The following is a 69547-nucleotide window of genomic DNA, read 5'->3' as shown; positions in this document are numbered from 1 at the left end:
ATCGGATCCATCCTTCGGTTAAAGTTACTGATCAGCCTTGAAAGGTGTAAATTGATTAGAAATTTTATTGAGACTTGTGTTCTGCTCTTTTGTCGCAGATGGACGGCAATCACCCAACTAGCACACCACGGAATGCTGTTTGTTCCCGTTGGGTATACTTTTGGAGCTGGCATGTTTAAGATGGACTCTGTAAGAGGGGGTTCTCCGTATGGCGCTGGTGTCTTTGCTGGTGACGGCACAAGAGGCGCAAGTGAAACTGAGTTGGCTCTTGCAGAGCATCAGGGGAAGTATATGGCATCAGTAGTCAAGAAACTTGCCGCTTGATAGTGATTTCCGGATTTTAGCATATTTCTTTGCCATCATTTTCCTGTTCTGTTTGTCGATCTAAATGTATTCCTTCTACGATCGTTCTTGGCATTCTCTTGTTACCTATATTGATGTCAGTTCTTTCTTATGGCTTCACTTCGAGTCGTTATATATGTTCAGAAAGATGTAAAGGTTTTTAATTTGTTCTTTCCCTGATTGTTGTCCAATAATTTGTGAATTTGTGGGGTGTGTCATATTGTATACTTTCGGTTTGAAAACATGTAATTCAGTTAGCACTTGACATATCAATAAAATTCGCACATTTGTTACGATTGGTGTTGATGAATACTGGTTGAGAACAGTAAGTACTTTGCTGCGAGGAGCAGTTGGCTTTTCTTGTGTGCAAATCTGTAACTACTAGCAATCATCAATGTGGGCATGTTTCTTGGTGCAGAGAAAATCTAACCACGATTGCGTCGGGTAAGTGTACTTCGTTATTCGATTTTCGGGCAAGATGATAGACATCGGCAGTTGATGACAGCAACTGCAGATTGCATTACTGGGCGATAGGCGATAGGTCCATCAAAACACATTGATCTTGGCCTCATTGGTAAATCCATTGATAGTTATCGCTGCAACATAACGAATTTAAGTTGAACAGAATAATTTAAGTTCGAAACTCTTTCTCTGTAAATTTTAATTAAATTAAATATTGCTTGAATAAAAGATCAGAAATTGTTATTTTGTGTAGGGTGCAACTCAGGCGGATTGGAAGGTCAACCCAATTCTAATCTAACTTTTACAATTTGGGCTCGGGTTCGGGTTGGGGTTTATTCGGGTTCATTTGGGCTTGAGTTTAATTGGGCTCGGGTTTAATTGGGTTAGAGTTTAGTTGGGTTGGATTCGGGTTGCCCAACTTTTTTAAGTTTAATCTTGTAACAACTTAATTTCCAATAATTCCTAAAAAAAATTAAGCCAAGTAGCATCAAATCTAGCTAATATTAATTTCATAAATCAATCTACTATAAAGCTTTAGGATTTAGAGACTATGAATATGGGTTGACTAATCAAAACCCCTTATTCTCTAAAAGCTTAAGTAATTATAAAGGGTAATTTATTAAAAAAAATATTAGAAAGGGCGTTGGTTTTTGGACTTGGCTCACTTGGGTGTAGTATGAACATTAATTGATATGGGTTACAATCTGGTTAGATTTGGTTTGGTTAGTCAGGTTGGGTTTGATTGGGGATGGACGGACAAATGATCAACCCAACTCAACCCAATCAATGAACGGGTTGAAATTGGGTTGGATTTGGACGGATTATAACTTAAAAAAATACTCACTTATTTGGAGTTTAAAGTCGGGTTGGACATGAATGGGTTCGGATTGGCCCAATCCAAGTTGCACCCCTACTTTCTTCGTAATGACGTTTTGAACCCTACCATAAGCGACAAAAACATATCATAATTTAGGAGGACCGAAGGAATAGCGACAAGGACAGTTTGGTGTCGCAGCAAAGTAGGGAGGTATGTGATTATGTTTGGGTCAACCGACCCCCATCTTCCCTTGTACATGTTCTATATAATGACGGTCCTCCCTGTCTCCCTTAGACTCTTAGTTGGTAGTGCAAGAAGTGACACTTTAGCATTTGATGCAGTGTCATATGCACCTCCTTGTACTGCTCTTCTTTCTTTGCCGTAGCTGGCTTGTTTGCTTCGTGGTAAGCTCTCTTGTAATCTTTGGTATCTTTACCCGAGTAATGCATTATCTTGTTCTTCAAAATAAATAAAAAAAAATAAAAAAAAAAAGGAATAGCGACAAGGACATTTCCGGAAACCCGGAACGCAGACTCCAACGAATTGCAACATCGTATTAAAGTCGGACCTCGAAAGCAAACTACTTTGTTCAGATTCACTCTCGCATTCACTCTCTCTTCGTTTTTTCGACGACTCCAAATTCGTCGCCGAAAAACAGATATGGCGGACACTCTCGCCGCTCTGAGGTCTCTAATGGCGTCCCACTCTCCGCCTCTCGACGCCTTGGTCGTCCCTTCTGAAGATTACCACCAGGTCTGTCTCAATCTGTCAATTTTAATTATGCCCTTGTCACTCGACTTTAACGTTGTTTCGATGAAACCTTGTATCCGAACATTTTCGATTTTATTCATTTGATCTGTTCCTCTATCAAGATTGGAACTTTTAGATTGCAATTTGTAAATTTTGTGTTTTATTTTTTTATTTACTTTTAAGGATGTTAGGAGTGATTTTTGTGTTGTAATTGCAGAGTGAGTATGTTTCGGCACGAGACAAACGGCGTGAGTTCGTTTCCGGCTTCACCGGGAGTGCTGGTTAGTATTGTGATGTTGTTTAAGGATGCTGCTGTCTAAATTTGATTGCTTTAAGTTGAATTTTGAAGCTTTTAATGTTGTCGTGTTAAATTGTGTTCAGGTTTGGCACTTATAACGAAGAATGAAGCGCGGCTATGGACCGATGGTCGGTACTTTTTGCAGGCAACGCAGCAACTCAGTGACCAGTGGCAGCTTATGCGAATGGGAGAAGACCCGACTGTCGATGTCTGGATGGCAGATGTGAGTCACTGCTTCTTTGAGTAACTTCTGTTGTTATTTTCAATGTTGTATATTCAGTACTTTTGACCTTTTTGTATCGACGCTGGCATTAATTTACAAGTTCGTTCTAAATGATGACTCCAGTTAAATTACCTGTGACTTTGCGGATTCTTGTTTGCCGCTGTATTAAGTGAATTTTGTGATTTGTTTTTGTAGAATCTTCCTGAAGGTTCAGCCATTGGTATTGATCCTTGGTGCGCGTCAATAAACACTGCGCAACTATGGGAGCGTGCCTTTGCCAAGAAACAACAGAAGTTGGTTCAGACTTCCACAAATTTGGTAGATGAAGTTTGGAATAATCGCCCCCCTGTGGAAATTAATCCGGTCATTGTACATCCTTTGGAATATGCTGGTCGTTCTGTTGTGGATAAGCTGAAGGATTTAAGACAAAAAATCGTACAAGGGAACGCTCACGGTATAATCATCTCAGCGCTTGATGAGGTTAGTCTGTTTGGTGTGTTGCTTTATGTGGCATCCTACTTTACTCTATTTTGATTTTGTCATGCGGTATCTCAATTTAATTGCTACTCTACAGGTTGCTTGGTTGTATAATATTCGTGGCACTGATGTTGCCTACAGTCCAGTTGTTCATGCATTTGCTATCGTGACATCCAAATCGGCTTTCTTTTATGTTGACAAAAGGAAGGTTTCCGCTGAGGTCAGTTAAACCATACACAGTTGATATACTATCATAAATAATACACACACACACATAGATACACACACATATCATCTTATTAAGCAACCTTCATAAGGCAGTGAATATTGGCTTGAAGTTATCAAGCCACCGGTAATAATAGATGCATTTACTATTTTCCATCACCAATTTTTGTGTCTTTAACTGATAACATTAATTGTACCCTTTGGACAAAATTATGCTGCCCCCCATTTCTTTTTCGTATATCCTTTTTTCCATGTTAGAATGCTAGAGTGAGCATGGGCAGTTAATTGGTTTAGTAGACATATCTGACAAATTCACTCGATATGCAGGTAAACTCTTATTTGGAAGAAAATGGGATTGCTGTCCGGGACTATAAAGCAGTGAGCTCGGATGTTGCCTTGCTTGCGTCTAATCAGCTCAAACCTTCATCTACAGTTAAAGGAACTGAAGCTGAAAAGGGTAATGGTGGAAACAAAGCAGAAGAAACAGATAATGACCTCATATGGGCTGACCCTGGTTCATGCTGTTATGCTTTGTATTCAAGACTAAACCCCGAAAAAGTTATTTTACAGCAGTCACCTTTGGCCCTAGCAAAAGCTCTAAAGGTAGCATGCTGCACTTCCTATCCTGTGGAGATAGCAATTTGTTTCTGATAGTTGTGCCAGTGATTTTATTCTCTTCATTTTTTTCTTATCAACTGATTGCTCTAAAATTTTAGAACCCGGTCGAATTGGAAGGGTTAAAGAAAGCTCATATCCGGGATGGTGCAGCTGTTGTGCAATATCTTGTGTGGTTTGATAAGCAGGTAAATTGTGACACGTATGGTATTGTAATATCTTTAAATTTCTAAACAATATTTTCTTAGTTTCTATTCTATATGTTTTCCAGATTTTGATGCGTTTAGTTTCCTAGATTTGCAGCAATATGAAAGGCCTGAACTAATGCTTGAGCTTGTATAATAAAAATGCAGGCGCAGGAGATATATGGGGCTTCTGGTTTCTTTTCGGAGGGGGAGGCAACAGATAAGAAAAACCACTCGTAAGTTTGAGTCTCCTTGTTGAATTTCATACCTCTCATTGTGTGGATGAGATGCATCATGATCTTGATATGGTATGATTTACGATGTCAGCAAGATGTGAAAATCACACATAGAACTGCTTTTGTCCAATTGCAGTTAATGATCATCCATTCTATGGACTTTCATACAGTTGATGCCTTATACTGTTCTATGCTTAATTTAATATTTTAGTTTCTCAATATACGCTGAGTGGCACAAATTTTTATAATTCTATTATATATTTGCATGTTGATTGAATTGAATGAACTATGACAGGAAAACTGCAAAGCTAACCGAGGTGACTGTAAGTGATAAGCTGGAGGGCTTTCGAGCATCAAAAGAGGTAGTGTGAACTTTTAATACGAAAATCCAACATGACGGTAGCGAAATTCCTTTGATACAAGTGTGCTTTTCCCTCATATATATATTTCTTGGATCCTGTGATGTTCTTTCTATTTGGTATATTTGCAATCATGGTTCTGACTGTAAAAACTCTCTTCCACACTCAATAATATTTGCAACAAGCGGATACAGAAAATGAAATATGCTGTTCAATTTATTGTTAGATGTTTACTTGTATGCTTATCTACCTCCATGCATGTTTAGTTTGCTTGACATGATATGAATTTCTTTTTCTGTCATATTTGCAGAACTTTAGAGGTTTAAGTTTCCCTACTATTTCGTCTGTTGGCCCAAATGCGGCAATCATTCATTATTCACCTGAAGCAGAAACTTGTGCTGAGTTTGATCCGGACAGCATATATCTTTTTGACTCTGGGGCACAGGTTTGTCAAATGTCATGGAAGATTCCGCTGATAAAAATTACCGACCAATTTCATTTTTAATGTTCTAGTGTATCATTTACTCACGATGCTTCTGTTTCTTTAATTTTTAATGTTGATGGCATGGTTGCAGTATCTTGATGGAACAACTGATATAACACGGACGGTTCATTTTGGTAAACCTTCAGCGCATGAGAAAGCGTGCTATACGGCAGTAAGTTCTTTTTGTTCTTCCCTTTTGTGACATTGTTATTTTGTAGTTGAGCTCATCATAATTTGAACGTTGTTGTCCCAACTCTGTTTTTCTGTGGCTTGAATTGCAAAAGTCTTGTAATGGTTCATTCATTCTGCTATTAATGACTCATTGTCACCAGACTCACCACCTACAGTTTTTAACAACCGTATCCCACCCTGACCCTCAGCACCTTCCCCAAGCTTATTACTATCTTTGTTAAGATTTCAGTTTACCATGTCACAAAATAACCACGCAAACACAATGAAGCGGTACAATCCATATTAGCTTTTTACACTTGAAACTCAAATCCAAATCCCCATTTTATATCCTTCCATCTAAATGAACCCTTAGATTCAGCTGATAACCTACGAGTTATGAATTTAGATTCAAAATGGAATTTCAATAGTATTTTTTATTCTATGTGTTCGATGAATTTTGAATCTTTGATTCACAACGGCTGAATCCATTCTGTCTGCATGTGTATACCGTTATCCCAAAATTTATTCAAGTCAATACTCATGTTAGGGTTCTATGAACTAGCTTGATATGCTGCATTACTTTTGCAGGTCCTCAAAGGTCATATAGGTCTCGGGAATGCTCGATTTCCTAATGGAACCAATGGTATTTCATGTTTTTATCTTCTTTTTGTTCTTTCAAATTTTAATCAGATTTTTCAAGTGTAATTTTGTAAGTATATCATTGTTGAATACATTTACATTCACAATCTTTTTACAGGTCATGCCCTTGACATTCTTGCTCGGGTTCCTTTGTGGAAGAGTGGTCTAGATTATCGACATGGTACTGGTCATGGGATTGGGTCTTATCTAAATGTTCATGAAGGTAAATATTAACTACAACTGCTCATCCTTTACTCTCCAGTGCATTGTTTTTGAGCTGATAAATGAATTTTCATTTCTAACTTCCATTTGCACTGGTTGAGCAGGTCCACATTTGATTAGTTTCAGACCACATGCTCGAAATGTCCCGCTGCAAGCTTCCATGACTGTAACAGATGGTTAGTTTCAGTATATACAATTGTTGTTGTCATTAGTATATTATTTGTTTCATTTTACGCTTGTATAAGAACTTTCTCAAACTTAACAAAGAAGGAATTAAATCCCACATACCAGAGGATAGCCATGCATTATGATTTATAGATATTGCTTAGGTTTTCCTCTTATTCTTTTGTTGATTATCCGTGCTCTCTAGTATTCATGTTTCTTGATTTTTTTTGTCGTTCATGCATACTAATTAGTCTTACTCTTTGAGGCCATGCTTGGTTTATAAATTGGTTTGAGTATCCATGAATGTGAATAATTATGAGCTTCTTCAATGGTACTGTGTGAATTGTAATTGACTCCACTGAAACTGCACTTTTCAGAACCTGGATACTACGAGGACGGCAATTTCGGTATAAGATTGGAGAACGTGCTTATTGTCAACGAAGCTGATACAAAATTCAACTTCGGTGACAAGGGTTACTTACAATTTGAGCATATAACTTGGGTAAGCTTGCTTTTGTCTCTATTAATTCATAAACTGTTATGCAATGTGATTGTGCAATTTATTACTTTCCTTACTGTTAAATAGTTCGATTTCCATGCTATGCATGCCTTTTCTTTCCTTTTTCTTTTCGTTTGGACGACTTGAACATAAACATTGGACATGAACTTAATTTGTACACGAGTTAACGTAGTCCACCAATGGCCTGGCATTTACGTTATTACGACACTTTCTCACTCAGTTTATAGAGCTCAATAAAAGTTGAGCTGATGTAGAATTTTCTATCCGTTCTATTCTCTTTCCAGGCACCATACCAGAGAAAGTTGATCGACTTGAGTCTTTTAGTACCTGAAGAATTGGAATGGCTCAACACCTACCATTCCAAATGTAAGGATATTCTGGCTCCGTACTTGGATGAATCTGAGAAGGCGTGGCTGAAAAAAGCCACTGAACCCCTAAGCGTATGAGCTGCATCCCTCCCTCGTCTCTCCCGGCGAATCAGAAACGTGAGCTTTCTGAATGTGCATATTGACTCAATAATCAAGATGAGTAGTATCTCTTGTGCCATCCGTTTTTATGATTATTTATTTGGAAACTTTGCTTCCTTCTTTTACAAGTCATCGTTGTTTAGACATCGATAATGCATATTCCTGCTTTCCAATGTTACTGAGAAATCGGACCTATGACACCGATGATTGGATTCTGTGGACTGTTAGCCTTGACGATTAGTTATATGTGCGTGCCTCGAGTCCTATTATCACGCAGTCTCAACTTTCCGGCATGGGGCGTTGATCTCGTATAGCCTTGCCAATTCGGACACTGCATTGGATGAACTGCTTCGCCAATCCAAATAACATTCGAATTACAACTGAACTCGACCAAATCACTCCGCATTCTTTGAATTAACAGCAATCACGTGTTCTAATTTTACGACATGAAAAAACGTGATTAACTCGAAATATCGTTAATCAGTCATTGTTATGTGTTTCTTCTGCTATGAACACGTTATTCTCAGTATTCCGAAAATCGACCTAGGCGGTGATGACCCGCCATGATTTAGGTCAAATTGTTTCAAAAAATCGGTTTGGAGCTAAGTGGCGCCTAGGCGGTGGGCTAGGCAGCACCTCAGAGGCTCCTAGGCGGTTTGGGGTTTTTTTTTTTTTTTTTTTTTTTTTTTCAGTTTTTTATTAATTGTGTGCTTTTTTAGTTTTTTAGTTTCATGGTGGTATATTTATGGAAGTGGTGTCCCTAATTTGCAAAGGATGGATTGACTATAAGTTCATCTAATTGTGAAATGAATTGGAGCACTTTTGAGGGGATACATACAAAGAAAAGAAATAAACTAGATACAACAAGGTTAAATAATTTAATCTATGTCTAATCCAATGAAAGGATTATTAACTAGAAGAATTTAGTTTATCATCCAAGAATACTCCTCATTATGATTATATGCTTACTGTTTTTTAAATATTGAACTTGTTGGATGGATGTACTTTATATATTCTTCTACTTCTACTTTTGCATTTTATCATATGGGGTGTAATATCCATACACCCTTTTTTACTTCTCACGCATTCTTCTAATTTTCAGCTTTCGGATTGAATGAATTGAAGAAAATCAAAGGATAAAAATTAACAACGGGTGTGTAGAAATCACCACCCTTTATCATTCTTTTATTATCTATACAAGTAGGCACTTATTACAAGGTAAATTATAAATTTACATAAATCCGCCTAGGCTCTGCTTAGGCGCTAGACTCCTGCTCGTCACCCTATTAGCGCCTAACATTTTCTAGAACCTTGGTTATTCTTCCTGCTTGGTAGCTCACCATAACGGTGTTACTCTCTTCTCACTGCACGTCGAAACCCTCGTTTGACTTGGATCTTGATCTTCTCCTTGCTACCCATATAGTGTTGATAGATGAAACTTAGGAAGGAGTAAATGCGAAGCTTAATCTTTGGAGAAAAGTGTTGGAATCTAAAGTTCAGTGCAAACGAAGGCTCAAATAAGTTAGGGGTGAGGATTGGAGATTAGGAAGTACCAAAGAACAACTGATTTCGCTACCTAGGATCTATCTTGCAAAAGAACGGAGAGTTGGATTGAGACCTCAACCATAGAATACAAGCTGGATGGATGAAGTGGAATAGTGCATCTGGCGTGTTGTGTGACCGTCGTATGCCACTGAAGCTTAAGAGAAAATTTTATATGACGACAATAAGGCCAACAATGCTTTATGGCACAGAATGTTGGGGGGGGTGAAGCATCAACATGTACCTAAAATAGGTGTAGCGGAGATGAAAATGCTTCGTTGAATGTGTGGGCATGCAAGAAAGGATAAGATTAGGAACGAGGATATTCGAAATAAAGTAGGAGTAGCTGAAATTGAAAGAAAGATAAGAGAAAATCGGTTACGGTTGTTTGGACATGTGAAACGAAGGCCTACTGACACTCCAGTTAGAAGATGCGATTATGGGATAAAGGTTCAGGGTCAAAGGGGTAAAAGAAGACCTAGGAAGACTTTGGAAGAGACTCTAAGAAAAATCTATTGATCAACTAGACCTTATGTAAAAATGCATTTTGCGCATAGAACAACTTTTTTCTTATGATTTAGAATTGGTCATTGTTTGCCAAGAGAGCAACAAAATGCCTAAGAATTTTCTACCAAGTCCAAGTCCTTCATGAGTTACACGATTGTTTTAAAGTCCCGTGAAACAAATTCCCCCTTAGGAGTGGTAATGCGTGCATGATAAAAGATAATCATCGTAAGGCTCATGTCGAAAGACGTCTTGAATTTCGTTTGGGTATGACTTCTTTTACTTATTTAGGTGTTTTTATTTTTCACGGTAAATCAAAGAGAATTCATTTTAAAGCTTCAGTAGACCAGGCAAAGGCTTGTCTTTTGGTTTGGAAAGGTGATTTATCTAGCATAACTAATTATTAATTTTAGGTCAACCACCACAGGATAGACCAGTGGTTGAAGACGTTCTGGGTTTGATTTTTGGCAACAGTGAATCACACGTTAATGGTCAAGAAGAGGCTAAACAAATAATATCACTCTAAGTAGGTCAAAAGTTAGATTATATCACATGATAATTTCAAAAGTACATCTCCAAAATGATTTATATTACAAGCACCGAGTCCAAAGGACTCTGAATGTACAAGACAACAATATTAATGTGTGTATACAAATAGGGGATTATTATTAGCATTTCAAAAAGTGCTAATAACAATTCCTAACAAATAAAAGAGAAATATTATGATACACTTGTACATTTACATAACTGTCATATAATTATAGGCATGTATATTTACTAGGGATGCAGTTTGAGTTGGGTCAATCCGAATCCGTCATGCTCAATTTGGTTTCAAATCGATCAAGTGGGTTAAAATGAAAGAAAAACCCACCCAAACCCAACTCGATCATTTATTGGGTTGGATTGGATTGATTCTTTGCATATACATCACTTCCCTGGATCTTTGACGCACATACAAATGACTTACTCTCACTTAAATTCACTGTGCTTTGCGAATTGAGAGAGGGCATTATAAGACGAACCTCCCTTTTCCAAAGATTTTTCACCACTTGCTTTCATCTTCTTCACTCTATCTCTCAACGCAAAACCTTCTACGTCCGCCATGATCTTTCTCACCATTTCCTCTATCTCCTCCATCTCCACCACTTTCTTCCACAGTGGAATCTTAGACCGAACCGCCACACCAAGCTCCTCTGTTAAGAGTGTGGCGTTCATCCTCTGCTCTGCTTAGAGCAGCCAAGCAATCATAGCTACTCCGTTCGTGATGCTCTCTAGGGTTGAATTCCATCCACAGTGCGATAAAAACCCTCCAACTGCTGGATGGGCCAAAATGTCCACTTGTGGGGCCCAGAAAGGGATGACTAGCCCGAGATCCTTGGTCCGGTCCAAGAACCCCTTAGGTAAGTACTTTGATGGGTTATTGCCATCGTCACCGCTTCCACCTGTGAAGAAGGCACCATCCGCAGTTAAGGTAGGCGAGTGTATCACCCAAATGAACCCTTGTTGATTCAGCTCTAAACCCCAAGCGAGTTCGGTCATTTGCTCGAACGACACATAAATCACAGACTCGTTGGGCTTCATGTCTAGCCAATCAAACACCTTTCCCGTCGGAAGGTTATTGGGCCTTATGAACGGCTCAATTGGGAACACGGGCATATTTGTGTACCGGCCCAACAATTTCTCATCCCGAAGTGCTGCAAGAGTCTTGGGCTCTAGATCCTCCCAAATGTTCACTAGAACACCATTACCTTTTGAAGTCTGACGACAAATCTCAACAAAATCAAAGTACTGCTGTCCGGTCCGGTTCAAAAAAGAGTTGACGACGTCTGGTTGTGGAAGCATGGACCTACAGCCGGGGATTTTGATTGGCTCTTTTTGTTGGGTGAACTTCAAAATCTAGGGTTGGACCATAAACCGTGAGGGAGAGAAACCATGCACTGAAAGTCTGCAAGGAATATAAACACATTTTGGAAGGGGTGTGATATCCACACATCCCATTTTACTTCTTACACATCTTTTTAATTTTCGGCCGTCGGATTGGATGAATTGAAGAAGAGCAACAGACAGAAATTATCAAGAGATATATGAGAAGTAAAATGGGATGTGTGGATAGCCCATCCCTTTTGGAATCCCCAACTCATTGGCAATGGAAAATAATTCGGTGCCAAACAAGTCTACGATAAGCACCGTGGGGCAAAACTCCATGGCAAGTAAGGCTGACCGGAACGCATGTCGTGCTTCTCGCATCATGACTGCAAGGATTGTCACGACAGCAGCATTAGGAGCGACAAGGCCGGAAATGTCTGGCAGTGGGAGTTCGACGACTCAACAGAGTTTTGGGTTTGCAGCTGTATTAATGAGTTGAGACTCGGCCTCGGAGGTGTGAGATGAGACGACAAAGATTGTGACAGTGAAGTTTTGGTGTGTGACAAGTCGTTTTCCGAGCTCGAGGACTGGGATGAGGTGCCCCATTTCTGGGCTGCACAGTAGTGCTGCATGTTGCTTTGAGCTGGTGATCTCCATGGACATCGTGATAGAGAGTTTGTTTTTTTGCTGGAAGAAAAAAAATCAAGGGGACAGTAGGAGTTTATAGGGAAGAGAAAGTAATCGCATATGTTTTAGGTCACCATGCATGTATGTGGTCCTGAGTCTAGTACGTACAACACATACATGGGAGATTTAGATGCGATATTTAGCCATTATATTCTTTGATCGAAATCTTATTAGTTTTCAGTCAAAATCTTTTCAATTACACCACAAATATTAGTATTAATAGATTTCTATGTCAGTATTTTTTTTTTAAATTTAAACTTAAACTTAAAAGGGAAATAATATTTACCTTCCCCGCTTATCATCATGTATTCCACTAACAAATTAAACTACAATTTTAATGCATTAAAATCATAAATTTTAATTTTTCACCTTAACAGCATGAAAAGAAACACTTTTTACCTTTCCCATTTGCTTTTTTAGACCATCTCCAAAGGAAATGTCAAATCCTAAGAGGAATGTCATGTAATCAAATTTAAAAGTAGGAGCAAGCTCCAACCGATATGTCAATCTTATGTGGATTGACATATGAGAGCATCTCCAAGATAACGATCAAATTAGTTTTGATGAGCCGCGTAGATAAATGAATGATCAAATTCGTTTTGATGAGCCATGTTGCTCAAATCGTATTGGAAATTGAGTAGTTAACTTGCCACATTAGTTATTACAACACAGTTTTGTTTGTTTTATTTGCCTACACCATTTTCTTTTAGTAGAGTGATAGTGTTAGTGTGCTAACTGCTAAGTAGTTAGTTGTTAGGAGAAAGATGAATCAGTAGAGATCAAACTCGCATCAGATTGCATAAACATAATTGTTTTTCACTACTATAATAAAACATTATTTGCATTTGTCTACACCAGTGAAAATGCTCTAAAGACACTCTTTAAAGTTTGTTAGTGCCAATGATCTCATTAAGCCCTTATTAGCGAATTATAAACCACTGCAACCGTGGTCAACTATCCTTCGCGGTTTGGGCTTTTGATATCTAAAGTTGTTTCCGATGGTGGCGCTTCAGTATCAGTACACTGAATTTCCAAGCCCTCAGAAACCATTGTCAGTAGGGACAGTATGAAATAGATTTTCTCTTCTTGGCAATGAAAGTTGAGATTTTATCATAAAATCAATTGATAATATGGAGAGTAGTTAAATTACTTAGAAGCACACGTAAGGTCTCTCATTTCATCAATGCTGGATGCATTCTTAACACGCCTAATATGAAGAGTAGCACAACTACTTATAAGCACACACAATATCTCTCCTCTCATCAATTCATTCTCAACACGCCTAATATTGAGAGTAGCCCAACTAATATGGAGAGTAGTCCAACTACTTATAAGCACACGCAAGATCTCTTCTTTCATCAATGTGAGATTCATTCTCAACAAGCCTCCATCACGTGTAGCGAATTTTCAAGTCTAACATGTGGACAATACAACTTGGGTGACGTCAAGCACGTGTGGCTGTTGGACTTCACATGTGGGATATTCTGCTTTAATACCATAAAAAAGTTGAGGTTCTACTATAAAATCAATTAACAATATAAAGAATAACTCAACTACTTATAAGTACATGTAATGTCACTTTTCTCATTAATATGGGATTCAGGTTCAACAATAGGGCCTTGCGCATGGTTTGCCCATGAGCTCATCACACCGCTCGTTTTTAAGTTATAAAATGAAATGTCAGGCTTACCTACCAGTTTATCAACCCGCAAAAACCGGTTTTTAATATATATATATATATATGTATGTATGTGTGTATATATATATATATATGTATATATATATATATGTATATATATATATATGTATATATATATATATGTATGTATTGCATAAGTAGGTGTATCAAATTCAAACCAACAAAACAAAAACAAATTAATAGCTTACGTACACTTAAGATTTTGTTGGAATTTTTTTTTTTGTTACATTACCCTTAATGCTACCCATTAGTGGTGTAACTATTAGCTTGGTATACTGTCTTTCTAGTTTGTTTATTGATAGGATATTACGTAATTAAATGAATCAAAATTTTGTGTATCACATTATGTAGTCAAATTAAATGAACCAAACTATGTAGTATGAATATTCATCCATGTATGATAACAAAATACATACTTATCTTAAAAGGGGCCGTAGATATGTGAGTAGATCAATTGATGTGATTGAGAACAAAAGAACAAAATTCATTCTACACTTTTTTTTTTTAAGCCCAATGATAGAAATTTCATTAATTCAAAAGAGGCTGATTACAACTCAACACAGAGAATGGGCAATTTATAGGCCCGCCCTTCACAAAGACAACCAACCATTACATTCTAGCACAAAGAGGTCAGACAACAGGTCTGAGGATTCCTCGAACAAAGAATGAAAACCCTCACAATGCAGAGCAAATTTAGCAAGACGGTGTGCCATCCTGTAGGCCTGATGACAAACATGGGCTGAAATAAGAGAATACACACCATTTGACCATAAATATTATTGATGTTTATACTTCACCATATAGTATTGAAAATGCTTTCTAGCCAAAATAGTCTATGAAATTGACTTAACTCTTTAGTTTGGTCTCTAACAAGATTTATCAGTTTCATTGTTAGAGATCAAATTGACGAATTAGGTTAATCTCATAGACCATTTTAGTTAAAAAGCCTGTTGAAAACAAGAAGCATATTTGTGAGCCTTCCTGTTCAGCAAATCTTCTAGCATTTGCTTTGATTGCCACCCGATATTTGAGACAATGCATTATATGAGGAACCAGCTACGCTCAATGCTTTGGCAGCACTCAATTTAAGCTCTTTAACTCTACCTCGTATTGCCTGACCATCTCTATCTACCATGATCTTTCTCACCATTCCCTCTATCTCTTCTCTCCCAACCACTTTCTTCAATGGTAGCACTTTTGATCTGACAGCAACACCAAGTTCCTCCGTCAACAGTGTAGCGTTCAATCTCTGCTCCGCATATAGTGGCCAAACTATCATTGGCACTCCATTGGTGATGCTCTCGATGGTTGAGTTCCACCCACAGTGTGACCAAAACCCTCCTATTGAAGGATGACTTAAAATGTCCACTTGAGGCACCCAAAGAGGCACAACTAGTCCAATGTCACGGGTCCGGGTTAAGAATCCTTTGGGCAAATAGGTTGATGCGTCATTGTCTCCGTCTCCTTAAATAAAAGTACTAAATGTAAGTGAAAGTATCAAATATAACACATCAATAATGTATTAAATATTGTAAATAACATAAATAATCTTAAACCCCAAATCAGTACATAACACAGATAGACTTTTTCTTTAAAGATAACAATTAAAATTTGATGATATAAGAGGTAAGTTTGAGAATTACCTGAAGTGAAAAAAGAAGCATCTGCAGAGTCAGATGGTGGTCGTACAACCCAAATGAATCTTTGTTGACTCAACTCCAACCCCCAAGCCATTTCTGTCATCTGCTCAAAAGACACGGTCCCCCCACTCCCTAACGACACAAATATCACGGACTCACTAGGTTGCTTGTCTAGCCAATTAAACAAGCCCTCCTCTTTTGGACCAGCTGAACCACCTGATTGGACCGGCCTCGTCAACGGTCCAATAGGATAAACCGGCACCTTAGCCACCCCACCCAAGAGTCTCTCCTCCCGGAATGCATCTAATGTTTCGTGCTGCAAGTCCTCCCATGTATTTATCAAAATCCCATCACTCTTGGGGAAATTAGAACCTATCCTTACGTATTCCAAATATTGTTGGTCAGTCCGGTCCAGCATCGGGTCTACGACGTCTTCGGGCCGAACCGGCTTGCAACCTGGAATTCTCAGCGGTTCAGTCTGGTCCACATACTCTCCTTCCACTTCCTTATCAAGAACTCGCACGTATAGTGTCAACGCTAGGAACCATGCATTGCAAGCAATGAAAACGTACTTGGGAATCCCTAGCTCATCGCCGATGGACAGAGATTCGGTGCTGAAGAGGTCCACGATAAGCACGGTAGGACGAAGGGGAGGCTTCATGCCAAGTATGGCTGACCGAAACGCAGGTCGTACTTCACGCATCATGACTGCAAGGAGTGTAACGACAGCAGCATCGGGGCCAACAAAGCCTGAAATGTCGGGCGGTGGGAGTTCAACAATGTCACAGAATTTGGGGGTGGTGGCTGCCTTGAGGAGCTCAGACTCAGCTTTGGAAGTAGGAGATGGGATGGCAAAGATCGTCACGGTCAAGTTCCGGTGGGTGACAAGTCGTTTTGCAAGCTCGAGGACGGGGATGAGGTGGCCAAGACCTGGGCTGCAAAGTATGGCAGCATGTGGCTTTGAGCTCATGGTAGGCGGGTAGCAATGGCTTTAGCCTATATCTGTCTGGAATCCCTTTTTTCTATCCAAAAAAACCTTATCTCGTCTCCCTTCCACCTCTTTCTCTACTTCTCTGTGTCTCTGCGGGCAGTGACCAATGTCAAAGGAGGAGAAAAGTCAGAAGGGAACAAGAAGAAGAGGGAGAAAAGAGATGGAGAAGCTGAAAAGAATTGGGGAATGGGGTGCGGTGCGGTCTTCACGAGAAAGAAAAAACAATTGGCGGATGGGGAAGAAGAATCAGAAGAGAACAAGAAGAAGAAGAAGGGGAGGCTGAAAAGTGTTGGGGGATGGCTGAAGAGATTGGGCGATGGGGTGCAGTTAGGGCTTCACGAGAAAGAAAAATAAGCTGGGCTCTCAGTTGGTTTTTTAATATTAATTAACTACACAAATATCTTTTTGACATTTCAAAAAAAAAATTTGATAAACCGTACAAATTCTTTTTAAAGTTTTTGCACAAAGTTTTTTTTTAAAAGAATATCAAAAATATAAAATTATATACTTGGAATATGAGCAATTTAGTAATTACATTAGTTTTTATTTCGATTCATATATTTAAAGTAAACAACTTATATAAATAAATATGATTCTTACCCTGATTCCAAGAAATTTTAGTAAATAGTTTCAACAGGAATCTAATTCTAACTCTACTTCATTTTAATTTCCCCTCAATCCAATTCCTTCTCAATTAAATTCCCCTCATTTTGATTACGGAATAGTAAACGAGCCCTAAGAGTAATGCTAGGGAGAACAAACTTTTTAAACAAAATTACAAATCAAATAATGTGTCACTAATAAGAAACAAGCACGTTAACTGACACTTAATTAATAATCCAATTATCTACAATTACATCATTTAATTTGTAAATTTAATTTAAAAAAAATTAATCTTCCAAACATTATTCTTCAAGTAATCAAAACAATCTTTGATCTTAAGCCACCATGAATAGCCTAGCGGTGAGGGTGTGGGTAAGGGGTCCCAGGTTCGAAACCTGGTGTGTGGGAGGGGGTGAAAAAAAAAAAAACCATCTTTTCTCTTCAAGGGAGAGTGATATTTTAGGATTTGGATCCTCACCGATCCCCTCTCTAAGGATCTTAGAGATCAACTCAGGTGCACTGTTGATAAAAAATTGTGTGGCCACAACCAGTGACATTACTAGTTTTCTGCGGATAAGAGCAAGAAAAGAAGAATGGAACAGATGGTTTGTATTTTTTTAAAAGAGTTGATAAATTTTATCGAAATGTGTGACCTAATTATTATTTTATTTTATGTGATTGGAAATTACGAGTGGAAGCATTCGGATTATTCTACGATTAGGTATGGAAATTACGAGTGGAAGCATTCGGATTATTCTACGATTAGGTTTGAGTCATTATCGTGCTGCATTTAGTCATTAGTGAGACAAATATATATGTATATATTACATAAATTTTAAGTAAGGATCGATTGTTGAACAAGCTAAGTGATATTTATTTATATTTTTGTCAATGGGTTGGCGCCATTCAGATAAGATGAGATTTCATGTGAATAGGTGGGCACAGAATTAGTTGAACGAAACGTGCTGTCGTCTAATTATTTGGTGGGTGTATTTGTGTTTCTTTTGGACGGATTCTCTGTGTAGAGATTTTAAGAATCTTCACATTCTAACCGTTCATCGTATATCTTGCGGTTAGTTTTCGTCATATATTATTTATGTTTAATTTTAAATAATAAAAAGTCAAACGATTTCTAATCGCATGATATGCGATGAATGTCTAAGATTTGAAAATCTTTAGAATCAATTTGGATCCAGATGAGATCCAAATTCTTTTTTGGACTTTTTGGCCTCAGGTAATTAATTCACCCAAAGATGACAGGTGGTTAGATATATATTAATGGCACGTTTACGTACTCGTAATCGGAATCAATTTACGGAATTTGATTCTGATTACGACATACACCCTACATAAGGGAGGTATTTCAACTCCTAATTTTGGAATCCAACTCCTAATTTTACATACACGCATTAAGGAATCCAACTCCTAATTTTGGAGGAATTGGACTCCCTACATAAGGGAGGTATTTCAATTCCTTGTGACTTGAGGAATCCGGAATGGATTTTATTTACCAATTATGCCCTCACTTGTTTCTAATTATCCCAACATTGCCCTTCATTTGACACTCATTATGCCATCTTTTAAGAAATAAATAAAACCTATTTATATATTTTTATATAGATGAATTTTATTATATAAATTTAATTTAATTAATTAGTATGAAGATAATTTATTTATGTAAGGGCAATTTAGTAATCAACTTAGTTTTCATTCCGATTGAAGTGAATTAGTAAACAATTTATATGGATTTAACATCATTCATGTCATCTTTTAATAAATAAATAAAACCTATTTATATATATTTTTATATAGATGAATTTTATTATAAAAATTTAATTAAGAATTAAATTAAATTAATTAGTGTGAAAATAATTTATTTATGTAAGCGCAATATAGTAATCAACTAAATTTTCATTATAATTGAAGTGAATTAGTAAACAACTTATATGGACTCAACATCATTTCTACTTCAATTCCAAACGGTTTTAATAAACAACTTCAATAGGAATCTGATTCTAATTCCACCTCATTTCAATTCCTCCTAAATCTAATTCTTCCTCAATTCAATTCCTCTCAATTTGATTACGGATTAGTAAACGCGCTCTAAGAGTAATGATATTCATACCATGTTTTTGTATCACATTTTCATACCACCTTAGATGACATTTGATGTAGACAGCCACATCATTTGAATTAATAAGAATTTTTTAATTTAGTTTATTATTAAATAAACTAATAATTAAGAAAAATTAGTTAATTAAATGATGATTGTGGTATACGAGGAGTCTTTCTCCTTCATTTTCTTGGGTTTTGCAAATTTTTCAAATGATGTGGCTGTCCACATCAGATGCCACCTAAGGTGGTATAGAAATATGGTATAAAAACACGGTATAAATAACATTACTCATATATTAACTGACAATTCTTATATTTTATTTGATGAAAGTGACAATACTTTTCTGGACATTGTTATCTGCGAACCATTAAAGGCAATTGGCAAACTAAATATTTCAAGATAAGAGCCACATTTAATTTTCTTTTTCCTTGTTTAAGGGTATTTGGCTATGAATTTCAAGATAAGAGCTACATTTTTCTTTCTCCTCAAGTATTAGGTATTAATAAAAATCAAAGAGATGTCGAGTATTGATGTAACATCCCACATCGTTTAGGGGAGTGGATCCTATAAGCCTTATATGTATATTCTCATCTCTACTTAGCACGAGGCCTTTTGGGAGCTCACTGGCTTCAGGTTCCGTAGGAACTCCGAAGTTAAGCGAGTTCGTGCCAGAGCAATCCTAAGATGGGTGACCCACTAGGAAGTTCTCATGTGAGCTCCCAGAAACAAAACCGTGAGGACGTGGTCGGGGTCCAAAGCAAACAATGTCATGCTACAATGGAGTCGAGCCCAGGATGTGGTGGGGGCCTGGGCCGGGATGTGACAATTTGGTATCAGAGCCAATCCCTGGCCGGAAGTGTGCCGACGAGGATGTCGGGCCCCTAAGGGAGGTGGATTGTAACATCCCACATCGTTCAGGGGAGTGAATCATGTAAGTCTTGTATGTATATTCCCATTTTTACCTAGCACGAGGCCTTTTGGGAGCTCACTAGCTTCGGGTTTCGTAGGAACTCCGAAGTTAAGCGAGCTCATGCGAGAGCAATCCCAGGATGGGTGACCCACTAAGAAATTCTTGTGTGAGTTCCCAAAAACAAAACCGTGAGGGCGTGGTCGGGGTCCAAAGAGGACAATATCATGCTACGGTAGAGTCGAGACCGGAATGTGGTGGGGGCCCGGGCGGGGATGTGACAATTGAAGTTCTTCTTTTGATGAAGAAATCCATTAATTCCTGACATAAAAGAGACGTCGAGTATTAAAGTTCTTTTCCAATTTTTTTTTTTTTTGTATATAAATCTCACTTCTTTTGAATAACATATAATAATGGTACAAGTTTCATAATCCGAAGTGTTTAAACTTTTAATCTTTATTTGAAGATCATTCTTATAAAAAAATCATTCCAATCGAAAATCATTTAGTTATTCACAAAATGTGAGATATGTGCATTATTCCATAGAGGAATGTAAATATTATTCTATAATTATTTGAATCCATAATCTTGTTTCTCTTAAGAGAAATTTTATTTGAACTCATCTAACCCCTTTCTACACCCAACTTACTCTCTTCACCCATATTGTTTTTTTTTGTTAAAGAATTAATATCTCTTTAAACCCAAATTTATTACCTAAACTACCCATTCCCTTTATAGAATAACATCTCTAATTGAATGTTTTTATTCAAAGAGGCGTCCTTTACCACTCTATAATTGCATATGACGTATAAGACTAATATTTCTATGGCTGCTTTTTTTTCTTTCTGCTACCAAACCCATCCATAGACTTGAATTTTCCACTGAATGCAATGAAAGCTCCAGTTCAATCCATCACTTTGCCGAAAACATTGGACCTTGATGTTTTGAATTTGGATGGAGGCATGTTTGGCGAGGGGTAATATTCTCATTAAGTCATTTTCATTCATCTTTATGTTCTACTTCTAAATGAATGTATGATGCAAATAACCTTGTTTCCTCAGGGCCTATGATAATTGTCACGTGAGTGCGGAGTACATCACACTACCAGGTTGTAGAAGTTAATTGTTGTTTGGAATTCTCATCTTTATTATTTGTCTTTATCTACACCAAGAATCAAGTTATATGTCTTTTCAATACTAATCAAAAGTCCTTGCAAGGTGTTTTAGGGCACAGACAGACACATGCATAGAAAAATAAATACAATATAATATAAAAAGTATGAAATTTAATCCAAAGAAGAAGCAAACGAACTAAATTCCATCGATCGAGTCATACCTTAGTTGGAGGATTCAAAACTTCAAAATCACTATCCATCAATAGAAAAACTTGTTTTTCTCTATTAGAGCTATTAGGGTTTTAGCCGGAAAGAACGTAGTATAAACAAAGGGTGATGCTAGAGTTTAATTATAGTGTGTGGGTTTATTAATAAGTTTGAGTTTTATTATTAATTTCACTTTATACTTAATAGTAATTATGCAATAAAATAAAATAAACAATTAACATTTAAAATTTAAATTGAGTGTAGAAAGTGATTACAAAGGTTGAAATAAAATTTTCCTTGTCTTAACTCTCTTTCCTCGCCCAAGTCGGCTGTTCACAACCCAGAATAGCCAGCACTAATTAGAGGCTTATTGATGATATCAATGATTTGAATCAAACGGATCCCCACCAATCTTTTGATCATAACCATAAAGTGTACGAAGCTTTTACGCCAATCAGTCACCACATGCATGATTCCCATATTCAAGAGACTTCTATACCTCTTTAACACACTCGATCCAATTGTAAGAGTGGGGTCTAGCTATATTTGAGAGACCTTTTGCTTTTGAAAATTCTTTGATCTAACAGTCTAAAACACATAAGCAGATGATGTATAATTGAGCAAAAGAAAAGTGACATTATGATATAAGAAAACTAATAAAAATAGCTTGAAAACTTTGAGTTTTAATTAAGATAAAAAAGTGTTGTAAGTGAATAGTACCAAGAATGACTTTTTAGAGTAAAAATATTATTAACGTTAAAAAGTGAACAATATCATGAGTGTTTCGTTAAGACTCCTTTATTATATAGGAGAAAATATCGATTTAGTCCCTGAATTATCATCTCAGTGAAAATTAGGTCCCTGAATTATTTATGGGTAAAATAAGTCCCTAGATTCATTAAAAATTGCTAATTTCATCCCTACTATTATATTCAAAGCTATTTTATCTAATTTTTCGTCTACTTAAGTCACTTGACACATTTTAGAGTATAATAGCATCACTTTTTCGCCTGTAAGCCCTTAACATTTCATATAGGTTGCAAATTTAATGTCTAATTTACCATTCAAAGTTAACTTACAGTATTTCTTATGAAAAACTACCAATTACCCTCCAAAGTTAACTCTATACACTATTTCTTTATGAAAAACTGCTAATCTACCATTCAATGTGTATCACATGCAAGTAACGTGACTTAAATTAACGAAAAATTGAATATAGTATCTTCAAATATAATATTAGTGATTGACAGATTTTTATAATTCAATGACCGATTTTTTTGAAAAAAAAATAGTTTAGCGACCTAATTTTCACCGAAGTGATAATTCAGAGATTAAATTGGCAGTTCACCTTATTATTTATTGCAATTTGGCCACTTAGTACTACAGTCTAGTGATATTTCTCTTCACTTGTAAGTGAGATTTCTTAAGTTCAATTCTCGCCAAAGGCGAATTTGACCACATTATTGCTAGCTCATTATGAGGCTTAACCTACTTCCCATACCTTAGTGTAGATAATATCTGTGAAGCAAAAAATAATCAAGAAAAATATGGTGGCGACATGTGAATTTTTGGGATAAAAAGACAAAATTAACCTCGATGCACACTGGAACTCTTACGCGCAAGCAGCGGACAATTACAACTTAATCAAAGTCAAAAGTGATCAAAATAGGTATTTATTCAAAACTTATTTCATCCATCATCATCAAATCTTTCCCCACAAGTTAACCTTCAATTATTCATTCAAAGTAGGATTAATTACCTAAATTAATTGATTTAATTTCTTAATTAATTAATTAATTAATTTTCTAATTTTCTAATTAATTAATTTCCTAATTGATTGCAGGATATTATTTTGATATAATATCTTGCAATTACACCCAAAAACCACCATAAGTGGCATGACTTCTTTTCACCAAATAGGGGCTGGTCATACCTCTATAAATAGCTCCTATTTATCCCAAAAACCTAATTCCAACTCTCCTGCAAAATTTTCCAAATTTCTCTAAACGTTTTTCCCTCAAATTCTAACTTTGGCATCGGAGGTTCTTCGGCCAAAGCCCCCCTTTCATCGTGGGCGCATGAGGCTCTTGGGCTTGACCTAAGGTGTTAATTGTTTTGCAAGTGCAATTTCGTCTAAGAAGAAGACGGCGGAAATTTGCATCCACAAATTAGTGCTTTCATTGAGAGTTTGATTCACATGCTCGAAGAAGACTCTCGCATTCAAGGTTTCTCATTTTTTGTTCATTCATAGATTTTTTGTACGTTCTTATTGCTAGAATTTTTTCATATAAAAAATTCTTTGAATAAACGTAAAAGAAAAGTACAATGACAAGAAATTTTGAAACCACAACAAACGAAGCTTCATATGTTCAAAGATTTGGATCAAGTGATGGAGATTGCAATGTAGCCTCACCATGACGATCCACAAGGCTCAACGCGGTGGCAAAAGGGCAACTTTGCCACCACGAAGCACCATCACCATAGTAGCCACGAGGACCACCGTGGCAGTGGGGAGTAGACCAACTCCATGGTAGCAAACCATGACTTTATGCGCTACCACTACAGTAGGACCAAGCCCAGGACCAAGCGCTGGCAGCAGCTACGCAAGTAGCCCAGCAGACGGCCCAATCTGCAGCCCAAGCCACAGGGCAATTGAGCCAAGCCCAGTGCGGGCAGGCCCAAACTGCTGCCCAAGATACATTGCAGCCCCGAGCTGCGCTGACCATTCCCTCGGCCCATATCCAATGAGCTCTCAGCGCAGCACCACGCCCACGCACCTTGCACGTGGCACAACTTAACATGCTCCTGTGGCTCACTTGGCGATCCTGACCGGTCCAAGATCGGTTCAACTGTCCCAGATTCAGATTTTTGGACCGACGACTGAATTTGGGGTATTTTCACCCTATTTCTCTGTAGATTTGACATTTCCCAACTCAAATCTCGCGCTTGGAGTCCATTACATTTCAACTACTCAAGGAGACGCATATCTTCCAAACCTTTCCAACCCGAATGGCAAACCACACTTGTCTCGACAAGTTAAAGAGTTAACAAGCGCCCTTGCACATCAGGCGACCTTGGTGAATCAGCTCTTGCAGCGAACCGAGATGCAACGTGCCCTAGACGAGGTGTTTGGAAGCATAACAAGGGCAGACAATGAACTTTTCTAGCAAGGTCTCGACAAACAGCTCCTCAACTAGCCATGATCCAAGCGTTTTAGCAGTTTACGCTCCTGCCTAGGTTTTTAGGATAGCGTATACTCTCGTCTTAGCTCGCGAAGGAGCGTGCACTCCCGATCAAGCCAACAAACGAGCATATATTCATAGTTAAGGCCACATTCTGATTATCAACATAGACAACTTTCAGGCGAAATGTTCATTCACAACTAGGCTCGCAAAGAGCATTTTCCACCTCACATCGGAGTAGGCAACACGATGGATGGAAAGAAGCAGTCACTCAATCTAGCTCAAGTTCAACCCGCAGCCTGTAAACAGCCTGTTCGCTTGCCAGGAACGTGCCACATGCATCGCAGCCACGACATAGACGAGTCGAGCATAGGAAAGAGCATAATAGACCAATAGGTCACGACTGAAGACAGTCGAAAGTTCCACTGCCTCAGCAGAGGCAAATTCAAGAAAAAGTTGAGAGGCTTATAACCGAATGATTGCGTAATTTCTAGCGCAACAAGGCTACTGATGATGCGCTTCGATGAGACATGCCCAATATAAGCAAGTCACCATTCACGGATGAGATTGAGCAGACAGATCCACCTTGCAGGTTCATTATGCCTCACTTCACTCCGTACAAGGGAGAGGAAGATCCGGACCGACATCTTAAGCACTACCGTAGTACCATGATCCTCTACAAGACCAATGACGCGCTTATGTGCAAAATTTTTACCACAACTCTACAAGGCTAGGTGCAAGACTGGTTTCACACTCTGCCGTCACAGTCAATCTGGAGTTTCAACGAACTTTCCTTAGTTTTCACTAAAGAATATTCGTCTAACTACTCAATCAAAATGACATCCGATCATCTCTTCAACATCATAAAAGGTCATTGGGAGACAATTTGTGATTATGTTAAGGGACCGGGTCATGCGACGGATGCAAGCTAGACTTTTAAATAAAAAATCCAAGATTTCATAGAAGAAGGAAAAATCGACGTGGTGGATGAACGGGAAGCTCCTAAGAACCCCAATGATAAAATGGGAGTTTTTAAGAACTCGCTTCCTAGTCACGCTATGGTTTCAACATGCTGGGCTGTTCACAAGCCCATTACTTTCCAAGCCTTGGAACAGCAGCATTCAGAAATGGGCTTCCCACCAAACACCTTTTATTCGGAAAATTGATCATGGGCGAAGAACTGACCCTAACAACTTCGTATACTTTGGCGAATAAGCACGCACTATGGGATGAGGCCAAGTAGTCTAGCAAAAATGAGTCAAAAAATAAGTGCATGGAACGTTCCCCGACCAGAGAAGACTTAGCGCCCGAAACATTCACCAAGTTCACAACTCCAATTGGCCAAATTTTTCGTAAACTTAAGAACGAACCTTGGTTCGAACTACCAACCACCCATGAAGGGCGATCTTACCAGGCTGGATCAGATAATGTATTGCGCATTCCATCAAGGATCAGTCCATACTACCAACGGCTAAAGTTGACAAATGAGGGCCGATGCGACGAATATCTTGACATGTCAACAACATGGCCTACACAAGCAAGGGAAATCTCCATCACCTTCGAAACCCCGTTAGGGCTTTTCCAAATAAGTTCGAAGTCTCAAGCAGCTCGACGAACAAGACCTTGCAAGCTGAGGATTATCCAGTTTGTTATACAGCTTTTACCTTCCAACACAGTTGATCCATTTCTTTATTCTCAATGAAGATTCAAGAAGTTATTCATAAGCAGGCTCAATTGCTGTCTACAATGACTGCTTAAACCCCTATATGGGTTTGCTCTCCAATGCGAGAGGATAAACTAATTACTCTTCAAAACGAGAGGGTAAACCAATTCCTTGACACTCATATGGGTATGCTCTTCAGTGTGAGAGGATAAACTAATTGCTTTCCAGTGTGATAAGGTAAACTAATTCTCAGACACCCATCTGGGTAAGCTCTCCAGTGCGAGAAGGCCACATAGCTCAAAAGATCGAATGCTTGAAGACCAACTAAGCAATAAATGGTCAGGGGGCAGTAACCACTTTACACTCAACAGTTCGCTCATCTGACTCTTCATCTTTAGCAGCTCTGAACTTGGCAGCTTCATCCTTGACTGCTTCATCTACGGATCAAACTTAAGCAGTTTCCTCATTTTTGGCAAGCAGCCCAGACGTGGCAGCCCAAATTGTGGCCCATACCACTCCACTTCCTTGGCCCATGTTAAGCTAGTCCTTGGCTTCAGTCAAGACGAGCAACACAAGAAATGGCCCATGCCACACCTCCTCCTTGGCCCATGCCAAGCAGACTTTTGGCCCCTGTCAACCGACGTGTCACACCTACTCTACGACTACCCAGTAGCAGCACCTCCCAAGAAGAAGACAAGGAGAATTAAGTTTTTCTTACATCGGTGCGGTGTAGATAAGACAAAGAAATCAACGGAACACAGTTCTTTGCACGGGCAAGCAAAGAAGAGTGCTAGGGGAGGGGAACAAATATCCTCTAGTTTTCTCTCTTTCTTGTGAAGATAAATAATTACCCTCCAAAGTTGATTTAATCCCCTACTTAAGGTAAGCTTAAATAGGCTTTGGAGGCAATTTATTTCCCTTTCCTAGAAGAATCTAATTCCAAGTCCAAGTGAGAATATGCATCAAAGTTGGAGATCTCTACACCTACTGCCCTTTCCTGCGAGCAGCCTAGCAGGTGTGGGGACATTTGTGGAGCCAAAAATAATCAAGAAAAATATGGTGGCGACACATGGATTTTTGGGATAAGAAGACAAAATTACCCTCGAGGCACACCAGAACTCCTACGCGCAAGCAGCACAATCACAAGTCAATCAAGGTCAAAAGTGATCAAAATAGGTATTTATTCAAAACCTATTTCATCCATCTTCATCAAATCCTTCCCACAAGGTAATCTTTAATTATTCATTCAAAATAGGATTAATTACCTAAATTAATTTCCTAATTAATTGCAAGATATTATTTTGACATAATTTCTTGCAATTACACCCAAAAACCACCATAAGTGGCTGGACCCCTTTTCTCCAAATAGGGGTCGGCCACACCCCTATAAAAAGTTCTCATTTCTCCCAAAAACCTAATTTCAACTCTCTTACAAAATTCTCCAAATTTCTCCAAAAACACATCATAACAAATTTCCTATAATCTAACCATTTGATTATCCTCTCTCCCTTTCGAGATAATTGTAAAAAAAAAAAAAAAAAAAAAAAAAAAAAAAAAAAAAACACGTGGTTAGATTCAATTTATTTTCACCATAATCCCTACAATATAGGAATGATTATCTATGATGTAAAATATTATTTTCAAATCCCACGAAATTAAACGTACCCAAATAAGTTTTAATTAAGAGAAAATAGGACTGAAAACAATATAAATGTACCAATAAACAATGTGTATGAAATTGAACGTACCTAAATGAAAAATAATGTACCAATATTAACAATATGTACCAAATCAAACGTACCAAAATTACAAATAAACATACCAATCAACGATTTTACAAATATAAACGTACCCACTGATAATATATGCATAATGTATTGTACCTAATAACAGTTCGTCAACAACTATACGTAATAACCATCAAAGAAAAATATTTCACAAAAAAAAAAAAAATGAAAAAATTACACAGAACTTGTTATGTTGGATCACAACTATTTGAAAAAAAATTAATAAAAACAAACCATTTGTGAAAAGAGATAATATTAAATGTTTGTTAAAAAAAAAAAAATTGTTATCAAAGAAACGTATTTGAAAGAAGAGAAAATATATTTCCACTTATAAGGAAAAACGCATCAAACAACTAAATGGATAAATTTAAAAATTATTTTAATTACAAAAATACAATAATGACATGTAATTTAATTTAACAAAAAATGTTGAGGATTGGTCAAAGCACTTTAATCAAATTTTGAAAGGGCACAAATATTTAGTCTAGACTCTAGATGATATAGAAAATTTGTAGGGAATTCTAATTAATAAATAGACAAACATCATACATCCAAGACACACAAATTATGAATATCATTTAACAAAATTGTTAAAATTTTCAATTTGGGTGATGTTTTGGCCATGCAAGGCTGATTATCTTTCAGGGAAACCTAAACAATTGATAGTTCATATTATTAAGTTACTTACAATAGCGAGAATCTTTCAAAAAACTTATTTCAGGGACTTCCCAATTGAAACTCTTTAATGCATGTTTTTGGTGCTCTTAATATATTGTTCAACTTTGATTAATTATGACAAGAGACTTGTACTCAATTGGTTTAGAGAATTCGCTACTACACTTGAATTTGATTCCTCCCTCCGCTAACATCACATCAACGACAGAAAAAGAATCCATCCATTCAAGTAAACTAACTTTGAATCTGCAGCAATTATTTTCAATTTTGTAAAATAGAAAGATCGAAGATCTAGGGAAGTCATGTATTCGTGATAGGAATGATTAATCATCACAAATTGCTTGAATCAACTCATAAGCATCACTTGCTCGTTAGAGTGGAAAAGTTGTTACATTTTAGCGATTCGCTTTGAGACGACTAACGCCCAATCATTCTCAACAATAATAACAAAATCGCGTTGAGATAAGTACATAATATTTTCAAAATTAAGATTGAGTCGATCAATATTTTGTGCATTTAAGTAAAAGTCCACAAATCCTAGCAAGTGGACGCTGTCGATACTTGACTAATAATTGCAAGGTTACAACGAAGAATAATTGAATTTAATATGACATGCCACATTGATTTCCCACGTGGCTTGGGGGAGGTGATCCAATAAAATAATTAGCCCAATAAGTTAATTAAGCTATAGCCCCTTAATTAGGGATAAGATCCTCTCCTGAGCAAAGGATGAGGATCCTCCTGATCATGTTCATCTTGCTATTGAAATTTTATTCAACGGTTACAAACAGAAAACCATTTTAAAAGTTATAATAATTGTAACCGTTAGATAAAATTTCAACGGCCCGATAGGCTTGATTAGAGGATCCTCATCCTTTGCTCGGAAGAGGATCCTCATCCCTCTAATTAGCTCAAGTCTGAATCTGGGCTTTCGACCTCACGAATCCAGGGCCCTACTGATTGTGTTTCTCAGATCACTAGTGATACTATTGCTATTCTTAAGCCTTCTTTTGGGTTGATCATACTGGAAGAGTAAACAGTATAGGTTTGGTTTTCACTCTTCAAGTTCGTAGGTTAGGGTTTTGACACCTCATCCCACATGCCGTCATTTCAACCTAAAACATGAATAACGCACATTGGATGACGCATGTAAGTCGCTGAGCTCAACACATTGGCAACAACATGAAGAGACCCAATATCATTTATACTGTTATGCATGATTCTAATTCCCTGACTGTGGCCCCAAATGCATCGACAAGGAGACCGGAGAAGGGGGTGGTAGGCTTAGTAGGGCTCTGACCCATCACCCGATCGCTATCCATACGACCATACAAATGACTTAACTCTCACTTAAATTCTTTGACGCACATTCAACCGTCAAATTTTGCTTGTAATTGAGTTTTATTTGAAAAAGGAAGAAGATTAATAAGATTGGTTGTTGATGTTGGGCGACTAGTTTGAACTTGGGGGCAATCAATAATTGGGGAAGCAGCAAAGTTATTGAATTGGTTGGTACACTGAGACATCAAGCGTGCCTTAGGTCGCATGGGCTTCCACAGTATGCATACAATCACATGCCTATGGGTCCCTCTCGGAGGCTTCCCTTCTGACAGAGATGCTTTTTGACCCACACAACTCACAAGAACAAGGCAACAAAACACTACAGAGAAGAAAGAAACTCTTCACTCCCTCCATGATTTTACTGCTTTGCATATGAATGCATAAGAAATCGAAACCCTAATCGACACGAAGGACGTGGCCGTACTGAGCGAAATCACATTCAAACTTACTGCATCTCTCATGCATCCTGGTCATCCCACCATCCCTACTGTCCTTCCCAATTTATGATTGTGTTCATGAAAGAAATAGAGAAGTTTCTAAAAGGATACATAGATATAATAATACTGCCTACCTTCAAGAAATTTGAGCATGGGGTTTCCAATAGAGTCTACAAACAAATGCATATGCTCGTGAGAAGACGCGATGCATTCTCTGTGTTTGAAGCTGGTGAAATAATCCCATTGATGACAACTTGATTAGGGGTCTATCAATGAAGAATTGAAGAAGATACTTCAAACGTATCGAGGAAACTAACACCCCCGATTTCGAGTTCTTGTTTCTTTTTCCCCCACATGGAATATTTCAGACTCAGAATTGCAGGCCTTCTGTGAAGAGCGCCTGGAAATTCTCTCTTTAACCAACAAATTCAATAGGAACTGATTCCTGTAATGGATCCACGAGAGAGGAAGCTGTACATTTAAAGAAATACATGATGCACCAAATATGTTTTTGAAGTTCCCCAATTATAGCAGAATCAAAGTAGACACTGAGCGATGCTCTACTCAGCTGCCAAATAAAACCAATTACCATTGAGAAATGCACAGTGAAATCCACACAAGATGCTAAGATCTTCCCTCCTGATTCTTTGCATTCTCAGGCTAAAGCTTCGAGTGATGCTTAATGGTTCTTCCCATTGCCAAGTGTGAGATCCAGATCATCTGCTCCTACCTCATGTATTCTCTCACCCTCCCAAGCTTTCAGTGTGCCACTCTCAAACTCAAAATCCGAGCCTCGTCCCCTCTCTGCAGTGCTTGCCCATCCCATCCCCACATGGGCTTCAACAGCATTCTGCAGAACATTCTGCTCAGCCACTGGTTTCATAAGATTAAATGTGGGCGAAGGCGGAGCAACTGAGGGTGCCCCTGTCTGAAAACTGACCCAACGCCCAGAGTCCACAGTGGAAGCATCAGACTCATCACATTCTGGTATTGTGGCAGGTGTAAGATGGTGTCGACGTGTAGGACTTGAAGGGGCAGAGGCTGCGAAAAGAGGGTGGCGCAGGGAGTTTATGCAGCCATTAGTAAGGGAGTCCCAATCAGGTTTTCGCTTTGAACCTCTTGAGGTTGGAGAAGAAAGAGGTGGAGTTACAGGAGCACTATTGGATATTCTAAGAGGAGGAAGATTTGTGGGAATGGAAGCTATGTTACGGAGGAACGGAAGAAGGTAAGAGGGGTTTCCATCAAAACGAGTAGGACTTGGGAAAGAGGAGGAGGATGGACTGGCATGGTAAGATGGCACAGGACTTGGGAAAGCTGAGGATTGTGGGCTTTGTTGAATAGAGGAACATGCACTCATATTTGTTGGGGCGCCTGCAATTTCCATTGGAGATGGCTTGCATCCCTGCATCCAAAACAAGCATTCCGCACACAAACTCAACAAAAAAGGTGAATGAATAAACCAATTAACAGAAAGCTAAATCAGCAAATATAGCTTTAAAATTCCTGGGTTTTCCCCTACTATCAATTGAAATCCAACATATTGACACATGGAGCAGAGCAAATCGATGACCTGCTGAATTCTTAAAGCAAAGAAAAACAAATACTTTCGAGTACAAACAACATCGGAGATCTCACAAAAGATTGAAGACAAAATTGCATGCCTAAATCTCAACCATTTCATCCATAACTTTCAACAAATCAAGAAAATTTCATAATCTTCTTCTTAAATCTAGTGAGAGACCCAATTCATGATAATACAGATCCTGACTCATATCAGAACCAGAACAGAGAAACAGATATACAAAAAACAAGAGGGTTTGGTTATTTTGTGGTATAGATTAATTTGTGAAAAAAAAAAAAAAAAACAAAACAAATTCATTCAAAGAACTAAAAGCTTCCCACTAATTAAGATTAACAAGAAACAAGCTCCTTGAGCTGGAATCACCAAGCTTCAATCCACACCTCCTTATCCAATGATCCTCAAAGATCAAAACCCAACTGGGATTTCAACAAGAAAGCAAGGATTCACTAAATCAGCCAAAATCAAGTCCAATATGATTTGCATGCAGAGATCTATGAAACCCAAAAGCCAAAAGCAAAAGCAGAAACCCAGTTATAGAAAAAGCGGATTCAGTCAAATCTGCACAACAGTAAAATGAAATCCCACAAACCTTGCGGTAGGTGGTGCCATCCTCTTCCACAACCCAGCCAGCTTCAGCACAGAGAGCTTTCAAGACCTCGTTGTTATCACAGTGCTTGGGAAGCTTGTAGCTTCCCTGAGCTCTGAGACCAGAATATATCTTAGCAGCAATGGCTCTTCTCCTCCTCTCTCTCCTCTTATTGTTCTCTCTCTCTTTCCATGTTGGTAACCTCCCCGATGAACCACCGCCTGTCATTTAGCTTTTCCGAGTCGGCCACCTCCTTCCCTTCTGAGCTTTCTCTCTCTAGAATCTGTTTTCTCGTGGGAGAGAGACAGAGAGAGAGGGGTATGGTATGGTGTGTTGCAGTGGGAAGGGGAGGGAAGAGGAGAGGGAGCACTATTTTTCTGGCTGTCCCACGAGTAAAGTGCTTTCTTTATTCAAGGGGTCTCGACTCTCGATCCTCTTCCCTATTCACACATATCATGCAAATTGGATTTCGAAGGGCACAAATTTTTATAATAAGATGGTAATTAGGGTTTAATGTTAATAAGGTGGGAATTTTTTAATGGAATACGTTCGCTTGAAAAATAAGCAAAGTGATGGTGGAATAAATTTTTTTCAACTCAGTTGAAATAAGTTTACTTGGAAAGATGTAAACGAAATTAACTGTTTCTTTTGTATTTTAGTTTGTGCAATGTACACGAGTGAAAAGGGTGAGGAGGTTGTGTTTAGAACGGAGTTGTGATCCAAAACGATTAGAAAAGCATTACAAAATATGTCTGTTACGATTAGATTGTAAACTCAAATATCTTAAGTTAGAACATTTACGAATGACAATATTTAAAAATTTAATGGCATGTTTGATATTCTATTTGAAATTTTTTATCATTTCTCAAAATATTTCTTAAGAACACTTCTTTAAAATAATTTTCTTTAAGACTCAAAAACTTGATTAGTTTGCAATTTAAAAATTTTAAATCTTACGACTTAAACTAAACAAATAGATCTAAAAAGAGTGGGTCGCATGAGAGGGAGAAAGAGGAGAGGGGTGAAAAGAAAATAAGAGATGATTGAAGGAAATAGAAAGAAGGGAGAGGATAGGACGAGATCGAGAGGAAGATGAGTGAGAGAAAAAACCGAGAGAATGAAGATAGCAGATTGAACGAAAGACGAAAAATGTTATTAAAAAAAAAGGAAAGAAAAAGAAGAAAAGAGAGAGAGAGAGATAGATTTGGAGTGAGAGGGGAGAAGGGAGAGAAAAGAAAGAAGAGAGTTTTAAGTTTGAAAACTCTAAAAACTTACTTTTTATATTGTTAGATAATAGACTATATTTTTGAGTTAGTCGTGAGTTCGATTTTTTAAAATAGTCCTACCAAATAAGTTTTTAAAGCTTAAAACTTGAAAATTATTTTTGAATTTAAAAAATTAGATTTAAGTAGAGTACCTAACAGACCTTAATTAATTCACGTGATTTGTAATTGTAAGGGACTACAAGTGCTTGGGAGTAATCTTAAAACTTGGCCCTAAAAAGATGTAAAATTTTCGTTACCTGAAAGAAGAGCCTAACAACTTCAAAAAGAAAATTGGAAAATCATGGTAATTGACAACGATTTTTTGACGTGACTTTCAAACTTGAAGGTAGGCATGTTAAGATCTAAAGGAGGAAAGCCGGACAAACCCTAGACCACTCAAACTAATGTTTTAGATGTGGACCTATTATATTCACTCGAGTAAATATATTGCAATCTCATCATGTCAAAATAACACTCTACTTCCAGTTTCGACCATAATAACAGCTCGATGCATAAATTTTGTAGTATGTTTCGAAATATCTTATTAATTAGAGCATAATAAAATTTCAAAAATTTATTAATTGATAGTTGATAATATAATAAATTTAATACTAAAGATGATACAATAAGATTGAAGATGCCCATATGTTATGGCAAAGAGATGAACTTGATGTGCATTGTCGTTCTTTACGATACAATAAGACTGAAGAAGCCCATATGTTATGGCAAAGCGGTGCACTTGATGTGCATTTTCGTTCTTTACGAAATGACAGGTTATTGCCCAAATCAAGATTATGTTTGATTAACAAGGAAAATGTGTTAAGATTCTTGCGATGAAAATTAATACTATAAATAGTCTTTGATAATCTCCAGTTAATTATTTGGTCATTTCGTAAAAGTTTATCGTTAATTTGAGAGTATTTTTGTCAAATTAACTCCTTCACGTGAATTGATAGTTTCTTCAATTTAACATAAATTCTTCACAAAATAACTAAAATAATTTATAGTAAACAATCCAAAGACCAATTTGGTTGATTTTAAATTTTAAAGATCATTCATAAGAACTATTTTAATTAAAAAGCCAAAATAATTCGTCTCTCCAGTATTTGGGGGATTGCTCTGACATGATGTTTAGTTTGAACGGTATAGATACGGACAAACAATGAGCTCAAAAATTTTAAAAAGTTGTAGGCCCCGCCCATCCTCCCTCCATCTTAATAGCCTCTGAATCATGTTAGACCCGCCAGTACTTTTTCTGCCAACATGATCCTCTTCAGATTTTTTCGGTAAAGATTCCAAAAATTCGTTATGTTCATTCATTACACCGTACAATTAATTTTTATTATGTATTGTTTGTATTTAATTTTAAATAAAAATATTTAAAATAATTTCTAACCGCACGACATACGATAAATAAATATGATTTAAGAATCTCGGGAATCTTCATAAAAAGAATCCGACGAGAATCCGAATTCCTTTTCAGGGATGCAGTGGTCAGTCGGCTCCACATTGTGACATGACGTTGACAATTGTTTTAATAGCATCTTTAAAGGACTTGTTAGACAAGTTGGATGTAACTAAGTTTTGCTGTCATGTTGCGTGTAACATCCCACATCTCCCAATGGAGTGGATCATGTAAGCCTTATATGTATATTCTTATATCTACCTAGCACGAGGCCTTTTGGGAGTTCACTGGCTTCGGGTTCCGTTGGAACTCCAAAGTTAAGCAAGTTCGCGCGAGAGCATTCCCAGGATGGGTGACCCATTGGGAAGTTCTGCTCACGTGAGTTCCCAGAAACAAAATCGTGAGAGCGTGACTGAGGCCCAAAGCGGACAATATCATGTTATGGCAGAGTTAAGCCGGGGATGTGGTGGGGACCCGGACCGGGATGTGACATTGCGTTTCATATCTAATGATACATTGTCAAGTATAATTGTTTTCTTTATATGATAATGTATTATTAAATTGAGAGCCACATAGCGATAACCCGTTTTATGTATGGTTTACTCCCATGATAGCTCAAAAATTGGAAACATAAGGGATTCACACACTTAGGGCGCGTTTACTAATCCCTAATCAAATTGAGAATAATTGAATTGAGGAAATTGGATTGAGAAGGAATTGAAATGAGGTGGAAATAGAATCATATTCATGTTGAAGTTGTTTACTAAAACTGTCTGGAATCAGAGTAGGAATGATGTTGAATCTGTATAAGTTGTTTACTAATTCACTTCAATCGGAATTAAAACTAGGTTGATTACTAAATTGCCCTTACATAAATAAATTATTTTTATACTAATTAATTAAATTTATATAATAAAATTTAGCTATATAAAAATATATAAATAGGTTTTATTTATTTATTAACAGATGGTTATTTTCATCCATCCCTTACATCTCCCTCTTTCCCACACCTCCCTTTCATCCTGAAGGTCTAGTTGCACTGCCCTTCACCCACTTCTGCCTTTCCTTGCCCTGTCTCTATCTTCCACCCCCTTACGCATGCATAGCCACCGCCCCATAGCTAGGCCATTCATGCTCTAGGGCAGAGCGATGTCATCGTTGTCTCGATCCCGGTCCACTACGTCAGTTAAGAGTGCAACGATTAGATTTAGGTAAGAGCCCAGCAATTCAGTGAAATGAATGGAGATTAGGTTAGGTATGTGATATGGCCCTGCTCGCCGGAAGGTGTGGTGTTGACAAAGATGGAGAATGAGCAGCGCTGGATGAGTGTTAAATGAAGGCAATGTCGGGATAATCATAAACAAGTGAGGGCATAATTGGTAGAAGAAATCCATTCTGGATTCCTCAGGTATGCAGGAATTGAAATACCTTTCTCATGTAGGGAGTCCTCCAAAATAAGGAGTGGGATTCCCAAATTGGTGTGGAGCCCACATACAATTTAATTCCCCAAAGTTAAGTAAACGAAGGAGTATTCCATAATTGGAATACAACTCTTTAAATTGATTCTGATTACGACACATAAACATGCCCTTAGGTTTGAATAAGGCATGCATGTGGAAGATGATTCACTCCAGATCAATTCTATCAAGATTCGGGAATCAACAAATCTTAATCATTAAAAATAGATATTACGGTCAGAAATTCTCTTTATTTTTTAAAGCACAATACTCTTTCGCATCTGTTTCGATGGCCAAGGAGTTAAGCAGGCTCTTCCTCATCCTTATCCTCACCAAACTCTGTAATGTAATAGATTTTCTCCTTCAGATTCACTTCTTCACCACTCACAAGTCACCCATTGCCATGATTGTCGTCATCCTACCCCCATCCTCTCCTCCTCCCTCCCCCATCGTCTGCACCATTTTCCTTCTGGTTTCATGGCCATATGATTAAATTTAAAGGAAAACTAACGAAAATTCCAAAAAAACTTTAGTTTTAATATAAATGACAAATAAAAGTGTAGTAAATAGTATCAAAAAAGGGTAAAAATTGTTAAAAGTGAATAGTACCGGAAATGTTTCGTTAAAGCTCCATAAATTTAATGGTTAGAATTAACGAGTATGTTAGCTCTGGAAGCAAAGTTCTAGAGATAATCTTAGTCCCAATGCATGCATGCATTCAGGTATCGTTTGGTACGTGGGACGGGATGGAACGCAGTGGGACGAGGTGTTCCGTCCCACGTTTGGTGCGCCAAATTGGCTGGAACAAGTCGTCCCGTGGAACAAATTTTAATCATTTTTTGGTTCCACCTTACCCTCTGGAACAACTTGTTCCAGCCCATGGGACACAAAGTTATAATTTTTTTGGACAACAATACCCCTCATCTTTTTCATTAACTCCATTGTCTACCCTCCATCTCTCTCTCGTAGCCTCCCCCTATTCGAACTCAATCCTAGCAAACCCAAACCCAGCTTGATGAGATGCTCTCAGGGCGGCGCTCTATTGAAAGCCATCAAACCACTCCATTTGAACGTCCCCAAATACTCCATTGGAGCCAAATTCAAACAACCCATTTTCTAATTCTTAGCAGGTGTGACTGCAACTCCATTTGAAATCAAGCAAGGTTTCAGAAGAGCTTTTTTCGCTCCTTGGCCTTAGAAGCTTTGTTACCCTCCATTTCTCATGTAGCCTCCTCTACCACAAACCCAGGAACCCAACTATGACTAACCCAAACCTGGTTCAGTCGCATAGCAAAGAGAAGACCATAGCTGCCGGTTCAGTCCCTTTGCCTTCTTCTCCAACGCTCCGATGAAGCCTCTGTAAATTAAAAAAAAAAAAAACAATTTGCAATTTTTCTGTGTTTGGTTTGAAGAGAAAGAAATTAAAAGAAGAGAAATATGGGTTTGAATTGAAGAGAAAGAAAATGAAATGAAGAGAAAGTATGGGTTTGATTTACTGAGTTTGATTTTTACTGGGATCAATTTAGGCATGCGAAGAACAAGAAACATATGGAATAAGAGAAAGCAAATAAGAGAGAGAGAGAGAGACAAATAAAAAGGGTAAGTTAGTCATTTAATTTCATTTTGTTCTATTCCATCTTGCCAGTACCAAACATGACACGAAATCTTTGTTTCGTCCCATTCCATCCCGTTTCGTCCCGTCTGAGTACCAAACAGTACCTCAATGCAAGGGCACCAAAGGCCAATTGTCGTCGCTTGACTAATTTGGAAATACGTGCAACTGGAGGATGTCACGAAATGTATTAGAATAACAATTAACAAAGAGGCTTTAATTAACTTTTAAATCTAAATTTATCAACAATCAGCACGTGCGGATCCAGCTAATTAAGGTTGGTGTTTGTGAGTTGGCTGTTGTGGCTAGTGGCCGAGTCAAGTCGTTGAGGCATGAAGGCAATAGAACTTGGCACACGTGTGGGGGGACAAAGAGCCGTGCGTGCCGTTTATGCGGGGACCCAAAGTCCGTGACTTCTTCTTCCTATAATGTAGAAAGGGGCCTCTCCTAATCTTATATTCAGTCCTGACCATTGGTCCAAGAAACCACGTGGGGGCCCATTAGTCCCAAACCATTCCCTTGGAATTAACAAATAAATTTATAAAGATAAATTACATTTTACCACCTCAAGTTTGAGTGTAATTATAATATCATACATTATCTTTAAAACATTTCAATCTCATACATTACTTATTATTTCATTTCAACTTCATACAATCGTTAAAAAAATTGTTAAATTAACCATTAAGTGATGACATGGTAATAGTGCGTTCTATATTCTTGCTAACGTGGTTGATAACTTCTGACACATGGCTAAACAAATAATATTTTATTTAAAACTTAAAAATGAAAAAAAATCAAGGGCAAATTTTTCAAACCACCTTACCTCTTTAGAGAAGACGCAACAGCGGCAGCGACAATAGGTCCCTTTCCACTCCCTCTCTGCCACGATTTCCTCTCTATTGAGCCCTCCCTCTCTACCATGTTATCCTCTCCACGGATCCTTCTAGCTCCCACCTTCTACTCGACATCGACAACTACCAAGGCCACATCGCCCTCCTTGACTTTCGCCTGAAATCATGGTCCTCTCGTTGCTGGGTTTTAAAGCTTGAAGCTTGCAGATGGTGGGTTTTTTTTTTAATTTGATTTGTGCTCCAATTTTGAAGTTCTGGTTGTTGAATTTGTTCTTTCGGGGGTTCTGTCAACTGGGTAGAAGACATTGATTTTTGCCTGAAAATTCTGAATTAGGGTTTTCTGACATTTGATTTGGGATTGTATTTTTGTAATGTAATGGTAGCTATTGTAAAAGTGACTAGTTTTGCCTTTGAATTTGGAAAGTTTAGTGATGAAATTGATATAATAAGCCAAAAAAGTAGCAAAATTTAGCATTCAATTTCACACAAACATGTCGGACTGAATCCTTTCAATTCCCAATTGCCCTAGAACAATGGCGGATGCATTGAGGGGCGGACAAAGATCCCAGCTGGATCTCTCCCACCAAGTCTTAGGGATCTAGAGATTCGGACCATTGAAATTTGATCCAACAGCTACAATTATTATCACTTTTAGAAGGGCACCCTGGATGTAGCTGTTGGATCTTTCAACGGTCTGGATCTCCGGATCTTTAGGATTTGGTTGGGTGAGATTTAGCTGGGATCTTTATCCTTGAGGGGCAGGGGGGTCAGCTAACCCCCCTTCCCCCGAACTTCGGTGAACGTCCATAAATACTTTGGGTGCTGACCCTCCGAACTTCATTGAATGTCCATGGATACCTTGAGTGCTGCCTTTTTGAAGATTAGAGTTAGCTTCATACGTGCCCTCTAATCGACTTCAAGCCTACCAAGACTCGGTGAATGTCCATAGATACCTTGGGTGTTGCCTTTACATGCATGATATTTCTTGTAATAAAAATTTTGCGCGTTGCGCGCGCTATTCTTATTGACCCCCATAATATTATTTCCTAGAACTTCTACAACTTTGGTTTCAGATCTTAGCCCTTCTAATCGGGTACCTTCCATTGTTGGCCTCGCTTCTAATATTCAAAATTCAAAAATTTTGAATCCCAGATCTGCCCAAGGCAGTATCACCCCTGCCACTCTTGGTCATCATCTTGCTGCTACTGGTAGGGTGAGAACTCGCTGGAGAGTGAAGCATTTGGTGGCGGTGAAGGAAGGTACCGGAGGCCATGACGCGTTACCTGGAGAGCCTATCTCCACGAGTGAGGCCCAGAGGAAGTGGGTTTTCGGGAATCCACCAGTAAGGCCTAAAGGAATTGGGTTTCCGGGAACGAGCAGGTTGCGCATCACCGGAATTGAAATGCTACATGAAGATGTTGGGCACAAGCAGGCTGCCTTTCAACGTTAAACCCTGAAGAAAGAAAGTGGGTGAGACCCACTTTGTTTTGATTTAGTTTAGTTTTAAAATTAATTTTTTAATATTTAATTGTTTTTATATGCCACTTCATCAAAACATGTTGGTTTTCTATTTGCCACGTCATTATTTAACATTACATCTAACAGAATATTTAACGGTCGTATGAAGTTGAATTAAAATATAAGTAATTGTATGAAATTGAAATGTTTTAAAGATATTGTATGAGGTTGCAATTGCACCAAAACTTAAGGGTGCAAATTGTAATTTACCAATTTATAATCCCACCTCATGAATTGTTTTGATGGACAATGTCTTCCTCTCAATTTTATTGTTCAAACCCTCATCCTGTCAATAGCTATTATAAATGTATGGCATGTTTATATAAAGGTAATCGAAATTTAAAAAAAAAAAAAAAACATAATTTTGATTACAGAATACTCCTGTTTACCAAATATTGAGAAATCAAGAGAGAGGTGGAGCCCACACAAATTAAGGAGTCTAACTGTTGAAATTGAATGAATTGACTTCCCTATATAAATGTTGTATTTGAGTTCCGGGAGGGTAAGGGAATCGAAATGCAATTTTCCATCTTTTATGCCCTCTTGCTTGCTTGCTCATCCTTGTGATTCTTGCTTAGGAGACGGTGGACGTGTTTCTCGCTCACTGGCTAGTCCTCGTGTGATGTCGCTTTCACGACCACAAACACGAGGTCTAGAGCCAGATTGCTCGTGACTTTGGCAATGTTGATCCTCGTCTGGTCCTTGATGGCTACGATTGCTTTCGAAATCGTGCTATGCACAATAAATTTGGCTATAATCGTGTTTGGTGGGTATAATCATGCTTAGTGGCTTTCTGGGGTGTAGAGTGGAATGGGTGGGTTATAATCTTGTTTGATCTTTGAGGAGGATGAATTTGGCGAGTTTTTTTTTTAAAGAAAACTAATGCAAAGAGCTTGAAAACTTTGAGTTTTAATGATAAGGACAAAATGAAGAGTAAAGTGAATAGTGCCATGACTTTTTAGTGTAAAAATATGAGTTTTCGTTAAAGTGAACAGTACATAGAGCTTTTTGTTAAAATTCTTTTTTTTTTTTTAAACTATTCTTTAACCAAACAAATTAAAAAAAAAAAGACTAATTTTTTTATAGTCACGACATTTTAACTCTTCATATCAAATTATCAACCGACTTGGGTCCTCTCCGGATCCATGTATCCTAATCCACCAAAGCCATGTATTGGGACCATTGAAATTTGATATAACGGCTACAAACAGAGGTCCACTTTAAAAATTATAATAACTTTAGCTGTTGGATCAAATTTCAACGGCTTGGATTCATGAATTTGGTGAATTAGGATACATGGATCCGGAGAGGACCCATGTCCGTTATCAACCAAACTAATAAAAACAACTTTTTTTTTTTGTCGGAAAACAAAAACAACTAATTAAAATTTGGAAAAAAAAAAAAAAACTAATTAAAAATAAATATATGAATAAAATAAAGATTTTTTTTATTTTTTATTTTACAAATAATAATGCTAAAGAGACCAAACTTTCAAACAAATGATGTGTCACCAATAGAAAATAAGAATGTTAACGAATACCTAAGTAATAATCAAATCATCAATTTGGTTTAAAAAATTTAATCTCCTTAACATTATCCTTAAATCGCATATTGATTCTTATTCCAATTTAGATGAATTAGGTCAATTTGACTCCTACTTTGATTCCAGAACATTGAAGTAAACATCTTTAACAAAAATCCGATTCTCACTTCTTATTCTAACTCCTCGTCAATTCAATTCATTCTCAATCCATTTTTTCCTATTTTGATTACGGTAACGTAAACGAGATTAGTATAAGTTATCCTATCATTTGTCAACAAAAGAAAAATAAAACATCAGTTCTGAAGTTATTAATAAACATTTCCGTAAATGGAAATCGTATAGTGAAAGTTGATCGTATATAAAAACCCAATAACTTTTGGTGACTTGGGAAAATATAACATAACAAAATAATACCATATTGTTCTTCGTTTGTGGGCAATTCCTTGTGACATGCAACATAAGAATTCACGACTACATTCAGTTTGGAATTACATAACAGTGCCCTTAACTGGAAACCACAGCAAGCGCAGATTAAATGAGTCCCTTAAAATGATGAGCGTACGAGCGGAAGAACCCTAGTTACTATCCGAAGGAACTTGTTCGACAAAGTAAGCAGAAGATAGATATAAAAACAAAATGGTTTTCCTTATGGTCATTTTCAAAGAAGCATTCAATCCACGTACGTCGATGCAATGCTACATAACAAATTAAAAATTCACATTTAGACAGCAGTAAATCACTTGTTTGTATGACTTTGAACCGCCTCTGAGAATAATCCAACTTATGTCGATCAAACAAAAATGTACAAAGAACCCTAAGTAATCGATTACGACTAGTGGAAATTCTTTGTTGAGCAGGAAAAAAGAAGAGAGGTGCCTAAGCTAAAAGCTGACCTGTTTAGATAGGGATACCGAAGCCTGTGATGTGTGATACTCAACCTTGAACTGGAAAACCCAGTAACATCGAGCACTTTCAATGACGTATGGTACTTACCCTGAAAAAACCAAGGGGAAATATACTTGTAAACAGAAAGCGTTCCTTCTGATCAGTTTCTAGTGTTTTTAAGGCATAAGGGCTCGTCATGAACAACTGCAGTTGAACATCATTTGCGCATGCGACATATATGGTTCTCACCTCTTTCTAGTTTCTAGACCACTCGTATATCACAATATAATTATAATGCAAATATAAATAAGCAAATGATTTCAGACAAATTCACTCTACTTGTAATTTTAGAAAATATACATTATTTATTAACGATAAATAAAGAGAGATCCACGTAAGGTGGTACATATAATAACCTTTCAAGAGGGAGAAACATAAGAAGTGGTGGCACTTTCTTAGAACTTTAGACAACTTTTACGACTTACGATGTTATTCTATATTAGCAGTTGAGCACCATAACACTGGACGGTATCAAACTGTCATGTTTTCAATACTACGTTGTCAAGTGTAAGTTTTTTCTTCTTATAACAATGTATTATTAAATTAAGAAGTCACGTAGCAATAAACCCGTTTTTATACAAGTTATCCCAACAATTGGAAGCATAAGAGATTCACAAACTTAACAATGTATTATTAAATTAAGGAGTTACGAAATGTATCAGGATAACAATTAACAAAGTAAGCTTTTAATTGACTCTTAAACCTAAATTAACACTCGGAGATCCAGCTAATAATGAAGGTTGGTGTTCGTGAGCTGGTTGATTCTCGCCGTAATATTGTTGATTTGTTAACATTTTATCAATTCAGAATTGTCATTATATACTTTAAAAAGGTTGAAAAAAATTCAAAAACTTGTAAATTATATGAATAATGAATTATGTTCTGGAAATTCCGAAATTACTTTGATTTGATCCAATCCAAATTTTTATTTAAAGAAACCACCTAATCTGAAAAGTAGAAATCTTATTCATGGTGATCGGATAGTCTGAAAATCATCTTTAATCCGGCAGCTCCATTCCTGCACATAACTGCATTTCACTCGGAAAAAGAAACCGCCTCTTGAACAACATATTCCAATATGAACGACCGCGTACAACTTGAAAGCTATCTTTTAGATTATCACACTCACATGGTAATGCTTCCGCACTCGAAATCTCTGCTCCCTTCAAAAGGTTCCCTGATCTGTTCAGTAGGAAAAATATGAGATGAAATATTGTGAGGAGCATATGTACCAACAAATTAAGCTTCATGTGAAACAACAAAGAAAATCAAGGTTAATTGCATCACAAATAGCAATTCCCCCTGTATTTATCATTTGTTTTCGATTTGTCCGCTGAACTTTCTATCAAGTTTCAAGCCCTCCTATTCCTAATCCCTTAAAATGTGTGTAATTTCTCTCCTCTTAGGTCCGTCAACTTTTCCTTTAAATTTGGAGTATTTTTTGTTGAATTCAAACGAGATTTTCCCTTATCTATAATAATATCGGAAAAAGTATTTGCATCACAAATTAATTCATATAAAAGCAAACCGATAGTATTAACATGTTCAAGTATCCAAGTATATGGGTTCAGTTGCGAAAACGCTTTCTTAATGACAATGATAACAACCTTGAAAAGTACTAACATCACTGTGTATGTACTTATATAACATAGGAGAGAATCTACTTACAATGGAGTAGAGCCGGCAATATTCCTCTCGCCCAAACTGTAAAAAGGTATCAAGCAAGCACGTTGGGTGAAGAAAGGAAAGTCATAACCAGGTTTTGGGCCATCTTCACCTTTGACTTGTTGAACAGTTTACATTTCTGGCTTTCAAAGTCCCAGCTAAAGATCAATTCTAAAGTGCCATAGAAGATGACGTGAGCTTTCAGACTTATTGCATAGGGTTTAAACACCATATCTGCACCAGGTATAAACATTGTATCCGCCCCCCATACCAAACTATTCCTAACAACACTATATTTGAGAGTCCATTGGTCACCAGATTCACGTCGATCATTAGTATTTGAACCATCACATGTTACATAACAAACAAGATCCTTTGACACCCCAAGACATCCCATTGTTGCACCTATCTTATCATCATCGTCCCAAGAACATGAGGGCGTTCAAAGGCTCGAGCTTTAATGGTATTGAGGTCAATACACAAAACTTTCTGTGAACTAGCAAGGCCATATACCACCATCCTCCCCCCCCCCCCCCCCCCACCCCCCCCCCCCAAGAACATGAGGGCGTTCAAAGGCTCGAGCTTTAATGGTATTGAGGTCAATACACAAAACTTTCTGTGAAAGGCCATATACCACCATCCTCCCTCCCCTTCCTCCCCACCCCCCACCACCACCCCCCCCCCCCCCCCCCCCCCCGCGCGGCCGCCCGCAAGTATACAAAATGCCAGTAAACCTTGGAACTTTTATACCCATCAGTGAACATGGGTTCGAGTTGTAACCCACGACGAACACACTGACTTAGAACTACTTTACTGGGTTTTAGAATGCCATCATTCTAGAATTTGGTGCAGTAGTTATAATTATGGTGCAAACGTATGTAATGGAGTTGAAGATACGTATCATCATTAGCCGGCCACAGAGTGCGGTGGTAAAGACCTATACAAGAGACTGCGACCAAAATCTCAGTAACCAAACATCAGAGATTATTCGATGCCATGTCTTGGCAACTATCTTGCATTTCATAGTGTCTATATACGGATATGGTTCCCAGCTGTCTAAGCAAAAAGCTAAACTGTCTGTTACGGCGGATAAGATAGTGTTTTCAGGCCATAATGGCTCATTATGAACTGCACTTGACCATTATTCGCGATCAGAACAAATATGATTCCCAGCTCTTTCCAGACCACTTATGTATCTCAAAATTATATCCTGCAAATATAAGTGAGCAAATGATTTCAAACAATTCGCTCCACTTATAACACTTACACAACTATAATATATAAAAACAAATAGATATCATGATAGTGTTACAAATGCTTTGAGGTAGCTTTCCATGAGCAAAACAATGAAGAACTAAGTAATAAAATCCTCTTTCACAACCTCCCAACATTTAGGGAGAAAGAGAGCCTGGTTATTCTTACCAATGGATGGCATTGGCCCTGGCTCAATAGAACAATTGGCATGTCTTGCTTGATGCTGGCTCATTTGGTCCCCAAGGGCATGAATTCAATTGGACTGACCCTTTTTCCGGCCTGATTTTATCATCACATCGGATAAGATATCTGGACCCAACTGGATTTGGCTGCCTTCTGATTAAGAAATCAGTACCTTCTGATTAAGAAATCAGTAATCAGATGCCTAGCCTCCAAAATCAGTCGGGGTCAACTGGGTCTGAATGGTGAAGATTATCCCTGAATACCCTTTATATCATCGCCAATGGGTCAATGTTGAATTCTACAACAAATGGGCTTTTTGTCACAAAACTTCAACTTCCACTTCTCAGCATCAGAACCTAGAAAATGGATCAACCGCTGAAAGTTGCACATAGATTACAGGTTGCGCCATAGGAAGAGAAACCAAAGGTGATTTAGGGAGAAGGGAAGGGAGTAAAAATGGAGGAAATGAACTAAATTAGGTTAGATCATTTGTGTATAAATACCTACAGTGATTGAAGGGGGATTAAAAACTTGAATACAAAACCAATAACTTCTGTCCCTGATTCGATCCTGGTTGGAAACTGAAGGATGTGTTGATTGTAAAATGATATCAAACCATTAAATGACAGAATGGAGACACTATTAAACGACCATCCATAATAGCAGTACTGCTAAATGAATCTTCGTAATGGATGGCTCATCATAAAGAAGTGCACTTAAACATCATTTGCAATCGCGATCACTCTTATATCTCAAAATAATAATCCTGCAGATGTAACTAAGTAAATCATTTCAGGTAATTCACTCCACTTATAACTCCAGAAAATTTACACACACACTGCACACACACATATATATGAAAACAAAGTGATGATAATGCCAATCTCCAAAACATCAAGACAGGCACTGGAAAACAAAAAGGCTTGAACTTAGACGAGGGTAATCAAACTAATTAGCAAAAGGCTGTAATCTGAATTTCTTTCCCTATCCAAACTCTTCATAACAAAACCTATATAGCACCCAGAATTCTCAGAATTATTAGAAAGAAAAAAAAAATACACCAATCTCATATACAAGTTTCCAACAACCAATAACCGTGATAAACCAATTAATTACGCTAATAAAAAAAATATGAGAGATATTACCAATTAATATAGGAATTACCAAACCATGAGAATTAAGTCGTTCTCAAATCTATTGGTACAGTCGGCTTGGCTTCCATGTGAAATGGGGATGGGAACCCAGCGAAGGAAGAAGTTAAGAAGAGAATGGAGCTTGTTAAAGTACCATTTTACCCCTACTCAATCATAGCACAGGATAGGGTCATTTAGATTACTATCAGACTGTAATCGCCCGAACAACGCGGTATCTCATACTTCAAAGTTCAAATATAAGAGGAACTTTGGAATCTTTTATTTTGGTATGAAATAAGACCGCTCTTATTTAGAAAGATTATTCAATGTGACTGAAACACAAGATGATACATAATGTGTCATTATACAAATAGTAATAAATTAAAAAAATAAAATTTCTCACAACTTATATCAAAACAGGTAGTGTACCACTCGTATTCCAGTTATAATAAAAATTTTCTCCTTATTTTAGAAGCTCTAACGACAAAAATAATTCTTCTACAAATTGTAGGGTAACATGAGAATTTTCGTCGGCTAAAACTGACGCCATTAATTGGTTCGGCATGAGTGTTCAATCGATAAATTAAAAATTTTGTCGGGAGAGGAGTCTTGTGCCAACAAAATTTGGCTTTGTCAGCTTAGAATTTGTAGACAAAATAAATTTTTCTAGCAGTGTGGGGTTTAATTCTGTGCTGGAAGTGCTAATAAATGTGCTAAATGTTTCGAGACAATTCAAGGGGAAGGGTTTTTTGTGCTTTCTTGGGCGCATACTGTTGCTCCAATAGTGTGGAAGGAGTTCGGGAAGCTGAAATGCACAGGAAGGAAAAGAAGAGTCTGCAGAATGACTTTCTGTTTGCTGGCCTGGGGATATGGTCTCGATGCTATTCTTCATTTTGATCGTGTGCTGCAAAACAATGCCCTTCTCCCGTCAACACGATGGCTTTAGTGTATGTGATGGCACTGGCAACATGTAATCAGTTGAACTTCAGTGGAACTTAAAAGAGGCATCAATCTGAAATGAATGCTTGGATAAAAAGCTACACAATGCAAGGGCCAGACTAGGTATTCAGAGGCGCTTGTAAACCAAGTCAACTGCATCAGCGTGGACGTTATGCTGATTGAATCGGATGGCAAAGCAGCGATCTTTGATTTCACACGCTTTGGAGTTCCCTTGATGGAACTGCAACTCTGCCGAGTTTCATTTTTCTTTTCTGCTTGTCAATTGTCATGCTACATAGGTTGCTTTTCAATATTGTTCTCTCTGCTGGAAAACTGCAAGTGCTGCTAATGAAGGACTTAAAACTATTACCTATTAATGATGCAACTGTTTGACTGACTCCATATTTTACATTGGAAATTGGGGTGTTTTAAGTACCCATTGGGTTCACTGTGGATATTTGCGAGTCTAGGCATTGTGTGTCTTGATCTCCAGCGAATTCAAGGGGTGCGGGTTCATGCTGGGTGGCTGGTGCTCCGCCGGCGGAACAGGATGTCGGTGGCCGCTAGGTTTTCTGTGGGTTTGTTGCGTTGGGCTCCAATCCTGGTGATGTACTGGGCTTTTTTCTTCGACTGTTTTGGAGGTCCATATTTTGCTTTCTCCTTAGAATTAAAGAAAGAGTTCATCCCTAGATTTATAAAGGTAAATGTCAACCCAAATTACACGTGACAATCTTTTTTCATGTCATAAATTTATCATATGCCAATTGTTTATTATATGAGTCGTGTATTTTCTAAATACGTGACAAACATGTATTGAAAATTAACACAACTAAAACTACAACTTGGTTGTATGAGGAATCTCTTGCCAGCTGAGATATGACAAAGTTGAAAAACGAAACTTGAAAACTCCCAAAAAATTAAGAGACAAATTTGTAATTTACTCACTAACGCCTTCCACAATAGATCAGAAAATTGAGTATGATGCCAATAATATAGGAATCAAACTCCATTTAGGCCTGAAAATCTTAGTGCAATGAGAGTGATTCTTCTTTTTAATACAAAATATTGAACTAATGAATGTGATGCCAATAGAATAAATGACAAGAAAAAAAATGGATGAATTCCACATTTAATATATAAAACTTAGTCATATTAAACTCACACTAATGTAATAGTTACAAAAGTATAATATATGTTTTATTTTTAAGAAAATTAATGAAAATGGTTTGAAAACTTTAAGTTTTAACAAAAATGACAAAATAAAGGGTAAAGTGAATAGTATAATGATTGACTTCTTAGTGTAAAAATATGGTTTTTTGTTAAAGTGAACAGTACCGGGAGCTTTTCGTTAAACTTCCTCTTATTTTTTGGTACATCGATATATTTTTACACTAAAAGAAGAGAGAGTTTAACTAAGCCACGCAAACAACTTAATTTGATAACAAATTCACCATTTATGAGATTCGAGTCTTAGACCTCTCATAATACATGTTAAAATTTTAATGCATGATTATTATATATAGAGGTTACCCTCACCTAAACATGTGGAAGGCCTAATAGTCAAAATATGAGACACAGCCGATTTGGACAGATTCTTCCTCCTCATAGTATGCAACGATTTTTGTTTTTTTTAATCAACAGTATTCAACGATTTCATCAACGAACAATTAGAAATGCGCGCGTTTTGAAAAGGACCGTAAAGAAATGTAATCAAATCAATAAATCTGATCGTAAATATTGCAAAAACGTAAATGGCTAGATTCCCAGGTTTGACATAGTCTTTGAATATTCGTTTGGAAATTTGGTGACGAGTCCGTGGGAGTTCAGATTGTTAAGGGCAAGTTGGGGTGCGTCTCAGATCCACAATAGATTCAGGGCTTGTCCATCCGGTTTCTTTGGAGTCCGTGGGAGGTCAGATTGTTAAAGGCAAGTTGGGGTGCGTCTCAGATCCGCCATAGATTCAGGGCTTGTCCTTCCGGTTTCTTTGGAGTTTAGCCTCGTGGGTTCTTAATTAATCATGTTTAAGGGACTTAAACGCTCATTAATCAGTTTCCCATCATCTTATACTTCGTCTCGGTCGAAATCTGGTTTTTTCAGAAGTTTGCAAGCCATGAGGTGAGTTTGATTCTTCCCACGTTGTTGCTGTTCTATGAATTTTTCGAAAGTTGTTTCCTTTTTTTCTGGGATTCATGGGTTATAAAGCGTGTGTGTGTTTTCAGTCAAAAGTTTCTTGGTTTTAGTTCGATGTTTCAGATCTGGCAAGCCACTGTGGATAACATTTATTGAAGTACATGACTTGGCATTGTTCTACTGGCCAATATAATAAATGACAAGAGAAAAAAAATGGATGAATTCCACATTTAATATATAAAACTTAGTCATATAAAACTCACACTAATGTAACAGTTACAAAAGTATAATATATGTTTTATTTTTAGGAAAATTAATGAAAATGGCTTGAAAACTTTGAGTTTTATCAAAAATGACAAAATAAAGGGTAAAGTGAATAATATAATGATTGACTTCTTAGTGTAAAAATGTGGTTTTTCATTAAAATGAACAGTACCAGGAGCTTTTCATTAAAGTTCCCCTTATTTTTTGGTACATCGATATATTTTTATACTAAAAGGAGAGGGAGTTCAACTAAGCCACGCAAACAACTTAATTTGGTAACAAATTCATCATTTATGAGATTCGAGTCTTAGATCTCTCATAATACATGTTAAAATTTTAATGCATGATTATTATATATAGAGGTTACCCTCACCTAAACATGTGGAAGGCCTAATAGTCAAAATATGAGACACAGCCGATTTGGACAGATTCTTCCTCCTCATAGTATGCAACGATTTTTTTTTTTTTTTAATCAACAGTATTCAACGATTTCATCAACGAACAATTAGAAATGCGCGCGTTTTGAAAAGGACCGTAAAGAAATGTAATCAAATCAATAAATCTGATCGTAAATATTGGAAAAACGTAAATGGCTAGATTCCCACGTTTGACATAGTCTTTGAATATTCGTTTGGAAATTTGGTGATGAGTCCGTGGGAGTTCAGATTGTTAAGGGCAAGTTGGGGTGCGTCTCAGATCCGCCTTGGATTCAGGGCTTGTCCTTCCGGTTTCTTTGGAGTCCGTGGGAGGTCAGATTGTTAAAGGCAAGTTGGGGTGCGTCTCAGATCCGCCATAGATTCAGGGCTTGACCTTCCGGTTTCTTTGGAGTTTGGCCTCGTGGATTCTTAATTAATCATGTTTAAGGGACTTAAACGCTCATTAATCAGTTTCCCATCATCTTATACTTCGTCTCGGTCGAAATCTGGTTTTTTCAGAAGTTTGCAAGCCATGAGGTGAGTTTGATTCTTCCCACGTTGTTGCTGTTCTTTGAATTTTTCGAAAGTTGTTTCCTTTTTTTCTGGGATTCATGGGTTATAAAGCGTGTGTGTGTTTTCAGTCAAAAGTTTCTTGGTTTTAGTTCGATGTTTCAGATCTGGCAAGCCACTGTGGATAACATTTATTGAAGTACATGACTTGGCATTGTTCTACTGGCCAATTGTAAATCCTTGATGTGGTATTGAACACAATATATAGCTTTCAAAGATGATTGACGAGAGCTCTTTTGATAACAATCTCGCTTTTAGTTTTAGTTTTTTTTTTTTTTTTTGGGTTAGAGATGGAAGAGATAGGGGGAAAAGAGAGAAGAAGAATTGTGGATGAATAATGGTGAGAGGGGCGTGAAAGAAACATATATAGAAAGGTACACAAAACGAAAGTTAAAACCATGAAAGCAATTTTAAGTCGCTTTCACTTTCTAGTTTTTGTTTCATACATCAACCACATACCTTCCACACTTCTTCATCCCTCTTTTCCCCATGTATTTTCCCTCATATATCTAGCACAAACACGAAAAATAAACACTAAATACAAAATGGTTATCAAACGATCCTAATTTGAACGTTTTAGAAAAATCATCCCTTGTATTTATGATTCACCTTGAATTTTGGAGTGAATACAATTTGTGTATTTATGACACAAGATTGCGGTGGCCTTTGTTCTAATGTGTGTCCTAGTATGCTTGTATGCGTTCTTGATGGAAATGTACTCAAGAATTATGCTCTTGATGCAGCTGATTTCTGGGGCTTAGTTTCACATTGCATTGAGTCGTTGATTGTATACACTATATCGCGTTAATACGTGTTCTTTTCACAGGACGAGAAAGATTTTTGGGATTTCTCTGTCTCTCTTTCTGATCAATTTGGCTGCTATAATGGAGCGTGCTGACGAAAATCTTCTCCCATCTGTTTACAAAGAAGTCAGTGAGGCTTTCAATGCCGGACCATCTGACCTCGGCTATCTGACATTCATTAGGAACTTTATACAGGGATTGGCATCTCCCCTTGCAGGTGTACTTGTTATTAACTATGACCGCCCTTCGGTTCTTGCAATGGGCACTTTTTGCTGGGCCTTGTCAACTGCTGCAGTGGGTGCAAGCCGGATTTTCTCACAAGTTGCATTCTGGAGGGCAGTGAATGGCTTCGGATTGGCAATTGTTATACCAGCACTTCAGTCATTTATTGCTGATAGTTATAAGGATGGAGTGAGGGGGGCTGGGTTTGGGATGGTAAGCCTCGTTGGTTCCTTGGGCGGCATTGGAGGTGGTGTTCTGGCCACACTTATGGCTGGCGATCAATACTGGAATATACCGGGATGGCGATGTGCTTTCATTCTCATGGCATCACTAAGTTCTCTAATCGGGTTCCTTGTATTTGCTTTTGTGATTGACCCGCGGACGATAGTTTCTGAATTGAGTTCTGATAGGTATGAGATGATCATTTTATCACTTCTGCACGTAATTTCATTGATTATATCGTATCCATCTTGTGTGATGATTTGGTTCCTTTCTGTTGCAGGGAAGATTTGAAAATTAAGGGACCTGCAAGTGCAGCATCAGTTTGGCTGGAGTCTTGGACAGCCATGAAGGCAGTTGTTAAAGTGCGAACGTTTCAAATAATTGTTTTGCAGGGCATTGTTGGCTCACTACCCTGGACTGCAATGGTGTTCTTCACAATGTGGTTCGAATTAATCGGTATGAGCTACTGAAAATTCTTTTCCTGTTTAGATTTTGCACACCATACTTCAAAAGTAGAATTAGTATGCCACAGTTAGCTTGTTATACATTGTTTTGTTTCTCATTCCTAACAACTCGAGCATTTCGGGTGCAACAGTTTTCTGGCATGGAAATCAAAGGCCTAGATCCATGAGGTTTTTAGTTTGAAATTTCTTTCCTATTTCTCACTTATTGTAAATTTCTACGCATATATATTTTTTATTTTGTAGCGTAATGTATACTCTATACATCGGTGGAACTGTTTTGGTTCACCTTCTACCTCTCATTTGTTTGCTGAACTACGAACTTTTAGCTTCTACTTTCATGACATATGACGTCTTCTAATTCGTTTTGTTAGGTTTTGATCACAACAGTACAGCAGCACTCCTTAGTCTTTTTGCTGTTGGTTGTGCTATGGGGTCTCTTCTCGGTGGACTAATAGCAGACCGATTGTCACGAATCTACCCTCACTCAGGCCGTATCATGTGTGCGCAGTTCAGCGCCTTCATGGGCATCCCCTTTTCGTGGTTCTTACTCAAAGTCATCCCACAGTCAGTGGACAGCTATTACACCTTTGCAGTCACCCTCTTGCTGATGGGCCTGACTATCAGCTGGTGCGCTACAGCTGCAAATGGCCCTATGTTTGCCGAGGTTGTCCCTGTCAAACACCGAACCATGATCTACGCCTTTGATCGAGCTTTCGAAGGATCATTCTCTTCTTTTGCAGCACCCTTGGTCGGAATCCTTTCAGAGAAGATGTTTGGTTACGACGCAAAGTCAGTGGATCCAATTAAAGGGTCTACGCGGGAGGCCTTTGCCTTGTCTCAAGGGCTTCTTTCGATGATGGCAGTTCCGTTTGGTTTGTGTTGCTTGTTTTACACGCCTTTGCATCTGTTTTTCAGAAAGGACCGCGAAAATGCCAGGAACGCCAGTGTCAAAGAGGAAGAGATGAGGGGAGAACTCATTCTATAGTTTGAAGGAGCAACCAAGCGCATGAGACAACCATTTATTAGCCTCCCCAAGCCTTCAGCGGCAGTCCTGACCAGCTCGAGAAACCGCTTTGTGAACTGATACTCTTTTACTTCCGACGCTCAAAGATTTTCGATAGCCAAGTAATTTTTTTTTGAGATTGACACATTTGTAAGGCTGATTAGGAGATAACGAATTGACACATTTGTAAGGCTGATTAGGAGATAACGAATTGACACATTTGTAATGCTGATTAGGAGATAACGAAACCTTTTGGGTATATGCCTAGCCTAAGTAATACATCATCGCATCGAAACTTGTCGAGATTATCTCATGTCATTATCTTAAACAGGCTCATTAACAAGTAATGAAACTTGTTTATATGCTCCAAAACTGCTATCTGAAATAGCATATCGCCATTGAAATCCTGTCACCCAGGCGTTTTCCCAAATGCAGTATTGTATGCTCAAGTCACTGCTACCACCCTAGCATGTATACGGCAAACCATACATGTGCGTACAATGTATGGTCACATGACGTGATCAATTACCGTCAAAATGTTTTGTGTGTGAGTGAGAGATGCCTTCAAGACAACAAGGTAATATTTAGACAAGACAAGATACTACAAAGCATTCCGAAAAGTTACTATGGCGTACAATTTTAAGCCCCCAACTCAATTGATTGAAAAAGAAAACGCAATCTGCAACGAATATTACAACCACATCTGCATTTCGGGCGTTGATAGTATGTCAATTGGCGCTCTTTGGTGCTACCAAACGAAATCTATGTGCACCGGGGGAACAAGGTTTGCCCCACATACCCACCGGCCATGGCCCTTCTTACATTAGATTCAAACAACTTCGGGTTGTCTCTCAACACTGCAGCTGCATCATGATTTAGTGGATCTTCATAATTTGGTTCCTGCAAACGATAGTAATGAGAAAAATAAGCAACATTCAGATACCAGATGGAAACAAATCACATAGGGGTGGAGGACTATGAAGAGAGTCTCATTAGTACCGTGAAGAGATGATATAGTCCATAAATGATAGTGTTTATATTGAGGACAGGTTTCCAATCTTCTCGTAGGATGTTGAGGCAAACATTTCCTTCCAAGTCAATATTCGGATGGTAGACCTGTGAGTGGTTTGTAGTACCAAGTACACGAAAATGTTTCATATAAGCTATCAAATAGGAGAAAGGGGACGAATAAAGTTAAACAAAACTAGGTGAAATTTTTATTGGCAGCTTTACCTTGGTCTTACACTTGACTTTTGGTGCTTCATGTGGATAGATAGGAGCAACTTGGAACGTAAACAAAAACACACCGCCTCTGCAATAACAAACGAAAAGATAACGTAAAAAACTGATTACTATGCTAATTTTACAAGACATCAGAAACAATACATATATAATATGAAACCTTTCAACACCATTGCATGTTGTGTCCATATTGACTTCGTTGCAAAGTTAACTAAAACAATGGTTTGCAGGCACTCACAATGTCCAGTGTCTCACAATTGTAAATTCACGCACACGTATATTAACAGACATATTTGCGTTAGAAAGTGTGTATGTGGAAGCAAAAGAAGAAACCAGCTTCTCTTACAATTAAAAAGTGTCTAAAAAAACAGACGTTCTTCAAACTTTTGCAAACAATATGTAGAATTCCTTACTTGTAATATCCTTCATCCGGACAAATTGTAACCTCAAAGTTCATCAGCTCATCCTTGCCATCAGGATAATGAATGCTACAAGATTTTGGTAAATTCAGCTCAGACATATCTGCATCAGAAGCCACAAGAAGTAAGTTCTGTTTTTATTAAACGGATAGGTAAATTTAGAGAAACAATACAACTCCATACATAGTCCAAAAAAACCCAGTAAAAGTAATTCAGCATGAAAATAAGTTTAAAGCGTGCATCCTTAACCAAATTATAACAAATTTAGAATTACATGTTAAATTCAATCAAGAATGCTAGAAAAGATTCAGTTGCCATTCCATTTGCTGATACTTTATAATCAGACGGAAAAAAAAAAAAAAAAAAAAAAAAAAGAACGAAAAAAAAATTATCTCAACTTCGTATATCAACCGAATGTGAGAAAAGAAGAGACGTTAATCCATTTGCTAAAAACTGTTATGTTCTAAATTGGCTTAAAACTCCACCAACCTGAACACCTCTAAATAATTTTAATTATAGCGGAACCAAGGACCAAGGACCACTCATAAGCACCGTGGCTTAAAATTTTAAGTTCCAGTCCAGTCCAGGATACACTCAAACTTAACCCAAAATATTGAACAAGTGAACCATCAACAGTACTGAAACCATCTAACGGAATTGATACATACTGCTTAACAATCAACAGACGCTTTTTCGAAAAGAATAATGAAAATGAGAAAGTTTCAATTACAATAATAAAACATATCAACCGATGCAATCATTAAATAGAAGGAAAACCTTTGTTAAGACGCAATTTCCCAGCAGACTGCTTTGTAAATGGCGAGGCTCCAATGGCATTTTGTGCTCTCAGCTTTTCCTTTTCTTTGAACAGCCTAATCATGTCTCCTGAAAATGAAAACAGAAAAACACAATTACCCCCAAAGGGCCTAAATCTGTGACAGGGGAAAACAATGGCACAGAATATACAAGATAAATGCCAAACGGATCGATACACTACATAATGTCGAAAATAACCAAACGAACATCAAATTGAGTACACAGCAAGCAAGAAAAACTTAATCAAGAAACTATAAGAATTGTTATTCACTGGCGACTGGTCCGTTAATTCCTCCTTGTTGCCTTTGTTTTTGTTGTATTATTTTTTCTTTCTGGACCCTTCAGGGTTAAATGGCAATACTCAAAACCCTGTATCAAAGATGATAATATTCTCCAACAAAATTACAATCTCCTCGAAAATAATAACCCAAAAGTGATCAAACACTAACAAATTACTCCTTTTTATAATACCCTTTTCGAATTAAGTCCAGTTCTCTAGAAAATTCATATAAAAAAGTATCATAAATTCCTAAAGGGAAACAAAAATCAAATCTTTCTGGAATACTAAAACCCAATAAACCCCGAAAGTTTACAACCATAAACAACCAATCAGATGCCAAAACCCAAATGGCACAAATAATAAAATATCAAAAATTGGGGGAAAAGGTTGAATACTTAAGCACCAGATGGGGTTGCCTGCAAAATTTAACAAAGCGAAAGAAAAGAGACTTGCAGACATATAAATATTGCGATGGGTATATGCTGACCTGGTTGAGAAGAGAAGCTCTGCAAAAGAAGAGTTGAGGATGGGTGAGAAGTGAGGAGAGGGAGAGGGAAAGGGCAGATTTGGAAGGGAAGGACCCGTTGTTTAGGGGTTTGGGGAACTATGGATGATCGATCGTCTCCTCTCCCTGGCTTTATACCTGACTTATTTATGGACTCAGATACGTTGGCTTTGGTGTTGCTTTATTTATACGCTGTCTCTTTACAGAATCTGGATAAGGAAATGTTTGACATGCGCTTGCGTTGTGGATGGAAAAGTTTAATTAAAGAATTGTTTTGGATATGGGTCATTATTCATGTCATATACAACTTGAATAAATTTCCGAAAATCCCGAAACAAACCCAAAAAATCTCGATTCCAAACAAAAAAAATCTCAAACCGAAAGTTCTGAAATTTTCGGGACGTCATACCGAACCAATCCTAAATCATTCGGTACGAGATTTGGTATTACCTATTTAATGGTTTGGGAATTTCGAATGGAACCAAAACTATATATATATGTATATATATGTGTGTGTGTGTATATATATTGTGCTACAATTTTCCTTGTGTACTGAAAACAACGTCGATTTTACAGGTTGATCCATTTCAACTTTTGTCTCTTTAGTTTTGGTATCAACAATAAGATACTTGTACGCGGGATATACAGAGCGCTTACAATTTTGGGATGATTGCAAATGTTTTGGAGATACAAAAATATCCTCACATTTGGCGGTTGGTTGCATATTGCCATGGCAGATTGACCAAAAAACTTGCAGAATAACACTGCAAGATCAATTTGCCAAAGGGCTTCGAAAGGTAATGTCACTAGTGTTTAAGAGAAACTGAATATGGTAGTAGAGAGCTGAGTTAAAATTTTCCATTACAAGAGTATCCTGCAATTTGTGAAACTTGTCAATACGAAGCTTCATCTATTGTTGTCAATATGTAAAAAGTGTATTTCGCCGACGTCTGATCGGACTTTGGGGGAGGGTTGTCACTCGTTTGATTCCATTGACCCTAATTACTTAACTATGTCAACATACAAAGTATCCCAACAGTTACAGTGACATACATTTGACTGCCCCAAGGCTACAGCTCCATCGATAAATTTTCTTTCCTTTCAAAGGATGAACAAAGAAAGCATGCAATCTGCAAACAAATATTACAACCCCCCACTTGCATTTTGAGCACTGATACTGTGTCAATTGGCACTTTGGTGGTACCAAACAAAAGCTATATGCACCGGGGGAAGAACGTTTGCCCCACATAACCACCAGCCATAGCACGTCTTACATTAGACTCAAACATCTTCGGGTTGTCTCTCAAAACTGCCGCTGCGTCATGATTTAGTGGATCTTCATAGTTTGGTTCCTGGAAACAAAACCAAACAGAAAAATAAGCATTCATATAGCAGATGGCAACAGATCACAGAGGACTATCAAGACAATCATTAGTACCGTGAAAAGATGGTACAATCCATAAATCACAGTGTTTATGTTGAGGACAGGTTTCCAATCTTCTCGTAGGATGTTGAGGCAGACATTTCCTTCCAAGTCAATATTAGGATGGTACATCTGTGAGTGGTTTGTATCATGTACGAGACAATGTAGCATGTAAACAATCAACTAGAAGAGATGAAACGAATATGGTTAAACAAGACTCGGTGAAATATATATGATGTGCAGGTCTACCTTGGTCTGACACTTGACTTTCGGTGCCTCATGTGGATATATAGGCGCAACTTGGAATGTAAACGAAAATGTACCTCCTCTGTAACAACATATGGAAGAGAAGGTAGTTAATTGATCGTTATGCTTATTCTAAAACTATGCATGTACTTATTTTCCTGAACAACAACAATATATATCTTAAAGTGAAAAAAATATTGAAACCTTCAACACCACTGCTTGTATTCGTGTTGACTCCACTGCATAGTCAATGCAAACAATGGCTGCAGGACGTTCACAATGTTGAAACAATATATAACTGTTCTCCTGAGCAACAACAATATTGAATGTTTTCATGTTGACTTCACTGCATAGTCAATGCAGTGTCTCACAGTTGAAAATCCACAAATACATCTATATTTAGAAAACAATTTTGTGCGAGCAAGTATGTACATGTGTTTGTGAGTGGAAAACGAAGGAACCCAGCTTCTCTGACAAAGTAGAGGTGCCTAAAATTAGCATGTGGAGTCGTGGCAAAAGCTTTTATGTGAAAAAAATTTTGCACACAAAAAGCTGAAGAATTTCTTACGAGTAATATCCTTCATCCAGACGAATTGTAACCTCAAAGGTTCATCAGCTGATCCTTGCCATTAGGAAATGAAATGCTACAAGTTTTAGCTAGATTCAGCTCAGATATATCTGCATCAGATGCCACAAAAAGTGTTTTTTTAAATAAATGGTGGCCACATTTAGGAAAACAACGCAACTCCAAAAAGCCAGTAAACACAACATCGAACTAGTTTAAAACCCTTTCTCCTTTAACAAAATTACAGATTTAAATATTGATTGATTCTAGCACCAATTTATAAAATGGCAATCAAGAATGCTCGAAAATTCAATTGCGACTCATTTTTTGAAACTTTTGTAGTCAAAATGAAATTATCTCAACTACGTATATCTATCTGACATGAAAAAAGATACAAACCTAAGCATTCTATGGGTCAGTCATTTGCTAAAAACTGTTATGTTTTAGAATTGACTTAAGGCTCCGCCAACCTGAGAACCCATTAATCAAATTTTACAGCATCACTAAGGACCAAGAACGATGTCCTATCCCACCGTTCAATACCACTCATAAGCACCCTCGATTAGAAATTTAATTCCAGTCAACATACAACTCCTCATCAACCAAATGATTAAACATCACAACCATCTGACGGCTTTGATCCATAATGTCTAAAAACCAACAAATTGTTTCTGGAATCTGAAATCAAGGGCATGCGAAAACTAGACGATTAATTAAAATGTAAAAGTTATAATCATAAAGCAAACGTCTCAAAGGATGTGATCATTTGAGAGAATGCAAACCTCTATGAAGACGTAATTCCCCAGCAGATTGCTTCTTCACGGGTGACGCACCATTCGCATTTTCAGCAAGTTCTCTTTGCTTTTCCTTTACTTTGAATAGCCTAATCATATCTCCTGAAAAAGTGAAAAAGAACACAATTATCCTAAAAGTCCTAAAGCGATTATATATTTGTGCTGAAACAACAATCATGCTGGTCGACCAAAGCAAGCAGATCGATACACTGAAATTTCATGTGGAAACCTCGAAAATAACCAAACGAACATTAAATTTACTCCTTTCTATGAAACCCTTTTCAAATTAACACCACTTCTCTACAAAAATCAAATAAACAAGCATCATAAATTGCTAAAAGGGAAAAAAAAATTCAAAACCTTGCTCAAAAGGAACAACCAAGAACTAAAATCCAATAAACCCCAAAAATTTACAGACATAATCATCAACCAATCAGATTCCAAAAACCAAGAAACCTCAATACTTTAAGTATCTACTGATTGGATTTCCTGGAAAAGACAGCAAAGTAACAGAAAGAAAGAAACTTGCAGACATATACATACATCTATATAATATACATTAAGTATATTGTTGAGATGAGTAGATGCTGACCTGCTAGAGAAGAACCTGCAGAGAAGACGACTTTGTGGGTCAGCGGGAAAGTGAGGAGAGAGAGGGAGGGGGAAGCTGAAATGGAAATGAACGATGTTGTCTAGCAGTTCTGGGGGGAGGTTTGGATGATTGGCCTCTCTGGGGTCCACGCTGCTACAGGTGACAGTTATTCGTGTCTCGCTTTATTTATTTCCACGCTCTTTCTTTTTCTTGGAGAATGAACGTGTTTGGAACCCAGTCCACCGCTCCACCTCTCGTGATTTGATCGTAATGTTATTGTAAAATAATTTTTGCAGATCATATTTGTAAATTATTTTATAAAATAAGTATATTAACTAATAATTAACTAATATAAAAAGTATGTCAAGAGCTAATTTTGAAAATTATGTAATGTGTCATTATTGATTAATAGATAGTTAGTTTATTTTTCTTGTATCCAACTGTTATAAATTGAGAATAGATGACAAAGAACAGTAAGCCACGTGCTATTTATTATTATTATTATAAATTTATCGTTTATTAACATTATAACATATGAATCAGTAGAATCACAGTATAAAAAGTTCTGAAAGAAAAAATGCTCATAAATCTTTGCTACAATGCGTTTTATGTTTGAACAATGAAACTACAAATTCAAAATTAAAAGAGATAGCTTCACTACGTTAATTTACAAAATTTGAAATTAAATACTAATTTTCATATGGAATGTGATATTCACACTTTTTTTTTAACTTTTCACACACCTTTTAATTTTATCGTTGGATCAAATGAATTAAAGAATATTAAAAGACAAAAATTAAAAGAGATTTTTGAAAAATAAAAATGAATACGTAGATAGCACATTTTTTTCATATTTAATTGGTGGATTTTGTAATTAGGATTATTTCATGAAAAATAAAAAAGTAATCTACAGTTTAGCACGTGCGAAGTCCTTGCGCCAAAACCGGTTTTCAACGGTCAATTACCATCTCTGCAAAACCCTAACCGCACAGATATCGAAGAAGAAGAAGAAGAAGGAAGACCAACAATGCCGAGCCTCTCCGTCTTGGTCACCGTCCTCACACTTCTCCCCTTCGTCTGCCTCTCATTCTCTCCGGAATCCCCAACCCACCGCCGCCTCCTGGTGCTCCTCGACGACCACTCTCTCCAGTCCTCTCATTCCATCTTCTTCCACTCCCTCATCTCCCGCGGCTACGATCTCGACTTCAAGCTCGCTGAAGACCCCAAGATCTCGCTCCAGCGCTATGGCCAGTACTTGTACGACGGCCTCGTTCTCTTCTCCCCCTCCGCCCACAGTAAGTTCATCGATCAGAAATTCAGAAATCAGAATCACCACACTCTGCTTAATTTCTTGATTTGCGTTGAAATGTGATTTGATTTGGTTGGGATTTAAGGTTTTGGAGGAGCTCTGGATGTGCAGTCCGTGCTCGATTTCGTTGACGCTGGGCACGACTTGATCTTGACGGCTGATGCCTCTGCATCTGATTTGATTCGGAGTATTGCCAAGCAATGCGGGGTCAATTTCGATGAGGTTTGTGTAAAATTTGGAAACTTGGTCCGTTTAGGTAAATTGGAAAACAAAATCATTGCTGAATTTGTTTTAATATGGTGCAGGATTCGTCGGCTGTGGTTATTGATCACACCAATTACGCGGTGTTGGAGACCCAAGGAGACCATACTTTGATTGCCAGTGACGATTTTATTCAATCGGATGTGATTCTGGGAAAGAAGAAGTTAGAGGTTGGTTTAATTTTCATAAAAGTAGTTTGTTACTAGATAATTTGTAGCTGCATATGCCCACATTGCTAAATTCTAACATGGGAAATGAAATTTATAGTTGTAAAATTGTTGCATTCAAATTTCAGCAATTTGCATTGTGCTTTAGATTATTATTAAATGTTAATACCAATTTCTTATATATTCTGTGAAACAGTCCCCGGTACTTTTCAAAGGGATTGCGCACTCATTAAGTGCTTCCAATAGCTTGGTAAGCTCCAATATACATTTTAAGTTCTAAGCTTTTTTTCTTAATGCAGCTTAACCCTACTTTTTCTTTAAAGTTTATGCAATTCTATGGGTTTTAATGCCTCTGAGAATATGGATTATTGTTTTATATGGTCAATGGTATATTTTAGGTTTTGAAAGTTCTTTCAGCATCTCCTTCAGCATATTCTGCCAACCCAAATGCCAGATTGTCCCACCCTCCATCACTTACCGGATCTGCTATTTCATTAGTGTCTGTTCTGCAAGTAAGTTCTTTCTCTGTACTGGAAATAACATTTATCCATGATATGCTTGCCTCCACCCTTGAACCATGATGTGGAAGTCTGTTATGAACTTATGAGCATTGGACAATTTTCTTTTTGTTCCTTTTCACACCGTCACATGCCACATTGGTTATTTACTTATTCAAGAACGAGTTAGTGTCACATCCCGGCCCGGGGCGGACCACTTCCCGGGCCCGCTCCACCACCGTAGCACGATATTGTCCGCTTTGGGCTTACCATTCCCTCACGGTTTTGTTTTTGGGAACTCACGAGCAACTTCCCAGTGGGTCACCCATCATGGGATTGCTCTAACCCCCTTCTCGCTTAACTTCGGAGTTCCTACGGAACCCGAAGCCAGTGAGCTCCCAAAAAGCCTCGTGCTAGGTAGGGATGGGAATATACATATAAGGATCACTCCCCTGGGTGGTGTGGGATGTCACAGTTAGAATATGTGAGTAATATTCGATTTGTTCCACTTGATGGAGTGGATTTGAAATCTTAAAATGCAGGCCAGAAACAATGCTCGAGTTCTGATTTCCGGCTCTACAGATATGTTTAGCAACGAGTATGTATTATAATTATTATATGGATACATTTGTCACTGAAGATTTCTGTGGCATTAGTTGATTTTTATTGATAAAATTTTCTTGTGATTTCTGCATGTAATTCAGATTGTTCAGATCAGCCGTGCAGAAGGTTGGGAACTCAAATAAGTGAGTAAAAACTTCTAACGACTGTTTTTCTTCCTATGGTCCAATTAATTTGTTAGGCTTTTGTTTATAGGTTGCTTTCGTCATACCTATTACCTACGTATATTTGAACACACTTTAAAGTTGGGAAACCTAATTTCATTTAGATTCTATCTAAAGAAAAGAAAGAGTATATGTGATCTGAAGATTCAAAGAAGGCGTGCTGTGAATACTTTTGTAATCTCATGTTCATTCTCATGGACTCATATTTCACCTACCCTTTTGTTTGTGTTGAAAGTGGTTGGATACTAACTCAATGGTGGCTTGGTCAAGGCAACAAATTCACATTATCTTGAAACTTTTGATCACAGATTTGAGAAGTCTGGTAATGAACAATTTGTGACTGAACTTAGCAAATGGATCTTCCATGAAAGAGGTCATCTAAAGGTAATAAATCATGAATTATTACGGTCTAAATGGTTTTCCATCTTTTTTGAGCTCAAAAAGTTAAATGAAGCTTTGAGTTTGTGATCCAGTTATCAACTACAATTACTTTCAGTTTCTATATGATATGTTTAGGTACTTATGATCTTATCTCCTTGTGCAATGGTCTGTTTTGTGTTAATTCATGGTGTTTATTTCCAGGCTGTCAATGTTAGACACAATAAAGTTGGAGAAAATAATGAACCTGCAATCTATAGGATTAACGATGACCTGGTAATGCCTCTACACTCTGTCTAGTGTAATGGTCTGTCGTGTACATTTTTCTGATGTTATGATTTATAAGTAGCCAGAATTATCTGAAATCGTTTAGTCATTTATATTTGCAGGACTATCATATTGAGATATATGAGTGGTCTGGAAAGAGCTGGGAACCGTATGTGGCGAATGATGTTCAAGTGCAGTTCTTCATGATGAGCCCTTTTGTGCTAAAAACTCTAGAAACTGATCAGAAGGTACTCTTGCCACAAGGCCATGTTTGGACTTGGTATTGTAACTATGTGAATTTTCTTTTACAAGTACATTTGGTTTTTCAGGGTCAGTACCATACGTCATTCAAGGTGCCTGACGTTTATGGGGTTTTCCAGTTCAAGGTTGACTATCACAGGCTTGGGTACACTAGCTTATCCCTATCCAAACAGGTCAGCTTTTGGCTTAGACACCTTTCTACTTTCCTTTCCTTCTCGACAAAGAATTTTGACTGTTATCATGGCTTCATAAGTTTTATGAAGTATCTGTGTTTCCACAACTGACTTAATCATATTGTTTGAGAGCTGTAGTTTTCATTTTGTGATTGCTTATATAAAGAACGAACGAATAAATTTTTTTAGTTCCCATGAAACGAGGAATCTATCAAATAGTTAGGCATTTAAGTGACCATGTCATAGCTGAAACTAATAAGATAAATACAATGTGAAAATGCAAACATGATAGTTTGATACTGGTCATTGCTTGCTGTGGTGGGGGGTTGTTAAGGTGCTCAACTGCTAATATAGGGAAACATCATAAGATTTGAAAAGTGGTTGTCTGAAATTCTAAGGCTGTGCCACCACTGTCTTAACCTTAAACTTGTAGATAGTTGGAAGTAAAAGTTTAATCATATTGCGGTCTCTATGATAAATTTCTTTTTTTTTTTTTTTGGAAAATGATAAATTTCTTCGATAAAACCATGAATGTTATTGTTATTCTATGAGTAGTGCATTCATTTTTTAAGCTGCTAAAAGTTAGCTCACGATTAGTCACTTCTTATATATTTCCTTTGTCAAAAATGTTAAATTGCAGATTCCTGTGCGGCCCTTCCGACATAATGAATATGAACGATTTATCCCCACTGCTTTCCCCTATTATGGAGCTTCATTTACCACAGTACTCTCTCTCTCTCTCTCTTTCTCTCTCCCTCTCTTGTGATCTTATTTCTCGATAAGTCCGCACCAACCGTTTGGTTTCGATTCTGCAGATGGTTGGGTTTTTTATCTTCAGCATTGTCTTCATGTACCACAAGTAAACAAACTGCCAATACAATGCACGAGGCAACTTTGCATGGCGCAGATCCTCCGTTTTTCCTGTTAACATTTGTTGAGGGACTTCTGATAGTTACATAGAAGGTAGGTATGGCATTGGCATCATTTGACAGTAGTAAATTTCAGTTTTTACTGTTTTACTGACCTTGTAACTACAACTCGGCGTTATCCCAAATGCTGTTTTCACTTGGTCGTTTGTTTGCCAGTGCAAAAAATGGACAAGCATCCACAATGTAGTTGGTGTGGATTCGCTTCTACTTGGATTGAAAGTTGCATCGATTTTCTTCTTTTTTTCTGTTTGGTCCATTTCTTCTGCTCAATAGTTTTTGTGTTATGTTTGTGTGCCAAAATGTTTCGAACTTTGTTTTTAATGCTATGTTACGACAAAAAGTGGCCAAGAAATGTATGGTCACGTGATCAATTTTGAGTTTGTATCAAGAGTGGAGATTAAAATGATGTGCTTTTAACGCTTCAATCTCAATCCTTGATATCGAATTCAAGGGTGGATGGGACGAAACATTTTGGTCGGAATATGTCGGACTTCTGGATGGGGGTCCGGTTGGAACTAGGGGATTCTAATTCCATTTCGAAGGGGAATTGTTATTAGCACTTCAAAAATCTCATTATACACTCCAAACTTTCTATAATAGAAAAGAAAAATACACTTGTGAAGAGTGTAGAATGAGATTTTTGGAGTGCCAATAACACTTCCCTTTCGAAATTGTTTTAGAAATTCACCATTCATTTTTATTATGATTTTCTGGTAGTTCAAGCTTGAAATACCAATATATTTCCAAACTTTAGGATGCATTTCAATTCTATTTCAAATTTTTCCAGAATTTTTGGAATTTTGAATGCAAAATTCGGTTATGGGTATAGCGATATTTGAAATTTTTAGGTCGAAATTAGTTGGAAGCTTTACTTGCTATAATAATGTGGTTTAACTTTGCTTTTGATGAGATTCGAACTTAAAACTTCTCATTTACAAGTAAGAGGAATACCACTAAATTGTAGTAATCAAATATATATTAAAAAAAATATGAAGGTTGTTAAATAAAATAGCATGGGAGGCGTGGGGTCAGACCCTGTACAAATTTGGTATGGCTTTGGGGCTCCGAATGGTTATTGTTGAATCTAATTCCTATGAATCCATTTCCTTTCTTTTGGATTCGCTGGAAAATGACAGATGGGAGGCCTACACTACCTTAGTGAAGGTTAAAAGGCTAGCAGAGTCTTTCCAAGACTGTCAATGGTCTTGGACTCCAAGATCAACTAACATGGTGACGGACTCGTTGGCGTCACAAAGAAGTTCGGAGATGTGCGATGTTACCTGGGTCAACCAGACCTGTAAACAGATCAGGTTTATTGGGTATGAGTCGAGTTGAACCCGACCCGTTAAGCTAATGGGTCACCTGTTTCAACCCGTTTCACCCGTTAACCTTTCTTTTTTTTTTTTTTTTTTTTGTTAACACATTTCATCCAAATCATTTACACTTGTTCTTAGCATCCTAGTGCTTGTGCTAGCCACCTCCTTCCTTCATTCGGTTTGTGTGCATATGCAAGTCATGGAGTGATTTGATGAACACCTGGAGCTTTATTACGATGCACAAGAATACAAGATTGGGAATGTCACAAAACATGTTTATGTTTGTCATGTCTACTTTGCCTCAAGAACTAAATGAAACAACTACAACCACGGCCCATGGTTGCAACGAGCGTTGCTGATCAATAAACCAAGGGGTTGCCGCATATAAACTTCCTCACTCAAAGAACCATGTAGAAACACATTTTGAACATCAAGTTGATTACATGCGTCTCCAAATCTTAACATAGATCGGGAAATTGTTTAAGTAAAACACAGTAATTTTCTTTCTCAAGTCTCAATCAATGTCTTACTACAGAATCTACAGTGGCTCTATTTCTTCTTGCATTGCATGATTGCATTCTCTGCTACTTTTTTGCCAACCTTCTTCTTGCATTGCATCCTCTGCTTCTTTTTTTTCCTTCAACATTCACCTTAAGTGAAATTTCCTTGACAAGTGAAATTTCCATTAGTAAGAAGCTTGTCACAATAAAAGTAAGCATTAATCTTGCACAATCCATCCTAATCATTAAACATCACACAAAAATATCTTTAAAAGAACAAGTTAAAATACATACCATGCTTAATCAAGACCAATACTATTGGAGAATTGTCCTGAGTTTTCGTTAAGGCTCATGTCAAAATTTTCTTCAGTGAGTTCTTCCAAGTCAGCACCCTCTTTCTCAAAAGCTAAACATAAAAGGAAAAAAATGAAAACAATTATAACCTATTACATAAGGAAAAAAGTACAAAGTAATATAAAATTTACCTTCTTTGCCAAAAAGCCAATCTCTAGTACATAGCAAGGCTTGAACGGTTTCAGGCAACAAAGAACTTCGATATTGATCAAGCACCCTGCCACTAATACTAAATATTGATTCCGAGGCAACAGTTGAGATAGGAATTGTTAAGACATCAGAAGCCATACAAGAAAGTATAGGATAACGAAATTGCTCCAGTTTCCACCAAGAAAGAATATCCAACTCTTGTTTTCTATCAAGTCTCTTTTCTTCAAGATATAGATGTAATTCAGTTTTTTCAATTGAAGTTGACCCATCTTGGTAAATATTATCAAATTCCTACATATAAAAATAAAATAGAGACAAGGGCATCAACATACAATATAAAGATGCATATAAAAAGTATAAAAAGAGGAATAACAAATATAAATACTACCTCAAAAAGTTTGTCTCCAACTTTTATTTGAGTAGGAGTTTGATTAACTGGGTTGGATACAAGAAGATGAGAGAACTCGTCCATGTATCGAGCAAAGAGTGCAAACAATGTGCCACTAACATCCTTCAACTCTCTCAACTCCTTTCCATAAAGCTTGTCATAACCTCACTCTACAAATTGCAATTTATAGCGAGGATCAAGAATCACTGCAATGGCAAGGATCAAACTATACTCTGACCAATACTTTTCAAACTTCAAATTCATATAACTCCCCATC

At 37.5% G+C, this 69547-nt stretch overlaps 7 protein-coding genes, 1 long non-coding RNA gene and 3 pseudogenes across 12 annotated transcripts in view; 4 read left to right on the top strand and 7 right to left on the bottom strand.

The window, feature by feature from the left end:
* LOC137737281 (putative NAD(P)H dehydrogenase (quinone) FQR1-like 2) overlaps positions 1–635 on the top strand; it is a 1883-nt gene extending 1248 nt beyond the window's left edge. Inside the window, exon 2 of the mRNA XM_068476725.2 lies at positions 99–635. Within this exon, the coding sequence (XP_068332826.1) occupies positions 99–324 (226 nt within the window). The 3' untranslated portion in view covers positions 325–635. The remainder of the gene's footprint in view (positions 1–98) is intronic.
* Positions 636–1873: 1238 nt separating this feature from the next.
* Positions 1874–7872, top strand: LOC137736224 (aminopeptidase P1). The gene is made up of 16 exons (XM_068475539.2): positions 1874–2374; positions 2589–2652; positions 2753–2892; positions 3088–3372; positions 3467–3589; positions 3922–4197; positions 4311–4397; positions 4563–4630; positions 4926–4992; positions 5300–5434; positions 5565–5645; positions 6233–6287; positions 6402–6506; positions 6610–6681; positions 7048–7172; positions 7475–7872. The coding sequence occupies exons 1-16, from the start codon at positions 2282–2284 to the stop codon at positions 7634–7636; spliced, it is 1938 nt and encodes a 645-aa protein (XP_068331640.2). The 5' UTR covers positions 1874–2281; the 3' UTR covers positions 7637–7872.
* Positions 7873–10383: 2511 nt separating this feature from the next.
* Positions 10384–12226, bottom strand: LOC137729052 (anthocyanidin 3-O-glucosyltransferase 5-like; annotated as a pseudogene).
* Positions 12227–14515: 2289 nt separating this feature from the next.
* LOC137712383 (anthocyanidin 3-O-glucosyltransferase 5-like) lies at positions 14516–16945 on the bottom strand. 2 transcript variants are annotated; one of them, XM_068451475.2, is made up of 2 exons: positions 15599–16945; positions 14516–15419 (listed from the first exon to the last, which is right to left on the bottom strand). In XM_068451475.2, exons 1-2 carry the CDS (start codon positions 16563–16565, stop codon positions 14953–14955), a joined length of 1434 nt encoding a protein of 477 aa, XP_068307576.1. In that variant the 5' UTR covers positions 16566–16945; the 3' UTR covers positions 14516–14952. The 2 variants fall into 2 exon arrangements, with proteins under 2 accessions (XP_068307576.1, XP_068307581.1); XM_068451480.2 differs by having other exon boundaries at positions 14516–15416; positions 15599–16925.
* A 13556-nt stretch (positions 16946–30501) lies between these two features.
* Positions 30502–33281, bottom strand: LOC137733757 (protein BZR1 homolog 1). Its single transcript, XM_068472940.2, has 2 exons — positions 32790–33281; positions 30502–32020 (listed from the first exon to the last, which is right to left on the bottom strand). The coding sequence occupies exons 1-2, from the start codon at positions 33012–33014 to the stop codon at positions 31298–31300; spliced, it is 948 nt and encodes a 315-aa protein (XP_068329041.1). The 5' UTR covers positions 33015–33281; the 3' UTR covers positions 30502–31297.
* Positions 33282–44218: 10937 nt separating this feature from the next.
* Positions 44219–45569, bottom strand: LOC148690769 (uncharacterized; annotated as a pseudogene). Its single transcript, XR_015956136.1, has 2 exons — positions 45054–45569; positions 44219–44567 (listed from the first exon to the last, which is right to left on the bottom strand). The product of XR_015956136.1 is annotated as an uncharacterized LOC148690769 (transcript).
* A 403-nt stretch (positions 45570–45972) lies between these two features.
* Positions 45973–47782, bottom strand: LOC137718872 (uncharacterized). Its single transcript, XR_015956231.1, has 2 exons — positions 46473–47782; positions 45973–46260 (listed from the first exon to the last, which is right to left on the bottom strand). It is a non-coding gene; the product is annotated as an uncharacterized LOC137718872 (long non-coding RNA).
* A 3674-nt stretch (positions 47783–51456) lies between these two features.
* Positions 51457–54958, top strand: LOC137747652 (uncharacterized). Its single transcript, XM_068487797.2, has 4 exons — positions 51457–51906; positions 52766–53374; positions 53467–53642; positions 54022–54958. Exons 1-4 carry the CDS (start codon positions 51809–51811, stop codon positions 54633–54635), a joined length of 1497 nt encoding a protein of 498 aa, XP_068343898.1. The 5' UTR covers positions 51457–51808; the 3' UTR covers positions 54636–54958.
* Positions 54959–55216: 258 nt separating this feature from the next.
* On the bottom strand, positions 55217–58131 carry LOC137747661 (NEDD8-conjugating enzyme Ubc12). Its single transcript, XM_068487810.2, has 6 exons — positions 57898–58131; positions 57092–57199; positions 56309–56417; positions 55887–55965; positions 55653–55769; positions 55217–55553 (listed from the first exon to the last, which is right to left on the bottom strand). The coding sequence occupies exons 2-6, from the start codon at positions 57192–57194 to the stop codon at positions 55416–55418; spliced, it is 546 nt and encodes a 181-aa protein (XP_068343911.1). The 5' UTR covers positions 57195–57199; positions 57898–58131; the 3' UTR covers positions 55217–55415.
* A 596-nt stretch (positions 58132–58727) lies between these two features.
* On the bottom strand, positions 58728–61766 carry LOC137746798 (NEDD8-conjugating enzyme Ubc12-like; annotated as a pseudogene). Its single transcript, XR_015956797.1, has 6 exons — positions 61536–61766; positions 60932–61045; positions 60153–60262; positions 59588–59666; positions 59354–59470; positions 58728–59267 (listed from the first exon to the last, which is right to left on the bottom strand). The product of XR_015956797.1 is annotated as an NEDD8-conjugating enzyme Ubc12-like (transcript).
* Positions 61767–62417: 651 nt separating this feature from the next.
* On the top strand, positions 62418–66807 carry LOC137739569 (dolichyl-diphosphooligosaccharide--protein glycosyltransferase 48 kDa subunit). 2 transcript variants are annotated; one of them, XM_068479192.2, is made up of 13 exons: positions 62418–62830; positions 62930–63066; positions 63150–63275; positions 63469–63522; positions 63671–63784; positions 64312–64367; positions 64474–64515; positions 64863–64938; positions 65137–65208; positions 65322–65447; positions 65529–65633; positions 66274–66357; positions 66449–66807. In XM_068479192.2, the coding sequence occupies exons 1-13, from the start codon at positions 62563–62565 to the stop codon at positions 66494–66496; spliced, it is 1308 nt and encodes a 435-aa protein (XP_068335293.2). In that variant the 5' UTR covers positions 62418–62562; the 3' UTR covers positions 66497–66807. The 2 variants fall into 2 exon arrangements, with proteins under 2 accessions (XP_068335293.2, XP_088542667.1); XM_088686541.1 differs by having other exon boundaries at positions 62474–62830; positions 65322–65633.
* Positions 66808–69547: the final 2740 nt, after the last annotated feature.

Source organism: Pyrus communis, chromosome 15, assembly GCF_041283825.1.
Source record: "Pyrus communis isolate YQ-2024b chromosome 15, ASM4128382v1, whole genome shotgun sequence".
Taxonomy (NCBI): Eukaryota; Viridiplantae; Streptophyta; class Magnoliopsida; order Rosales; family Rosaceae; genus Pyrus; species Pyrus communis.
The sequence above is the reverse complement of the archived record's forward strand: the minus strand, read 5'-3'. Positions and strand labels throughout refer to the sequence as shown.

Bases quoted from the DNA above. Each gene is read 5' to 3' on its own strand.
- LOC137712383 (XM_068451475.2), bottom strand. From the start codon at position 16,565: ATGAGCTCAAAGCCACATGCTGCCATACTTTGCAGCCCAGGTCTTGGC. The intron at 15,420-15,598 runs GTAATTCTCAAA...CTTTTATTTAAG, and splicing joins TGCTTCTTTTTTCACTTCAG to GAGACGGAGACAATGACGCA.
- LOC137747652 (XM_068487797.2), top strand. From the start codon at position 51,809: ATGTTTAAGGGACTTAAACGCTCATTAATCAGTTTCCCATCATCTTAT. The intron at 51,907-52,765 runs GTGAGTTTGATT...TTCTTTTCACAG, and splicing joins AGAAGTTTGCAAGCCATGAG to GACGAGAAAGATTTTTGGGA. The intron at 53,375-53,466 runs GTATGAGATGAT...TTTCTGTTGCAG, and splicing joins TCTGAATTGAGTTCTGATAG to GGAAGATTTGAAAATTAAGG.
- LOC137733757 (XM_068472940.2), bottom strand. From the start codon at position 33,014: ATGACAGGCGGTGGTTCATCGGGGAGGTTACCAACATGGAAAGAGAGA. The intron at 32,021-32,789 runs GTTTGTGGGATT...TTTTGGATGCAG, and splicing joins ATGGCACCACCTACCGCAAG to GGATGCAAGCCATCTCCAAT.
- LOC137739569 (XM_088686541.1), top strand. From the start codon at position 62,563: ATGCCGAGCCTCTCCGTCTTGGTCACCGTCCTCACACTTCTCCCCTTC. The intron at 63,523-63,670 runs GTAAGCTCCAAT...GGTATATTTTAG, and splicing joins TAAGTGCTTCCAATAGCTTG to GTTTTGAAAGTTCTTTCAGC. The intron at 63,785-64,311 runs GTAAGTTCTTTC...CTTAAAATGCAG, and splicing joins CATTAGTGTCTGTTCTGCAA to GCCAGAAACAATGCTCGAGT.
- LOC137747661 (XM_068487810.2), bottom strand. From the start codon at position 57,194: ATGATTAGGCTGTTCAAAGAAAAGGAAAAGCTGAGAGCACAAAATGCC. The intron at 56,418-57,091 runs GTTTTCCTTCTA...CTTCTGATGCAG, and splicing joins GAAATTGCGTCTTAACAAAG to ATATGTCTGAGCTGAATTTA. The intron at 55,770-55,886 runs GTAAAGCTGCCA...AACCACTCACAG, and splicing joins AAGTCAAGTGTAAGACCAAG to GTCTACCATCCGAATATTGA.
- LOC137736224 (XM_068475539.2), top strand. From the start codon at position 2,282: ATGGCGGACACTCTCGCCGCTCTGAGGTCTCTAATGGCGTCCCACTCT. The intron at 4,398-4,562 runs GTAAATTGTGAC...ATAAAAATGCAG, and splicing joins TTGTGTGGTTTGATAAGCAG to GCGCAGGAGATATATGGGGC. The intron at 6,507-6,609 runs GTAAATATTAAC...CTGGTTGAGCAG, and splicing joins TTATCTAAATGTTCATGAAG to GTCCACATTTGATTAGTTTC.